The following is a 72089-nucleotide window of genomic DNA, read 5'->3' on the forward strand; positions in this document are numbered from 1 at the left end:
TGCATCTAATTAGGCTGACCTAATTGATGTTATTGTGTTTGCAGATAGTACATAAAGGATGAAATAATTTTTTAGATTGTGGTATGAGTTGTATTAGTTGTGCAAAGTGTTTGTGAAGTAGTGTAGAGGTCCACAAGTACAACAGAGCATTAATGAATGCAGTTTTGAATTTGTTTTAGCAGAGAACTATAATCAACATATGTGTGGATGTTATTGCCAATAGTTCAATAGTATTTATGTATCGCTTTTATTTGTAATGTATCATTACTTGAATATGTGATCGTCAATATCCACAAGTCTTTTTTATCTTTCTTTGAGGTTGTGCTCAAGACAATTCTCACCAATGGATATCCCTCATTGGATTTTCCACATTCAAATCTTGGTGTTCATGTGTGTGTTGGCTCTCAAATCAACAGATTGGATAGGTTCTAAGGAAATGCCAACTCCTATGATCAAACCCTCCAATTGACTTGGCCAACTTATAGAGTGAACCTATTTGGTTACTAACTCTCTCACTTTAGGCTCTATAGGACCTAGGCAGGTATACCTACTCACTAGTTGTTCCTTCAACTAATGCTTTTTATAGCAGATTTAGTGTCTTGATCTGGCTTCCTCCTATCTTAGAATGGCATAAGTTCCTAGGATGGAGATATAGCAGATGTGTTCAAGATTGTTGTTGTAGAAGTTATTTGATCTTTGTGCTTAGAATTTTATATGTATACAATATTGTTAACTTACTCTATATTTCCTACTCAACTACTCCTATTGTTGTTTGTTCAGTTGTGAATTTTGTAAACTGTAATGAGGGTTGTACTTAATGATCAGTGCCTTTTATGTTTTGGGCTACAAAGTCAATTACTTCTTTAGGGACTTACTATATGCTATATGAGACAATGATTAAACCTATCCCTTATAGGTCTGTCAATTGTTATTTCCTTATGAGTTCAGTTAATTACTTGTATTATTAAATTGCTTGTGTGTATTTAACCCAAAATTTATGAGACCACACAAGAAAGAATTATCAGGAATGATTACAATCCACAGATAAATCTTTTAATTCAATTTGAAATAACACAGATTAAGTACTTTACTGAAAGAATATAAACAATCTTATCTACTATGATAATATCACACACAAATGCCACAAAGAGGAATACTCTGCAAATTTGGAACGGGAACAAAGATCTAATCTCGTATTGATTCTTCAATCTTCGATTATAGTTGATTAGCCAAAGCCGTATTTCTATCTAGCAGTATTTCTAATTATATTTCTCTCATTTTCAATACAAAAATCCTTCGCTCTATATATGTAAACGAAGGGTCATGACAAGAGTCGTGTCTTTTTGTTTATACATCAATTAGGAAGACTACTTGTTAACTAACCTAAACACAAGAAGACTAAACATTTCCATGTGTTTGGTATACTTATCATCTTTGTAAAGCCTAATAGTGTTAACCAATTTCTTCATTTCAAACTCTTGTAGATTGTATCCTGACAAGATGTAATTCGCCAATGCTATCGAGTCTTCTTTCTTTTGCAGTTCCTGAAATGATTGCTCTTTAATATTTACCAATTCTATCTTCCACTGATCCAAGGTAATCAATATACCTTCGCTATAAAAAGAGGGCACCCTAGGGGTATTCCTTTCATCCAAAGTTTGTATTTCCTTTTCCAACATACTCCCAAATTCTTCATGGGGTCCTGTGAAAGTATCAATCTTTGCCTGCTCCTCTGGTGTGACATCAGTGATTCCTTTGACTCTGGATGCAAGCTGCTTATGCTGATCAAAGGCCTTTATAGTTCCAGTACATGTAAACCAATATTTTTCTGCAACAGACATCATTGATTTAAACCTGTGATCAATTATGTCATTGATCACCTTATACGTCTTCTACCTTATATCTTCAACCTGCTTGGTAGCCTTTTCTGCTTTCTATTTCCAGTACAAGGCATCTGAGATATCATCCAAGCTTTGACTTGTAGGATATGCAACATATTCATTTATGGGAGTTCCTGTCTCATGCTGCAGTATCCTTGTTTGTAGCCTCTAGTTTTCATCTTGTCTTTTCATATAAACCCTTATAAGTAATATTTTCCCTGACCAAAAACTCTGTCTGATCCAAATTTAGCCTAGCTACATCCAAATTCAATTTTGCTGTGACCCTAGGGTCAGTCTTCCCTACCTGATGGACCATAAGGTGTCCAAAGGTTTCTTCAGTATCCATAATAATTGGTCTTTTCCCTTTTAGATACAGTGCCCATTGCAAAAGAGCCTTTTGATCAGGATCATATCCTAAACTTGTAAACAATTTATCTACTTCTTGGGGTAGTACCTGTTGGTTTGGGTCTTGCTTCTTTAGGAATCTATCAAACATAAGTGTTGAATTCATGTCCCAACCTGAAAAGATGATGATACCAACCTCTTTTAGCATCTTCCTCCCTTTTTCAGGGGTCATATCCTTCATGAGAGAATCTATCTCATCTTGCAGCCTTTTCATCTACTCTTCTTCTGGTTTCCCAACCATACTTCTTCTCACATGAGCCCCTTTGTACTAGTATGAGAATGAAAGGAATTCTTTTGAGGAAGTGAATCCTTCTTTTGCAACAAAATCTTCCTGTTCTTTCATCCTTATATCAACCACTTCCCTAATATTGAATTCACCAGTTTCCATATCTACTTCTACCTCAAAGCCAGGGGGATAGTCTTCTCTAGGGGAGTCAGCAGGGATGCTACTAGCAGTTGATTTTGGTGACATGTGAGCCAATGGCTCATTGTCTCTTCCAGTTTTGATAAAATGGAGGAACTGTGGGGGCACTCTATGCATAATTTCTGCCTCATGCTGAAGCAATTTTTTAGCTATCTCCAAAGGATCTTGGAGGTCTCCAACTAAGTTTCCATCCACTTTCCCCCTCACTCTCTTCCACTTGAAAGCTTCCCAAGTCATCTCAAATCTTTCTCTCAAGGCCTTGGCTTCCTCCCTTTCAAGATTCCTGATTAAATCATCTGGCATTTGAGCCACATGTATTCCAACCCTTAGTTTCTAAGTTGTCCTTGCAACTTTCACATATCCCTCAAGATCAAAGTTCTCTCTAGGATTACCCAGAGTCATGCCATAATAATCTAACTTATTTTGAAGTAAATGATAACTTTGGAACTTTTAACAATAAAATCAGAAAATACTAGTAACCCTAGAACAATAGATTGTTTACCAAAATCTATGAGATGACAGCAGACAATTGTCTTACAATCTCCAGACTAGCCACCCTGTTTGGCACTGTAATTGGGAGCATGTATGGCTTCCCTTCACACCCGAATACTCTGCTTTCTGTATGATTAGGGTGGTCATACCAATCACCCTAGTTATGATCAATCTGAGACTCTGGAGAGAAATCTTTTGGCCTGAGGAATCTTTTGATCTCAGGGGACAAGGTATAGTCTCTATGTTGTCCGAGGGCTGCACTGAGTGGTTTTACAAAGCATTCCTGGAAGTGCCAATATTGGTTGTTTGCAAATCTTTGGTCCCATATAGAGACCCACAACTGGACAAGTTTCTTCAAACCACTTTTATCATAAGCTCTGATGCTAAAATTATCTGACTAGAAATTGGACTCTTGTCCACAATAAAGAATAACATGCAACAACAAAGAATACAATGAGAAATGAATATTTACAAGGTCTCCTTTTAACTTTTCCAGCCCATGATTTAGGGCTTCTGCAACATAAGTGGCATAATCAAATGGCCTAGGGTCTTTTGATTGCAAGCCAGCACATAGAACCATAACCCCAATATCCATGAGAGGATGAGCCTCTAAGCCTAAGACTTGGGCTGCAACATAGTATGTATACTTGAAGGATGGAATTGGTTGACATCAAAGGGCACCTTGTCAATTTTACTGAAAGGAATTATGGATCCTCCGACCTTTGGTTGGTGAATGGGTAATCTCCATTTCCTATAGATGTCCTATAAATTGAAAAACTCTTGTGACAATTTCTGCATGTCAATCTTCTCTTCTACATCCCAGTCTAAATCAAACACCATATCAATTGTCTATTTGTTGATTGCCACCATAGGATTTCCTCTGTAATCATATATGGTCTTGGTTTCTGGATCATAGGAATCTGCTAGGGCTTTCATTAATTCAACATCTACAAATACATTCGGAACTACCAGTTTCCCTAAGTTTCTCTTCCACAGGTTACTTATGGGCTCAGGAGCCTCCCTTCTCTTGTAACCAAATAAAAACAACTCATGTCCTCTGATCTCAGTCCATATGTCTCCTAGATGTTCAAATCTATCTTCTAACCCTTCCTCTTCATTTTTGATTTTCTTGGACCTTACACTGGAAGTTGGACATTGGTCCATCAAATCCTGAACTAAAGTTCTACCCTCTTTCTTCTGTTGTTTGGGTTTTTCCTCAAGGTTTAATTCTTTTCCTTTCCTACTCTTTTTAGAAGAAGATGAGGGTTCCATAACTTCAATCAATGCGGGATATCACACTTACTTGGAGAATCGTTAAACTCTTATGTCTGTTTGAACTATTCCTTTTGAGCCTCAGCTAACTCCCTGCAACTTTCTGGATCTTGGCAATTATCTGGTTCTCATGAAAATTCGATCAATTTAGTTGTAATTTTGTGAGCAACTTGTATCGGACACAATAGTTAATGTCTCTGTGCTTGCAACGGTCACTCAAGTGTTTGAACTTAATTGCAGATGTGGCACCTTCAATTCAAGCTTTTAATTTCTTCGTGGGAACCAATGTTTAGCTGAAGTGACTGTGAATTAGCTTTCGTCGAAACCCTTGTCTTCGGTGGAGTTCTTTAATCTTTCATCGAAAGTTATTCTTCATCGACACAACTTACTTTATGTTCTTTTGGGATTGATGAAAGCTTTGTATCGGCAAAAACCGCTTTTTCATTGATATACTATCTGCTTGTTAGAAAATTCTTCCTCTCGGTGAAAAATACATGTCATTAAGTTATTCCAGGTCCTCCTCGATATCAGATTTTCATCGATAAGACGATAACTTCGGCTGATGACTTAAGTGCTTCCTCGATGTATCATTTTCATCGACAAACACTATCGATGAGAATATATTTGGTTTCTTCGATATCATTTCATCGGTAAATGGCTCTTGTCGAAAAACCATCTTTTAGTTTCCCCGAAACCATCCTTTCTTCGATGAGATCTCTGTCGATGAGTTTGTCGTGACTCTCATTGAAATTGTATTTCAATGAGTTTTATGCTTCGATGAAACTTTATGCTAGCCCGCCGAAGTCCTTTTTTCATTGATATACTTTCCCTGTCAATGAGACTTCTGTTTCGATAAAGTATCTAATGGTCCCGCCGAAATCCTTTTCTTCTTCGATGCCTTTCCTTTATTGATGAAACTCTTCTATTTTTTATTGACATATTGCTATCGATAGGATTTGTCTTTCGATGGACATTTTTAGGTTTCACTGGTAGCTTAATTTCCTCGACATCTTTTGTTTACTTTCTGCTTTTCGATGAAACTGGAGCATCGATGAGTCATTTCTTTCATCTACCGAAAGAGATATTTCACCGAAGTCATTTTAACTTAGTGCTTTACACTTTATGTTTCATTTCGATGAAACTATCCTTTCGGTGAGACTCTTCTTGAGGTGTTCAACGTAATATGTTGGCCGATGATCTTTTAGTATTGATGAAACATTTTAAGTTTCATTGATATTTTTCATATGACCCTTCTAAGGGGAAAAATATAAATAGTCTCCTAATTTTGCACCAACTTTTTACACCTTTAGGAAGATTTTTAAATTTAAATCTATTGTTCAACAGTGTGATTGCTTTGTGTTTTCAGTTTTTTTTTTTTTTTTTTTTGTAAATGCAGTCAATGACAATTGAACAATTAAATTGGTTAAGTTTTTAGTATATGATAATTCACCCCCTCCCCCGCTCCCTAGCCCCCCTCTCAACATTTAGTAGTGTTCAACACTAATTCCATGAAGGATCTCTAAACTATAGTAGAAATCAATCAAGAAATTTTGTAGATATGTAGATGATTACGAAGTAGAAACATTTTGAAACTCCTGGAAAAATAATTATCTAGTCAAAGATAGTTATTCCTTGTGAACATATGCATTATGCTCCAAATTAGATTTTTGATTGCATGATTAGCTTCAATAGGAACTTATTGCTCAATAGATTGAGAGGCCTATGAAGATTTAGGTTTAATCGTTTTTTCATACAAGTAAATTAAGTGTTAATTAGCATATAGTGAGATAAAAACACTTTAGAAATATAGTTAATAATAGATCAAGGATAACTATGCAAGGGGATCTTAGAAATATAATTGATCTCAAATAAAAAACTCAAAATAAAATTCAAAAGAAAGCAACAATATTAAATCATTTAGTATAATATGTAAATAAAACTAAAATAATATGTAGCAAAAAAGAAAATAATCCCAATAAACTTTATAAATATGTCATTCTTGAACTATCTTGGCATTAAACCTAAAATATAGAAAAACTGCAAATATAATTAGATAATTGAACCTTTATTGAATATCATAAAAATGGAGAAACGAAAAAATGTATCAAGCAATCATTGATTTGCTCATGAAGTAAAATAACTCATATAAATTCCACTAGAAATCAAATTGGAGGACAAAATTGATAAAAAATTGTGACATTAAAAAAAATAGATAATCTTCAAATCCTAATTCTAAATTGAAAAAAACAATAGTTTGTGTATCCAATTCAATCATGGTAAGAAGTACATTATAAAATGTTCCCGGTCCTTTAATAAAACATGGTTTTTGTTATCTATATGTGAAGTTGAAAGGTTCTTAATGATCCTACTAGGGATTCAAGTCTTTCAGAGTGCAAGACTTTGACATCATAAGAGATGAGGTGGGGATCAATGCCCTAGACAAATTCATAAGGGATGAGGTCGAGATTGTGCCCTAGGCGAATTCTTAAAGGATGAGATCATGATCGTGCTGAGGCGAATTAATAAAAAATGAGGTCAGGATCGTACCCCAAACAAATTTGTAAGGAATAAGACCTGGATTGTGTCAAGACAATTTGATAAGGGATGAAACCTAGATGGTGCCAAGACAAATTCCTTAATTCTCGACTCTTACCTCAAAAGGATGAATAATCCTCCATTAAAGAAAGTGTTTAAAACATAATCATTTATAAAGCTGGCTCAATTTACATCTGGCATGCAGGTGACAGATGCTCTAATAAAAAATGTGTCTAGAAAAAACGAAATAAAGTTATAAGCCTGAATCAATTTACATCTGTCATGCAGGTGACTTGTGTGTGCCATACAAATGGTGACAATTATAGATCTCTACTTTTCCTCCTGGTCCTCTTGTCCACAATTGCCTTGGCACTTTTGCAGAACTAGCCTTGCTCATTAAGAACCACATGCTTATCTGACATGGGTCTCCTCTGATTTGATATGTCATGGGGTTGTCTTTACTTTCTTGTAAGGTCGCTATGGCTTGAATGCATGATGGAAAAGGCTTATAGAAATCTGAAGGATATAAGTGTTGTCTCATATGCCGCCTCTCTGTTAAAACATCTGGACAATTCAATCATCTTTTCCAGAGCATTAAATACAGATGGCAATGAAACTAAGTATTTTAATATCACAAACAGAAGTTTACGAAGCATGGTCTGACAGTAATGGAGGACAAAGAAAGAGTGGGTCTCATTTAATGATTATGATATTTGATTGGGTGGCAGAAAAAGTACTTTTTTTTAATATGTGGACCCTGTACAATCTAAGATATGATGCTTCCCTTGCACCGACCTTGGAGACAATATGCCACATGACAGACTAAACCATTTCATCAAACATTCAAAGCAAACTTTAGATTGTATATATTTGTAAATTTTGAGTTTTTGATATATAATAAATTTAGTTTATCGGGTTGAATATATGTTTATGTTGTTGTTGTTTTTTTTCATATTTGAGAGGATTCAATAGTTAGTTTAGTGATTTAATGTTTCTAGTTGTTGATTAAGTCTGAATAATTTGAATCAATCTTGAGATCTATATGAGATGAATCTAACGTTCTTAATGTTCTTTGCATATGTAAATTTGGATTTTGAAAGAGATTCATTCTTTTAAGAAAGATTAGAAAAGATACGACAATAATGATCAAACAAATGTCAAGAAATAACATAAAAATGAATGACATAAAAGTTGTAACCTGAAAAAACAACAAACCCTATCACAAAAATAAAAAACACACCAGACGACCCATACATTAAGACAGATGTGTTACTTCAAGAATTATCACTACAAGAACCTCTAAAAATTAGTAACAGTCTTGATGAAAGGATCGAACATCATTTAATCTGTGTCTTAATATAAAAATGTAAAAAAAAAATGTCAGCTTATTTATCTTTTATGATATTATTGTTTAGTTTTTAGATTTCAATATATGAATTTGATTGCATCAACGTTTTAGATTATTTTCCATGATCTATCATCAGAATGAAAAAAATATATGAAAAAAAATTGAAATGTCTTTTCTGATATTACCATGGGATGTGGGGTCTGACCAGACAAATGCAGAAAACACAGAGTTTCTTCATTTCTTCTTGTTCTATAGTTGCCCAGAATACATGGTAAACCTTCAATAAAACAATACTGAACAGTGAGTTTTCAAACACAAGTGTCAGAAGGGAGGATTTACATGTTAAATTTAGAGTTTTGTCCTTCGAACAGAGTTTTGTCTTTAGGACATAGAAATACAGTGCCTTATGAATTGTGGGCCTCATTAAGTATTATATGCTTTAATACAGATTCTCTGGTTTGATTCCTTTGGTTCTTTTGTGATGAACCAAACATTCTACTGATTGTTTTATAAAAAATAGGATTTGTACTGATTTTGTACTTTTGGAAAAGATCTTAATGTTGATTCATTCAAGATTTTCTTAGATCTGTAAAATCTAAACTTAAAAAGTTTATTAGGTATATTTTAATAGTAAAAGTATCTTGGATATATTTTAATGGTCTCTAATGTTCTTACACTGGAAAAGATGGGTATTGGGTCAGTTGACCTCTTTGACAAGTTGTCATAGAATTAGATGTGGAATATAATTTAGCTTTAAAAAATTATGTGTTATTATATTTATATTAATTAAATTATATTAAATAATTCTTTTACACTCATTATTTGCAAATTCTTAAAAATTGTAATGCCTTGAAAAAATATAATACTAATTATTTAATTTTAATAATTAAGTGTTATATTTAATAGTTAAATTCATTATTGGTTGTTGGTTAGAAATTTTTTTATTTGTTTAATTAATTAAGTGTTATATTTATTAGCATAGATATCTTAAAAATATATAAAGAATTTTTTGAAGTTATTTTATTTTAGAATAGAATTATTTTATTTACTATATATTTGGATACATAAATTTTATGTGTTACTTGTTTTGAAAATATTATGTTTGTTATTAAATTTTAACATTTTGACATGTCAATGCCTATCAAATTAAAGATGAAAGATAAGAGATTTGGTTAACATGTTCATGACATTACACTTGACCCCTTCTTATCATTGTAGAATATTGTAGAATGACTCTTAACATTAATGAAAAAAAACTAGTTTTTGATAAGTTATGTTTACATGCATAATGATTTTAGATTATATATAATTGTAAAATGATAACTAAACAAATAAATGTTCATTTAGAAAATTAAAAGCAATAGATAAAGTATATTAACATACAATAGATAAGGGATATTGGTAGTTAGCTTGAAAGTTTTTTATTTGTTTAATTAATTAAGTGTGATATTTACTTGCTTAGATATCTTAAATACATCTACTTAAAAATATACAGAGAGGGTTTGAAGTTGTTTAATTTTAATTTAGAAATATGTTATTTAGTATATGCTTGGAGACATAAAATTTATGTGCTACTCATTTTGAAAATATTATTTTTATTATTAAATTTCAACTTTTTGACATGTCAATGCCTATCAAATTTGAGATGAAAGATAAGAGTTTGTGTTAACTTGCTCATGTGCCATTAAACTTAACCCCTTTTTATCATTGTAGAATGACTCTTAGTGTCGTAGTAGGAAATAGGAAAAGTTCCTTGAAGAACATCAGAGAAACCACAAAAAAAAAGTTCAATGCAAAAGACCTATACAACTAATAGGGAAATGAATTCAAAACATAAAAATATAATCAAATCAAACCATCAAGATGTCAAATTCAGAAAATCCCCATTGTTCTTCTTAATCTTCTCAAGAATGACTCTTAGATTTTCATATAGAAAAAAATGATGATAACGAGAAGATATTGAAGGCATGGTTATTGGAAATGAGGATTGATTCGAAATTTATAGATGCTTGAGGGTCAAATGAAAGGTTAGGATTAAATTTGATTTTGGAAAATCAATGGTCAAGATCACATGAGATAGATAGTTAAGAGAAGAAAGAGATATAGGAAATGGGAAAGTGTAAGAGGTAAGTTGAGAGGATGTAAGAGTTAAGTGGGAAAGAAAATACAAAATGGAAGAGTTAAGTGAGAGGGAAATTAGCAAATTGTGGAGGAGATAAGTGGGGAGTGAAACTCACATATTAAAGTGCAAAATTTGGTAAGTTAAGTGATAAGTGGAGAGAAAGATTGGAAACTTAGTGTGTTAAGTGGTATTTATTTCACTTACATTTGTGTATAATTTAATAAATTGAAAATTTATTTAATTATGAGGATTTAAAATTTAAAGATTAAATAATTTAATTAATCATTTAATCTTGGAGGAATAATTAGTTTGGGTAATTAGACAATGAAAATTGTTTAATTAAAAGAGGGATCAAATAATTTAAATAATTATTTAATTGTAGAAGAATAATTAGTTGAGTGATCAATGAATGAAGGTTAATTTATTAAAAAGATATTAGGCAAACAATAATTAAATAATGAAAATTTATTTAACTATAGGGAATTCAAAGAAGAATATTATGACTAATTAAATAATACAATAATTTAATCAATATAGACAAAAAGTTATTGAAAAGTGTTATTAAAGATAACGGATAATTTTTAGTGTACATTTTTCCCTTCTTTGAGACAATGCGAATTTGAGCATTGTTTCAAACAAAAATATAAAGATAATTCCTTAGCAGACCGAGGGATGGAGTTTGGATGACCCCTCAAGAGATTGTTCAGGTATGAAAAGGCATGAATGATCTCTCGAAAGCTGAAGATTGATGTTAGATGAAAGAAGAAATACGATGAAAGAGAAGAATGATTAGTAAGAAGTGAAGAATGTTAGTTGATTTTAGATGATGGTTGATCAATATCAAATTTGGATATGATCGATTGATCAAATAGAATAGATAGCATGAAATTGATTGATAGATTGATAATACTTTTATTATGATAGAGCAATGTTATGTGGTAAATGGATATCCTTGCACCAAGGCATATAAAAACCAAACTGATGATGCCATCTCTTTGCATTATCAAACACATTGCAAACAAGGAATGTTTTTATCCATTCTAAAACTTGTGTGTTAAAGGTTGAGATATGTTAAACAATCACAAGCATAATGATTTATGACCTTTAATTTGCATAGGATTTTTTCCAAATGAATAAATCTCATCACAAACACCAAAAACATGCTTGCCTCAAAACTTCATGAGAACATCCCACAAACAAAAAATATAAATTGCATCATTAACCATCCTTGCTCCTATAACCACTTGTGCATATCCTTGAGTAGCATAGGATACTGATCAAATATAAATCAAAGAAAGATAAGACTCACTTGAAAAAATGAGTCAACATTCATACTGATATTTTTGTCAATGTTGATTGTTCTTGCTAGGATCATGATATCTGGCGCCAAAGATGATGTACCCCATATAAGACATATCTGTCTATTTTCAAGCATACCACAACCTATATAAGACATATATGATAGCTGATAGGGATTACTAATGTCAGTTGATTAGACAATCTAATTAGTTTGATTGGAAACTATGTTGATAGTTTGTCTATTGTTGCATGATCTGTTAAGCTCAGTGTTTCATGTGTTTTCAATTGTGTGTCTACTCAAGTGTCTACCTTTGCAAAGAATGATTTATTATGGATGGTTGAATGATGGATGTTTTTGGGTTTTGATAGTTTTATGATTTTTGGAGTTTAAATTGCTGGACATTTTCCAATTTTCAATATTTTTTAGGACATTTTTCAATTTTTAGGGATTTTTTCAAGGCATTACAATTTTTAGGAATTTTTTAAAGAAATTTTAAAATTTTTAGGGATTTTTTAAGGATTTTTTAGGAGTTTTTTCTCAAACAAGATGTATTTATTTACCCCCAATATCTAGCAAGGCAAGGAACATTATGAGAAAATGAAGGAATTAGTAGGATGGAAATGAATGAGGGAAACATGGAGGTAGCTTATTATGGAATCATAGATGTTTGTGTTTCCAAGGACTATCTCATGATGGGATACCATGTTTATCTAAGCTAAGGGATTGGATATGTCAATGTAATGTGATAGCATGGTGCATTGAATAGCATATGGTCCACATGAATGGACGTATAAAAAGGTTTCTGAAAACATGTTCTATATTTTGTGTCCTTAGTTTTGACCAAGATCAAGGGATGTAAAAGGTAATATATATGTAGATATGATATGGATAGGATAGGCAAGATCAAAGGTTATTAAGTATGATGGAAGGAAGGAATGGATAAGATAAGGGATATGCATTGATTGGTGTAGGTAAGGTGAAGTATTTATGATACATGATGCTTATGCGGGAAGCGAAAGAGAGATAGTGAAAGGGAGAGGGTGAGAAAGAGAAAGAGATAGGAGGAAAGGTAGAGATTGAGAGAGAGGTGGGGGGAAAGGAAGAGGTTGAGAAAGAGAAAGAGAGAGACGGGAAAGGGAGATGATGGAAAGGATGAGGAGAGAGATTGAGAGAGAGGGAGGGAAGGAGAGGAGGTGGAGAATGTTGGCATTTACATAAAGATTGCATTGATGAACTATTGTGTTGTCATTGATGTCAATTGTAACTGGTAATGAAGGTAATGGAGTTGTTATGCAACAGATAGTTGAGCTAGTGAAGAGGAAACCGATATTACTCTAGAAGTTGTAAGATCAATCGGTAACCCTACATGTTGATATGCCAAACCCTAACAATGGAGCTTGGTGAATCGGTTGTGTTGATCTATGATCAAATGGTGATCAGAGATGAATATGTCATGTATGCATGATGCATGTGATGAGTTTCAAATTTATTTTGGTGCGTAGAGATAACTGTTTTATCTTGGGAATGAGCGAGTGCATTGCATGGACAAGAAACTGTGTGATGAGTTATAGGATTCGATGAAGTGATGATCAAGGAGCAGTCGAGGTTGCCTTGTACAATGTGTAATGATTTCTATGTAATCCAATAGTCACGTTTCAACCAATTTGTTTGTAATCTCTATGAGATCTTAGGTTTGTGATGTGTTACCAACCTATTGTTTTGCTTATAATGTCGATGAGTTGTTCTGTTGTAGCGTTGGAAATTTTGGTTAAGTGTCAGTGTGATTGATTGCCGAACCAGAAGGAGTATCTGCGGGATGTCTAAAGGCAGATAGGAGCATGAAAAGGATCTGATCAAGCAGAGTAGCGCTATTTACCAGATCAGAAAAACCTTGTTGTTCTCTAACAATTACAACAGTTAAATCCCTTAACTGGGTAAGATTTAACAGGATTAGTGTTATCTAAATCCTCTAACCAAGTGATCCATTAGCTTGGATTTCAAATTCTCTATCGAGGTTACTCCTAAAAGGGTATTTATTTTAATAGGGCATTATAGTCAATCCCTTAACTGAGTGGTCCCTAACAGGATCTATTCCTAATAGGACATTTTTGTAAATCTTCTAACAAGGCTTGGCTCCTAACATGGAAAACTTCATAAGAGTTCAGAATACTTGTGGGTATTCATCCCCACCATGGTTTTTCCCATTTGGGTTTCCACCTCAAATATTGTGTCAAGTGGTGAATGGTTTTTGTGGTTATATTTTGATATGGTTAATTTGTTTAATTGGCAAAGCCACTTAGATATGTTAAGATGACCGACAATAATCTGAAATATGCTTTTACTATTCTTAGTAAAGTGTTTTTATGTATTGGTTAAATGGTTTGAGAGTTTCAGATCTGATATACTGTTATTTTGGTATGCTAGTTGACTGGTATACTTGATAGTGCAGTTGTAGTTTATAGTTCAGTGTTTGAACCAGTTAGTTCAATGACTGGTTTATGAATTGGGTTTTGAGTTTGGTGAAAGTTTAGTTTTTTTTCTATCTACTAATTCACCCTCCCCCCTCTCAGTAGTTGTCCGGATGCTTATTGATTCATCATATCATCAATTGGTATCAGAGAATTTTAGGTCCTCTAGTGTCTAAGCCTAACAACTTGAGGTAAAGATCTAAGAGAACATGATGAAGAAAGAAGGTTCGAAGTTAAATAGTGAAAAATATAGAATATGAAGTGATAGAATGAAGATCTATATCAAAATCTTAGGAAGTCAATATTGGGAACATGTTGTTACCAAATATACCTTACCTAGTGGGATTTTGTCAGATGATTAAAAGAAGGAGCAACAAGAGAATAATCAAGTATTGGAGGCCATTATCAGTTCCTTGTTTAATTCAGTGTATGTTGATGTCCATGTTATGGAGACTGCTTATGATGTGTGGAAGAAACTTGAGGATATCTATAGCAGTGATGAGCATGTGCAGATTGTCAAAGAGGAGAATCTAAGAGGTAAATTTGATGACATGTGGATGTCTAAAGGTGAGAATATTCAACAGTATGGTCAGAGGATCAAAGAGATAGTCAGTGAGATCAAAAATTTTGGTGGTAAAGTGGAGGATACCATAGTGGTTAGCAAGGTATTGAGAACCCTTCTACCGGTCTATGCTATCTGAGTTGTAGCCATTCAAGAACTAAATTCTATATATTAAACTAAGGTAACTATTGACTCCATCATTGGTAAACTTACTACATTTGAATTAAATAGTTTTGATGGAAGTGTTCAAAAATCATAGTCTTCATTTAGAGCTTGAGTTTCTAATCCACCTGTAAGGAAAAGCAGAGAAACTAGTCATAGTTATGAGTCTAGATCCAGCAGAGAAGTTGATGATGAAGGCAGTCTAATTGAGCTTGAAGCATTGTTGGCCAAGCGGTTACCAAGAGGTACCGATAAGTACAGAGGTAAATTACCTTTGAAGTATTTTGCATGTAACCAGATTGGACATATTGCAGCTAACTGTCCAAATGGAAATGATGAGAATAAATGTGAGAAGTAGAAGAAGTACAAAGGAAAAGGTAAAAGAGATTGCCTCATTGGAGTTGATGGAGGAATCATAGATGAGGAATCTGAGGGAGATGAAAATGAAGACATTGTCTTTTTTGTCATTAAAGACAATACATTTGATCAAAAGGCATTAGTTTCTTGCATGGATAGTTTTGATGATTGGATTATAGACAGTAGTTGTTCACACCACATGACCGGTGACAGGAGTAAATTTCTTACTTTGAAGGAATTCGATGGAGGTGCTGTGAGATTTGGAAATGACTCACCCTGCATGGTAAAAGGAAAGGGAACCATTTCTCTTAATTGAAAGAGCAGTGCATATGATGTCTACTAGGTTGAAGGATTGAAGCACAATCTGTTGAGTATTGCTCAACTTAATGATAGAGGTTATTCACAGGAATTCAAGAATTGAATGTGCAAAATCTATGGAAGAAAAGGTGAACTGATTGCAACCAGCAAGTAGACAAAAGGTAACTTGTTTCACCTTAATCCTAAAGTCAACAATTGTTTAATTGCTAAAGTAGAAGATAGTTGGCTTTGGCATCAGAGATTTTGTCATGTAAACTTTGATAACATTGTCAACGTCAGTAAGTCCAAGTCTGTAAGAGGTTTGCCTTAGTTGGACAAACCGGTGAATGCTCTATGTAAGGAATATTAGTTAGGGAAGATGACATCCTCAACTTTTAAGAGAAAATCTTTCTTAGTAGAACATTTGTTAGATTTGGTTCATACAAACCTCTATGGAAAAATAAGGACTAGAAGTATTCAAGATTATAGATATTTTATGATCTTCACTGATGATTACTCAAGAATAATGTGTGTCACATTCCTGAAGGATAAAATAGAAGCCTTTAGCAAGTTCAAGGCATTCAGAGCCTTAGCTGCAAAGGAAAGTGGAAAGAAGATAAAGTGCTTAAGAATGGATCAAGCTGGTGAATTTACTTAAAGGAATTTACTAGATATTGTGAAGATAATGGAATTCAAATTTCAGAGAGGAAAAATCGGTCAGTTGTTGAAGTAGCTAGAATGATGCTAATACAAGGAGGTGTAGCTAAAACTTTCTAGAGAGAAGTTGTCATCACAGTTGTCTACACTATGAACCAGATATTGGTTAAAAGAGGTATGGATAAAAATCCTTATGAATACTAGGATGGTAGATCACCTAATGTCAGTTACTTTAAAGTTTTTGGTAGTAAATGCTTTATCAAGAGAGGTGACTATGTTGGTAAGTTTGATGCTAAGAGTCACAAAGGCATATTTCTTGGTTGCTCCACCAAGAGAAAATCCTACAAGTGTTACAACAACCGAACAGGAGAAACCAGTGAGGAGAAGAAGGAAGATGAACCTTACATTATGAGTTTGGAACCAGAATCGATTAAACCAGAAGTTGGTGAAATGAATGTTGTTGCAGTACCAGTTCAACTAGAACAGGTAGATTCTGCAAAAGATGAAGATAGTGAGGAAGAAGAATCTAAAGATAAGACTCAATCATAATCCTAACTAGATTATTGGAGATAAAGATGTTGGTGTGTTAACTAGAAGAAGAATAAGAGAGAATTCTTGTATGATCTCCACTATTGAGCCTAGAACAATGAAGGAAGCCTTTGGAGATGATCACTGGATCAAGGCTATGGAAGAGGAGCTTGACCAGATTGAGAAGAACAATACATGGACCCTAGTACCTAGACCGAGGAATAAAAATGTAATTTGTACTAAATGGGTATTCAGAAATAAACTGAATAAAGATGGAGTAGTAGCCAGAAACAAAGCGAGATTGGTATGCAAAGGTTATGCACATGAAGAAGGAGAAGACTATGGCAAGACATTTGCACCAGTTGCTAGATTGGAAGGTGTGAGGACTCTACTTGCATTTGCAGCATATAGGGGATTCAAAGTATATTAGATGGATGTGAAGTAAGAATTTCTAAATGGAATACTAAAAGAGAAAGTCTACATTGAATAGCCAGATGGTTATGCTTTGACAAATGCAAAGGATATGGTGTGTAAACTACACAAGGCACTATACAGTTTGAAGCAAACACCGAGAACATGGTATGAAAGACTACATTCACACTTGGTGAAGATAGGTTTCTAGAGAACCAGTGAAGACAACATTATATATCTCAAGATTGAAGGAGAGAAGACAATGGCTAGTGAAGTGTTTGTGGATGATATCATTTTTGGAGGAAATGATGACATGAGTGATGACTTTGAAAATGGGATGAAAAGTGAATTTGAGATGTATCTGGTAGGAGAGATAAAATTCTTCATAGGTTTGCAAATTCAACAGATGAAGAGTGGTATTTTTATCACACAGTCCAAATATGTGATTGAGGTATTGAAGACATTTAGAATGGGAGATTGTAAACCAGTTGGGACACCAATGGTTACAAGTTGTAAGCTGTCTAAGGAGGATGATGTTTCCTCCATTGATGAAAAGGAGTATAGGTCTATGATAGGAAACTGCATTATGTTGTTCACAACAGATGGGATATTGCTCATGCAGTTGGATTAGTTTCCAGATTTCAGAAGAACTCGAAGGAAACACATATGGTAGCTACTAAAAGGATATTCAAATATTTGAAAGGTACTATTGATTATGGATTATGGTATCTATATCCAGGTAACTTTGATTTGAAAGTCTATACAAATGCAAATTGGGCAGGAAATGTTGATGACAGGAAGAGCACAACTAGAGGTGCATTTTATCTTGGAGGAAGGCTTGTATCTTGGAGCAACAAGAAGCAAAGTTGTATATCACAGTCGACTGCCAAAGCTGAAAATGGTGCAGTATATATGAATTGTACCTAGACAATCTGGATGAAACACATTCTAGAAGGATTCAAGTTAAAGATCACAGAACTGGTAAAGATTGTATGTGATAACACCAGTACAATAAATATTTCAAAGAACCCGATGTTGCATGCTAGAACCAAGCATATTGAGCTGAAATATCATTTCTTGAGGGAGAAAGTGCAGAGTAAAGATGTGCTACAAGAGCATGTATCTACTAAGGAACAGCTAGCAAATATCTTTACTAAACCTCTGTCTAAGACTACTTTTGAGTATCTTAGAGATTAGCTACGGGTTGTGCCCCTACATGTGTTCATTTGAGAAGATGTGGAAGACATCACTCCCAGAGCTAATTGAAGAATTTTGAAGTAGGATTGGTGTAAAGTAGAGCTACTCCATAGGGGGAGCATCAAGCTACAGATTGCTGATGCAAAACATGAGGTATGACACTGAATTTTTTACTTTCACTTTGGCATTGTTGTCAAAGGGGGAGAAGAACTGTATGATTGATAGGGAGAAGAACTGTAGCCAGTTACCAGCTGAAGACATGGAGAATCAATTGAAGGAGAGTACATGGAAAAATGTAAACCAGGATTCCTATACCTTTGTATGTGCCTTACTCTCAATCATCGCAATCAAAGGGTATTATTATTTGTATTGCCATCAATGCCAAAGGGGGAGATTGTTGGAATTGATGAACTATTGTGTTGTCATTGATGTCAATTGTAATCAGTAATAAAGGTAATGTAATTGTTATGCAACCGGTAGTTGAGATAGTGAAGAGAAAAGTAGTATTACTGTAGAAGCTATAAGATCAACCAGTAACCCTACCTGTTGATATACCAAATCCTAATCGATGGAGCTTGGTGAATCGGTTGTGTTGATCTATGATCAAATGGTGATCAGAGATGATTATTCCATGTATGCATGATGCACATGATGAGTTTTAAAGTTGTTTTGGTGCTTAAAGATAACTTTTTTATCTTGGGAATGAGCGAGTGCATTCAATGGAGAGGAAACCGTGTGATGAGTTATAGGATTTGATGAAGTGGTGATCAAGGAGCGGTCGAGGTTGCCTTGTACAATGTGAAATGATTGCTATGTAATCCAATGGTCATGTTTGAACCGATTTGTTTGTAATCTCTATGTGATCTTAGGTTTGTGATGTGTTACCAGCTTATTATTTTGCTTATAAGGTTGATGAGTTTTTTTGTTGTAGTGTTGATATTTTTGGTTAAGTGTCAGTGTGATTGATTGTCGAACCAGAAGGAGTATCTGCAGGATGTCTGAAGGCAGATATGAGCATGAAAAGGATCTAATCAAGCAAAGTAGTGCTATTTACCAGATCAACAAAACCCTATTGTTCTCTAACAATTACAACAGTTAAATCCCTTAACCGGGTAAGCTTTAATAGGCTTAGTGCTATCTAAATCCTCCAACCAAGTGATCCATTACCTTGGATTTCAAACTCTCTATAGAGGTTACTCATAACAGGGTATTCTTTTTAACAAGGCATTATAGGGAATCCCTTAACCAGGTGGTCCCTAACAGGATTTGTTCCTAACAAGACATTTTTGCAAATCTTCTAACAAGGCTTGGCTCCTAATAGGGCAAACTTCAAAAGAATTCAGAATACTTGTGGGTATTCATCCCCACCATGGTTTTTCCCATTTGGGTTTCCACATCAAAAATCATTGTGTCAAGTGGTGAATGGTTTTTGTGGTTATGTTTTGATATGGTTAATTTGTTTGACCGGTGAAGCCACTTAGATATGTTAAGATGACCGACAATAATCTGAAATGTGCGTTTACTATTCTTAATAAAGTGTTTTGATGTATTGGTTAAATGGTTTGAGAGTTTCAGATCTGTTATACTATTATTTTGGTATGCTAGTCAATGGGTATACTTGATAGTGCAGTTGCAGTTTGTAGTTCAGTGTTTGAACCAGTTAGTTCAGTGATTGGTTTATGAGTTGGGTTTTGAGTTTGGTGAAAGTTTATTTTGTTTTCTATCTACTGATTCACCCCCCCTCTTAGTAGTTGTCCAGACCCTTATTGATTCATCATATCATCAAAGAAAAGTTTGAGAGAAAGATAGAGAAAGAGAGAGGGGGAAGGGAGAGGATTGCTTTAACTCTACATACCATGTATGGGTTACTTTCCCTTAACTTGTTTGTGTTTCTAGCCCCTAAAATGCATATGTGGTCAAATGGATTTTCAAACTCTCGGGTGTTAAAAATCCACATGGATTTTTGTATGTAAAAAACCATGTACAATGTTTTGGCACTATAGACCCAAACTACATGAAAACATCTCTTTAAGGACAAAAATGCAAATGGGTTAAGAAAACATAACTTGTTCATATTTTGGGTCCTAAATTTAGTGCTAGAACTTTGGCCTCAACTTTAGAGTTATGAAATATAGAGGGGTATAAAGGGGGGAAGAGAGAGGCAGAGAAAGAGAGAGGGGGACAAGGAAGGAGAAGATATAGATAAAGAGAAGGGAAGGGATGAGAAGAGAGGAGATACAGGGGGAAGGGATGATAGAATGGAGGATAGAAAAGGAGAGAGAGGGAAGAAGGGAAGAGAAATGGGGGAAAGAAATGGAGAGAGATAAAGAGAGAGATAAAGAGGGTGAGAGAGATGGGGTAGGGAGAGGGATATGGGGGATAGGAGAAGAGATGTGGAAAGGGAGAGGGAGAAATAGAGAGACAAAGAGAGGGGTATCTGAATGGTTAGAATGCCAAGCATATTTGACCTTTGTAGAACCTTTTCTAAATAACTCTTTCAATGAAAGACCACTAGGAATAAAGGTTTCATTAGGCATACATAATTGGATATGTCCACTACTTATTTGACAAAGATAGAGAGAGGGGGGTGAAAGAAGAGGTTGAGAAAGAGAAAGAGAGTGAAAGAGGGGAAGGGAGATAAAGGCCTAAATTGAATTTTGGATGCTCTTTATCTAATGATTTTGAAGGAAACAACATTTTTACCACCTTAATCATCAAAGAAATGGGTGTGTAATATTTCATATTTTCAATTGCTTTCCTAAAAGATTGTAATCAATTTTTGCATCCTTCCACAAAATTTGGTGAGAGAGATGTGTGTGTGTGTGTGTGTGTGTGTGTGTGTGTGTGTGTGTGTGTGTGTGTGTGTGTGTGTGTGAGAGAGAGAGAGAGAGAGAGAGAGAGACCCACTTACCATTGGCTCTATGTTCTTAAGTTATGACATGGATAGAACCTATGATGAAGGTAGTCTCTAATGCTGGTGCAATAGCTATAGACTTTGAAGAGGAGAAAAGGAGTGAGAGGTGGATTAGATCATAAATATGCAAATCAAACATAAAACACATGAAACCAAAAAGGCATAAACCAAATCACATGAAAAACATGAATAGAGATGCATATACCTCACAACCTTTTTACCTTCTCCTTCGGATGGAGCTTAGATGGATTTGAAGTGTGCCCAAATGCCTCCAACATGATGTCAATTTGCTCCTAGATTGCTTGATGTGGTTGGCTCTCCAACATTGTGCTCAAATAAATTAAAATGGATTTTTGAGGGATGAGATGGATGATATGACTAAGTATGGATGAGGGATTATTTTTGCATGGTAAGGATGCAATTGTGATTTTCTAGGCTCAAATTAACAGCATAAACTTACTAAACTTGGACATGATAAGTGAGGGGATGGAGTCCTCAATTTATAGGAGGAGAGGAAAAATGAAGGGCTAGGATTGACCCAAGATGGAGGGTCAGGATTCCTTGTGAGCCCACACAAGGCCCAAGAGGAGGTGTGGAGACCAAGAGATATTCCTTAAACATTTCTTGTCTCCACACTCCTCAAGGTACATTGGGAAGACTTCCCAATGTGCCTTGAGAAGAGCAAGGGATGGGACATTTCTCGAAGAATGGAGAGGAAGAATTAAAAATTCTTCAAAAAGGGATGATCATGGGGATTGGAGGAATAAGAAGGAATTAAAAACTCCTTGGAAGATGAGATGCCTAGAGGAATCACCCAAGAAAAGGGCATTTAAGGAGAGTGGTTGGATGGAATGGACAAGGAGTTGACTTTGTGGCTAATCTTGCATTAGGAGGGGGATTAGAGGAAAGGTTAGGTGGGATTAGGATAGATAAGATTTGTAGGAGGATTTGACTAGGAGAGAGAATGAGTGGAGGGAATTAAAAATTAGAAGAATAATACTAAGTGAGCTTAGGGAATTTCTAGAAGAATTTATTAGGTTAATGATGGATTAAGAAAAGATGATTTGTAGGAATCACTTAGGTTAACTAATTAATTGCAATTAATTAGTTAAGAGGAGGATTTTGAGAAGATTTAATTTTTTGAAGAATAAAAAAGGGGGCTGATTTATTAAATAAATCAATCACAAACTATAGTGACAATATTAATTATAATTAATTAATATTGAGGAGGATTAAAATTTGCATAATTAATAAATTAATTATGTGAGGAATTAAAAATAATTAAAATAATTATTTTTAAGTGTCTACAGACTTTGATACAAAATTTACTTCATTAAGCACCCATTCTTCCCTTAAAACTTACCCTTGTGTTTTAATTTATCCTTCAGGTAGAGACATACACCAAAAACAAGACTTTAAATTAAAATGTGATAGTTTAGATGCATACAATTTCATTTGTGGGTTTTTTTTTAGAAGATAATTGCTCATGTTGAGCACTAGATGTCACTGAGAGGGGGGGTGTGTGAATCAGTGGTTTCCAAATCTTTTCCCTTTTCTATCCTTTGTGTATATATCGGTTAACTAATCTAACATAAAGAAGGCATACCGGTTAGATTGGAGGATAATACAAATGCAACCACACATGAAGGGGACATCACATAACACCAGATGTACGAGGAAAACCTCAATGAGAAATGCTACTGGAGACTAGTGCTCCAATCCAGCCTCACAATGAAACATTCAGTTACAACATTTAGGGCACCAACTCAAGGAGTACCACTCCTTCTTTAGGGAACCAACCCAAGAAGCACCAACCCCTGATTTTAGGGCACCAACCCCTAATTTTAGGGCACCAACACCTACACCGAGCTCCAACTCAGTGGTTACAAAATCATATTTTGAACAAAAGTAATATCCTTGTTACAAAAGAACTTTGCAACTCTTATGCAAATCTCTCCTCTAGTTCTCCTCTATCCAATTCTCTGTCGGTTCTCTACTCACCTTCTAGCCGCTACAACCTTATCTCTTGCTAAATCTCACTCTTTGTTGCATCCTTACCGGTTTAGCCTCTTCTTCTTCTCTGTTGGTTCTTCTCTCTATTAGTTCTCCTTCCTCTCTGTCACACTGCTGCTAGTCACCACCGATCTTCTTCACTCAGTCAAATATCTGATAACTCAATGATGAAAGAATAGTACCAAATAGGTACTGGGAGGGGGGGTGAATCAGTACAGACAAAAATAAACTCTTAAACTGGTTTATCAACAGACACTGTGCATTGACAGACAAACAGTAACATCGGTCCTAAAATAGAGTACAACTGGCAAAAATCCAGAATAGCTAAGACAAGCATAAACCGGTTGATGCCTATCTTCTCATATACTCTAACACTTCATTTCCATTTCACCCTAATACATGAACAAGTAATCTACAATCAAAGATATACATATGAGCAACTAGATCAACATGATTTACTGCTTGACATAAAACAACAAAGCATCACATGAGGAAGACATCACACATAACACACATATTTTTCATGTGGAAACCCAACTGGGAAAAACCACGGTCAGGATGAATACCCACAAGCTTGTTTTTGAACTCTTTAGAAGTCTGCTCTGTTAGGAGCCTTGTCCGGTTAAAGACTGATACAATAGGTTCTGTTAGGAACCGATCCTGTTAGGGATCACCCAGTTAAGAGATGGCAAGAATACCCAGTTAAGGGTTAAACCCTATTAAAGGTTACCTTGTTAGAGGATTTCAAGAACTCAATTGTTTTGAGTCACCCTGTTAAAGGATTTACACCAAGTCGGTTAAAGCTACCCTATTAAGGGATTTTCCAACTGTTGAGGTGGTTAGAGATCAACAGGTATTACAATGATCTGGTAACAACACTCAATGCCAATTTAGATCGCTTAAGCTCCTCTTCAGCTTCTACACTTACACTTTGCAGGTATCACTTCTCTCCTTTTGGTCTGGCAAGAATTACATATCCCTTCTCTTGGATACACACACATGACTTTTGCCAACAACTTCAAAAAGAATCACAATATTGACCTTATAGGAAAATAGATAGGTCGGTAGCATAAACCCTAAACCCTAAAACCTGTTACGTTAAGGAATTCAAATGGTTCAATCCTGACCATTGAACACACTGCATTAAATGCAACATTCTTGATCCAATCTCCATCATCCATTTTCCGTCGATTTCATAGTGGCTGATAACCCATCATACATTATCACCGTTTACAGACTTCGCACCTTCTTGAGGTAGAAAGGAACAATCTCCTTCATGCAAGATCCTTCACGCGCACAAGGCTTACATGGCAACATGATCTGTTCTTCATTACAATGCTAACTCATCACACAAAGTCACCGGTTGAGCCACACAGGCTTGAAGCACATCAACCGGAAACCTTGAAGTTGAGACTACCAACCAGTAGTCATACAACACTTCCATGTGCCAGTTCTCATAACCATATGTCAGTTCACCTTGAACAAACACACCGCTTCACTTTGGCACAAATGTCGATTCATAGTGTTATACCGGTTCTCACCTCTAAAGCATATTGACATCAATGACAACATACAATATCATTATGTCCTCATATTGGTTCACATAATGCCAACAATATCTACTATTTGATTACTGTTGGTTCTCAGCTTACCAGATGTTCACTGCAATCTTTTGTGGCTCTTCTCTATCAGTTCAGTCACCAACAGTGTACTCCTTTGTCAAACTCAATGGTAGTCTACTGGTTTCCTCACTTTGGCCTGTTGAACTCTTCAAAACTGGTTCTCTCTCAAAAACTCAATCTCCTCTCTGATTGGCATTGGGCATTTGACTAATTGGCTCTCTTCACTAGCCTCACTCTCTCATTTAGCAGCATCAGAATTGGTCTTCGATCTACATGTTTATACTATGCCTTCCCACCAAAATGTGAGTTCAAACATTTGTTTGCTAGGGTTTTTGCCATGCATTGAATCTACATCCAATTTGATCTTTGATCATTGTAACACATCATATCCGATCAGATCTCATGTCCTTGATTGATGACCAACACTCCATCAATGAGCATCACCATACTTTTTACCTTGTGATTCATGTCTTCTATCTTTAGCCATATGTAGCATGATTTTTTAGCCTTGTGTTTGGTCAATCACATGCATGATGTGGTCTCTTTCACCCACTTTGATCTACTAGATTAGCCTGTCCTAGATCTCTATTGTTTCCTTGATCTCGAGCCGCAATCCTCTGTCATCCTTCCTCAAGCTTCGTAATCATTATTAAATGTTTTACCAATCGCTAACAACCTCACCGACATAACACACTAACCTGTGCATGCATGCCACTTCAACTCGACATGGCCCCTTTGATGACATCCTTCTTGGAACACCATGTCAGTCCAGCTTGGTCACCAACCAATAGCACACAACCGGGTTCATCTATCAATTCACAAACCCTTCTAGTTATACCCTAACTGGTTTGTCTTCACCCTTGCACTTTGCTTCTCTTCTGGTGGAACCCCTAAACCAGTCAACACACTTGCCAACCTACCTCATGTTCATCTTCAATGGATGGGAGCCTTTCACTTCTGCACATTGTCAGCTTTACCAGTGGACATACTTACCGGTAATCACCTTGATGACATCATGTCATAAACCTTCAACAAACTCCATCTGTCTACATTTGTGGCAACACCTTTCTCCATCTTCAATCTAGTTGCTCTGCCTATTTGCAACTGCATCAACTTTGCCTTCTTCACAATTTGATCAGTTCTTCTATGAACTAGTTTGTCAAAGTGACAAACATATCCTTCCTTCTCTATACCAACAACTCATCATGTTTTCCCTTGCAGATCCAATGCATATCTCTGATCTCATGCACTAGAGGCAACTTAGTGTTTCACTAGTTGATCCAGTGTGAGCCTTCAATTACCTTCCTTCTACTCTTATGTTTTATCTCAGAGGACTATAATGTAATCCATGCATAATAGGAGATAAGTTCCACTTACCAGTGCGAGTGGATCCTTGTCATCTACATCTTGCAATGCACCAATATGGCTTCCTTGTTTGAGCATGCATATCTTCAATTAGGCACATATGATCCAATTGAGCACATTCACTGTCAGTCATCTCTTCATATGGTGACTGCATCTTTATCCAGTGGGAGTCTTGTTGTTCCATATCCATAGCATACTGGTGGCCTACATATACTTCACCTCTAGTGTTGATGTGATTTTTGTAACATTCTACCTCATCATCATAATCAACAACTCAACATCTTACTCTCTTGTCGGTTGGCAACAATGCACTGCCAACATGTCACTCACCGGTCTTATACCACACCGGTATCCTACTCATGTCTTCAACACAAGTCAACACTAACTTATGTACTAGTGACTCCAATGGCCATTATGCTAGATGACCTTCTCTTCCTTCTCAGTGACCTTCTATGCTAGTTGACATCAATGGCACCATTTCAAGTATGCATCAATGACAACACTGGTCATCAATCTCCCATACTAGTTGCCATCCTATACTGATTGACATCAATGAAAACACAATGCCAACAATCTCCCCCTTTGGAATTCATGTCAACACATGTAGTATCTAACATACTATAAAATTAATCTCTCCCTTTGTGTGTTCCATGGATTCTCACACATGTGGTATGCAACATACTACAAAATCTCTCTCCCCCTTTGACAACAATGGCAAAGGGCACTGGCAGGGTTTCTCTCCTCCTTGTGTCTACCTGACATTGACAATTTTTTTCTCTCCCTTTTTTTTTATTGGATGCTTATCCTCCTTTTACCATCATACATTTCATCCTCTCAATTCACAACACTTGAGATGGAGGGCTCAACCACCAACTGACACCAATTTCTCAGCAACCAAGTGTATATGCGAACTGGAAATACATGCATATACAAGTCTGAAACCAATTGAAGGCACATGTGTCAGTGAATACAACATACCTGTTGGTCAGACTGCATCATCTTCCCTTGATGTGAAAAATCCATTCTGACCCCAAAATGCTGATACCAAGCATTGAAGCTAACACTCATACCAATTGTATCTCCTTCGATACCAAATGCATGCTCTCTTATGTAGGTAACTTTCCCTCTTTGAAATCAACATTCCTGGTGGTCTAGTTGTGATTTCAGTTGGATAGGCATTGAAATATCTCACAACCCTAGACACTTCCAAAGACACAATCATTACCGGTATAGCCATAGACACTTCCACACCCTCTCTATCCAGCAAGTCTGATACAAATTAGAAAACATGGCTATCAACTTCCCTTGAGTCATACATCTTAGGTTCTCATCTCCTGTCAGGTTAAAAAATGGAGCTCCAATCTGCACCTTATACCAATTGAGATGTGCATGTGTGATCAACTGATGATCTATCAACTCCACAATTTCCACCACAACATATGACATGATCCTAGGTGTACACAATGTCATACAATATCACTGTCATGCCACCTATCAAACCGGTTAGCCCAAAAAGATGCATGTATACATGATCAACAACTGGGCCAACATATGTCATTCAAGATATTTCCAGTACCACCTCAATGCATGCTACCGATGTTAATGCAATGATGTTGTATCTCATTGTCTTACATAACCTTCTCTATCAGGTAGTATTCATACTGGCAACCTACTGTACATATCGGTTTCCCATACCGGTCCATCAACACTATCAGAGCATCTTCCTCTAACTCCTATCCTCTCGTGTCAATTTGATTTTGATCCCAATTGAAAAATTTCCATCCATTAACACATGCAGTAGTGATCCATCTTTCATTTGTAGGTGTGTAGCTAGGGCAACCACTACACACACTTGTCATCTCATTTTCTTCTTTCTTACCGACAGCAACTTGCCTTCTCTTTTGTCCTTATCAAGCATGGGGGTGAATGATCTGATCAATATGTTACTCTCTCTAAGGTCTTGCATCTCCTTTAAGCCTTAGGAGATATCACTTGTGCATTGAGTGCATAGTTCCATTCCATGGTTGTATATTCTTTCTTCTTCCTCCAAACCTCCTTGGTCTCATTCTTCTTCCCATTTTTAGTCTTGGGAATAGATGCTACCTTGTTTTGTTGATTGGTCCTTAATCTACCAGATTCTACATCATGACTAGAAGCATTGTTGTAGAAGCAAATTGTGTTCATGCCAATCACATGATTGGAGGACCTACTGTCAAATCGGTTAGACCAACTTTTTCTGGTCATGTTGTTGTAATCGGTTACTAAAAGTGGTGGACCACTTGATCTTGTAAGAGAATTTCTCCTTTTGTTCCATGCAGCCCTTTCTCTCTCATATGCTCTATACTTATTTTCATATTGAGCATATCTTCTATATTAGTTGTCATGTGATTGGAATTTCTTGTTCCTACATTCATGACTTCTATACCCAAATCCATTGCAAATATAACATACATAGTTTACATTTCTTATGGTAGCAAATTGACTCATCTTATTATGCATAGGAGGAGATCTATGCATGTTTTTACATATTGACATACTATGACCATATGCATTACTTCTTGGACATACAACACTTATTTCTAGACCTCTTTATGCATTCATCTGCACTATGACCATAATCTTTGCAAGAGAAGAAGTAGCTGGTAAAGGATGGCATATGACTTGCAAATTCATTCTGCCATGCATGAGGAGATCTTACCAGTTTAGTATCTCCATGACTGCTTCTCTGGGGATATATTTTGGATTATCCATGCTCTGCAGCTCTTCCATCTGATCTCTTATTTTCCCACACTTGCTTTGTCTTGTGGGCAGTAGAATTTCCTTGTCTTCTTCTATTCTTGCTTCTAGTGAAGATGCCTTCTCCCATCTTTCCTTTTCCTTTGGGATCTACATTGTTGTTCCTTCTTGCAGTACTGGTCTTCATCCTTTGCTTCATGTCTTCACCGGTTCTGGTTAGATCAACCTTATTTCAAGGAGAATTCTGGACAATGAAGGTTTGTCCCTTGTTATCTCCATTTGAGAAGATAAACATAATGTCATTGTGGGGGGCATTCTTTTTGGTGGAGCATTCACCAACACCACTTCCTAATCCTTCAGTGTCCTTGGAGTGCTTTTGATTTTTCAACATCTTGTCCAAGGCATCACTAATACCATCAAACTGGATTCTCACCTTGAGCTCATCCTGACATTTCTCAAGGTCAGTTTGGAGATTCTCCATTTCTCCTACTAGTTGTTGATACTCTTTATCTTTTACCTCTAGCTCAGATGCTAGATATTTACACCTACATTCCTTGGTGTCTTCTTGTTGAGTCTTCAACTCTAAGATACATTTCTCATATTCTTCAAGGCATTTGATCAACCAGTTTTGTTCCACAACTATAGCATTCTTGAATAACTTGTATTCATTCCTCACTCTACTAAGTTCTTCGAGTGCACTTACAAGTTCTCCTTCAAGATCAACTTCATCTTCATCTTCTTCTTCACCTTCACTATCACTGCCAAACACATCTTGTCGGTAGGAATGATCTACATAATCATTCTCAGATGTGTGCCTCTCATCTTCTGATTCTTAAGCCATGAAGAGGTGGGTTCCTTCTTCATCATTGTTGTGGCTGCTAATAGATCTGCCTTCATCATTTGCTGACACATGAGTTGTATTTCTCATTTTGTCTTCACAAATTGGTTCTGTAGTGTTAGGCTCATTTCCATAGAGCTTCTTTAATCTGTCCCATAAGCTCTTTGTCGATTTGCATCTGTCCACCTGTGAGGAAACATCATCTGAGAGCCAACAAAATATAGCCTTCATTGCTACATCATTACATTGGTTTCTTCTTTTTGCTTCTGAATCGATGGGAGGACTGACTTGACTGGGGCATCCATTAACAATTGACATCCACACATCAAACCCTAAGGAGGCTAGGTAGATTTCCATCCTACAACTCCAAATAGAATAATTTGAACCATCTAGAACTAGAGTGGGGATTGACACTAAACAAACCATTGTGTTCAAATACCAGAATCTACCCAAGCTAGAGAAAGCTTATCAACCAGGAACCTAGGCTCTGATACAAATTGTTGAACACTAGATGTCACTGAGAAGGGGGGGTGAATCAGTGGTTTCCAAATATTTTCCCTTTTCTATCCTATGTGTATATACCGGTTAACTAATCTAACATAAAGAAGACATACTAGTTAGATGGGAGGATAACACAAATGGAACCACAGATGAAGGGTACATCACATAACACCAGATGTACAAGGAAAACCCAAGATGGGAAAAACCTCAGTGAGAAATATTGCTGGAGACTACTGCTCCAATCCAGCCTCACAATGAAACTTTCAGTTACAACATTTAGGGCACCAACCCAAGGAGTACATCGCTTGCTTTAGGGAACCAACCCAAGGAGTACCAACCCATGATTTTAGGGCACCAACCCAAGGAGCACCAACCCCTACACCGAGCTCCAACTTGGTCATTACAAAATCATATTTTGAACAGAAATAATATCCCTGTTATGAAATAACTTGCAACTCTTTTGTAAATCACTCCACTAGTTCTCCTCTATCCAATTATGTACCAATTCTCTACTCACCTTCTCACTGTTGCAACCTTATCTCTTGCTGCAACTCACTCTCTGTTGCACCCTTACCAGTTCGGCCTCTTCTTCTTCACTACCGGTTCTTCTCTCTGTCGATTCTCCTTCCTCTTTCACACTGCCTCTAGTCACCACTGGTCTCCTTCACTTAGTCGGATATCTACTATTTGATTACTACCGGTTCTTAGCTTACCAGATCTTCACTTCAATCTTTTGTGGTTCTTCTCTACTGGTTCAGTCACTACTAGTGTACTCCTCTGTCATACTCAATGGAAGTCTACCGGTTTTCTCAATTTGGCCAGTTGAACTCTTCAAAACTAGTTCTCTCTCTCACAAACTCAGTCTCCTCTCTAATTGACATTGGGCATTTGACTGATTGGCTCTCTTCACTAGCCTCACTCTCTCATTCAACAACATCAGATCTAGTATTTGATCTACATGTTTATTGAAGCAGTCACCAGTGAGGAGGGACCTCAAGGAGATTAATCCAAACTAGCCAGCAAGATTAAACACAACAGAATCACACAAACATGATGGACACAATGCGGAATAGATAGTTTTATTTCATGAAATTTGATTACATCCAACCGGTAACAACCGGGTTACAACATACCGACACACATGCCTAGTAGAATAGGTCACACCGAGACCTTGAATCAAAGGATCTACCTTCTAGGCACAATATATGTATCTGATACTTCCTCATTCCCAATTTTCATTCATTCTAAAGCATGATTACAAATATATATATCGATCCAAAGGAATAAAGCTCCAACAATTCATGAGATGGTGCATGGCATCAAAGAATTTGGAGGTTTGTCTAGTGTTGGAAGGAGATATTCTCTTAGTAATGATGAAGACAAGAGGAAACTTGAGGAAGCTTTGACTTGGAACTTGCACACCTTTTGTAAAACTCCCAGTGAATTGTATGGTATTATTCAATCAGATTTGCTGGATAAAAATGAAGGAAGATGGAAGACTGCTCCAACTATTGAAAAAGAGCTCAGAATAAAAGCACTCATAAGTGCAACATGAATTAGATTTTGATCAAGCTTCACTAGTGGATGAAGAATGTATTCAACATTTCAAGATAAGGAACAAAACTGGAAGAGTGGCAGTAGGTGAGATTAGATAAGTGCACGCTGAAGGTGTTGCCTTGTGGAAGGAAATTATGGACCAGCAAAAGAAGTTTGAAGAAGAAAGAACAAGAAACTAAACAGGACAAAGGAGCTATTATCATTGTTTAAGAAATGGGTTTTCTTTTCCCATGATTGGCCAAGTTTTTGAAATTTTGGGTTAGGTATGCTATTAGTTGCTTCAAAATCTGTTCTAGGTTTTTAAGGGTTGAGGGTTTTGTTTTTTAATTGCTCAAGTGTCTGATAAAAAACCCTCTGGCTTCTATTTCTGCATTACTTTATTCACTTAAGTAATGGGTCTCTGAGTCATGTAAAGTGTCCCCCCTTGTTACTTGCCTAGGCGGTCTCTGATTAATTAAAAAAATTATGCCTATCGCTTATGCCTTTTCCTAAATGTTGTCGGGTCATGTAAGTGTCACGTAACTTTTAGATTAATCTATGCCTTTCATTGTTTCGCTAGGTGAAGTTGCAAGTGCGTTAAGCTATGCGAAATAGAAAAAAGCAAAAGCAAGCTTGACTGTGTGTATTGGTGGCTAGCTTAATGAGACCCTATCTCAAGATTGATCCAACAGCTCACGTTGATTCGTAGCTGAAATAAGCAAGTAAGTTACCTTTCGCGAAATGGCAAAAAGGTTTGGCATGACCCAGCGATGAAGACTTTTCCACAGCTAAAAGGTGATCAAGTTTAAAAGAAATCAATGGCTCTTGTTATTTTGCAGCCAAGAGATGTTCACAGTTTATGCTTCACGAAATAGCGAAAGGTTTTTGGGCCTGGGCGAAGGAGGTTCCTAAAAGGCATAACAGATGCATAGGTCCTCGAGATCTAATGGTTGGTGTAGTTTTGCGAGGTGAAGGTGCTTGTAAGATAGTTTTCATGAAATAGCGAAATGACATAGCACTCCAAGCAAGCAGTCCAGCTAGTTGGGATGGCAAGTAAGAAAGTGACATGTGGCCGAAAAATTAAAGTGTTCAGTGAGTATACATTTGAGGATTAAGAGTTGGGCCCAAGGAGATGAGTCATACTATGAGATGAGAAATGACTTGATAGATGCCAGGTGGATAAAGCTGAGTCAGAAGCCCACATTTGCCAGTTTTTAAGCACATTGTTAAAGCATCATGCAAGTTCTTGGGATCTGATGACTTGCGTGAATTCGCGAAGGTAAGATGCTAGTATTTTAAAGCCTGCGAAATGGCAAAAGAGCCAGTGGGCCCAAAGGACAGCAAGGCATAAGGGTAAAGGCTGATCAACTTTGTTTTGATCTATTGGTTCCTGTGACTTCGTGGCTACAAACCAATCAGACATTAATGTTCACAAAGTTGTGAAAGGCAGGTGGAAGTCACATGAAGGCGTGACGTGGCATTACAACTGCTATTTTTTGAAAAGCCCGATGGTGATGTGTCGATTGACACATGGTTTTAAAAGGTAATTGAGGGCCTACTAAGGTATAACTAGCAGTCATGTGGGAACAACGAAGTAAGACATTTGGCTGACTCAGAACTGAACCCAAAGGGGCTTCCAGGGCTAATGGCCAGATGCCACGTGGCATTTGTTAACCAGTGAACAAGTGGGTATGTAGTACTCGGATGAAGGTCCCATTTAAAAGGTGTTCATCTCAAGATCGATCCAACGCTCCTCATTTTTTCGTGGCCCAAAGATGGAAGTGGATTAACCCTTATGAAATAGCGAAAACTGTTAGCTGTCATGATGAGGTGCAGTTAGTAAAAAGGGTTGATGGTCCCGGTTGGAGTTAAAGGTTGGGTGGTTAGGGTTCCATCTAACACTTGGCATAGCTTCGCGAAAGAAAAATGCTCGAGGGTTAAAGCTTGCAAAGTGGCGAAAAGGAAATAGGGCCTGACACTAAGGTAAAGAGGTTAAACAAAGATAAATACCGATCAAGTTCCATCCGATCGGACGGCTGGCGCAACTTCACTGGGTTAAAGTGCATGCTGGCTGCTCTCTGCGAAGTAGCGAAAGGATTTTTAGCTCATTGTTGGATGAGGAAAATAAAAGGGTTAAAGCAGCACAATTTTGATGTGATCTAATGGCTAGCGCAGTTTTGCTAGATGAACGTGCAAGGATGTTATGCTCTGCAAAATGGCGAAAGAGCGAAAAGGAAAATACATAGGTGTGTTATGACCCGTTGGAGTGAAATTTTTGAATTCTTCTATTAATTCAATTCTGAAGGGACGACCAAAGCATGTGGTATCAATGTCATAGTTAAGAGCCCGACTACCGTATACGATCTCATATCAATTGAATGAAAGCATCATTTTGAAGAGATGTTGCAAAAGAGTGGGTGCAGAGCATATTTTTTCAGGTGCAGAACAGGTTCTCTTGTACTCTTGCTTAGCAATTACTTAACAGTTTGTTTCAATTGGTGTTTTAATCTTTTATAGGACTATGTGTTTAGTAATTAAGTGCTTTCCTAGTAGTTTTAAAATGGCACCTAAAAAGGAGTTCTCAAGAAAGGTTAATTACCAAGAGAGGGCAATCTGTGATGATTTCCTTGAACAGCTGACCATGTCAACTAATGTGGCAGCTAGGGTGAAAGAGTTAGTGCCAAGAGCTCCTCGCCTGAAAATAGGAGAAGGATTGTACGACAAAGGTAATTGGCTGAGAGACCCACAGATTGGGTTGTTTGGGTTGGGGATATTCAAGGTGGGATTTAGTATGAGACACTCCCTGGCCCCAATGAACAGTATTTGGGAGTTGGATGTAGGCAAATTGGTTGTCTCCGGAGTATTCATGGATGTGGATCTCCTAACTTAGATTGCACACAACTATGACCCAATTACAAGGAGTGTTAGGGATATAAATGGAAAAACCCTCATTGGAATAAATAATGAAGAGTTCAGAAATGCTTTTGGGCTTAGTGAATTTTCCAATTTTTTAGAACCCATCAATTTTAAATCACTAGCTCAGGTTTACAATGTACAGAGGAATCACCTTATGGATGGGCCTCTTAAAGAATTCTTTGTGAAGATAGGTGGATTAATAGTTGTAGGACCCAACACTATGGAGCCTTTCTCCTTAAATCTATTCACCCTTAGAGCCAAGGAATTATACTGGTCACTCTGCCAAATTTTAGGAGAGGATGCTAAAGCAAGCATGCCAACTCATTACATGTTAATGATTGCTCAAATTTTGAATCCTTCTCTGGTAGTGAACTTTGATTATGCCTCCTATGTAACTGATGCCATCCATGAAGGTTTGATAGGGATAAAGAATGGCAAAGTGGATAGGCCTTTTGGATGGTACTCCCTCCTCATGCACTTATTTTTATTCAAGGGTGGTGACTATTTTGCAAGTGGAATGGATCTTGTGAAAGAAAAGAATGGAGAGAAGATGTCAGTTTAGTTATGGAGTACAATGCTTTCATGGGACAGCGAAGATGATAGCTACTTGAGATTTGATAAGTTCTTTTCATCCAAGATTAGGACTCTTATATGTTCAGAGAATCCAAGAGTTCCTAAGGTTCTTTTGGAATTCATTAGGCCAAAAGAGTTTGCTGAAAATGTTAAAATTGTCCACAATTGGGGTGATATGTACTTATACCCTGTCTCCATAGTTTTCAGAGTGTATGGTTTCAGAGGCACTCCATTTTTGTTTCCATATTAGGTCCCTCTCAAAGTAGGAATTGTGGAAGTTCTAAGGTAGATTGGTGGCATGCAAGAGGCAGAGCTATCAGGTAGAGGTAAAGGGACCATTTTCCCTACAATAACTATAGCACATCAATTTGTGATAACTAAAGGGGGTTGGAAGTGCTTTGAAGATTTCCTTAAACCATACCATTTATCAACTATAGTATCAAGGTGTGCCGACCTTGAAGATTTCTTCAATGACATGTTCAGAAAGAGGGCAGTATGTAGAGGTAGACCTCACCAATTCCAGTTCCCCGAAGACCTCATCAGGAATGAGTTTGATTTGGATGAGCAAGAGCTCAGGAAAGAAAAATGGGTGGCCTACAAAAAGGCCCTAGATTTTTTGCACCAATTTGACACCAGCTATGACCCTTTGTCCAGCTTTCACCCCTTTGAAGAAAAGGTAAAATTCTTAATTCTTTGTTTTGAAGATGTGATGCAGACATTAAAAGAGAAGAGGGAGGTTGTGATTAAAAACAGCCCTAAGAAAGCAAGACTAGTTTTAACTAGGTCCACATCTACCAAATAAATCCCTCTAGGTGATTACATGTTACATAAGAAGTCCAATTATAGTGTGTTGATGCCAACAATAGGGGAGCCTTCTACCTCAAAAGGGAAGAGGAAGATACGTGATGTCATTGACATTCAGGAAAGCCCAAAGAGGCAAAGAGTGGGAAAGAAAGTACAATCTGATGAACCCTTGTATTCCCCATCTCAATCCCCTATTCATATAGGAGATGAATAGGCAGCAGCTGAGAAACTATTAAAATTAGGCAGTCTTGGAGAGATAGCTTACACCTATGATGAAGTAGAAGAGGTAATGCCAGAAGAGCCCCTTAATGCTGAAATGAATATAACTATTGATGAGTTCAAAGGCCAGGAGTTGGATCCTGAGATCAAGCAAGCCAGTGAGGATTTCTTGGCTGATAATAACTTTGTCACATTAGGAGCTTTCATGCAATTCATGTGGTTGTAGAATATTGATCAATTTAATTCTAGATGTGAAAAGAAGAAAGGTGAGTAGCCCCACAAGGATCCAGCTGTGGTGGAGGAAGAAATAAAGCAAGAAATGGTCACTGAGTTCAAGACCATCACTCCGGAGCAAGGAAGAGACATGGTAGCAAAGGCTGGTGTACTCATTCTCCCTAAATGGGACATAGCAGATGCCTTGGTTTTAGAGGCAGTAAGGAAGGAGACTAAACCTATGGAGGGAGTCACTTTCAGCAATGATAATGCTGCCCTGGTCATGTGGTCTCTGAAAAGAGATGAAAATAGAAAGAATAAGGACACCCTAGCGTCAAGCTACCTTGGAGGTATGGTGGTGAAAAGAGTACAAAGCACTGGGGTGATAGAAGCTACAAGCACAGTCCTAGAGACTGCAAAATTTAGTGTTGGAGTAGCAGAAAGAGAGGCAAAGGAAAGGGCAGATCTCCAAGCTAAGTTGGATATAGTTCTAAAAGCTTATAATAGTGCCAAGGAAAAGGTAAGGGGTAAAGATAGCATCATTGCCAGGTTACAAAGCCAGTTGGTAGGACAATACCATCAAGGTGAGTCCTCAACATTGATGATCTCCTCTTCTCCTGCAAGGTCTCCACCTACCAACCCCATTATTGAATTCCCACCATCTCCAACACCTTCTAGTTCCCAATTGATTGAAATCACTCCCCATGAACTGGAGAAGCTAAAACAGGCTCAGGCCCTGTATGCAAAGAAATATGAAGATAGAGTAAAGGCTACAATTTTGAGTTTTGCTAACTCCATAGGGTCCTCACTAATGTACAATAACATGAGTAAGATTTTGGAAATGTGGAATGAGCTAAATAGAGACAAGGCTATTCTAATGCCTATTTTTGACAAATGGAAGCCCTGAGAGCAGGATATAGAGCTTATTTGTGTATCCTATGATGAGGCAGGGGCTGACCCCATTATTAAATCTACCAATGATATGACAAAGGATTTAGTAAAGTTGGCAGAAGGAATTGATAATGCAGATAGAAAGATCAATTTGTACAAGAAAGAGTATATTGATTAAGTTTTTGAATTACTCGCAAGGGGTTTTTCTAGTCCAACACAATTAGAGGACAAACAAATATGGCTTAAGGAATTAGAAGCCAAAATGTCATTAAGAATAAAAGGAATTATTAATTCAAAGGATGCCTCCATATTTATCAAAATAATTGAGGAGATTGAGAAAATCAAATCTCATTATGGTTTTCTGAACTCAGAGGTCAACAAAATGAGGAACTCTTGGAAAAGATTAGCCAAGACAAAAGGAAAAGTGGTTAACTTCTCATGGCCTACTGATGATGTATACCATGAATGGACAAGAATGCGGTATTGGATGTGGAGTAGTTAGAAGATGTTGCAAAAGAACAACAAGTAGAAGAAGCTATTGTTACTACTTATCAAGTTGCCATTAGTTTTTATATTCAAAGTCGTACTTTATATTCTAGTCAGTTAGCACTATCGAATCATGCAGTCAGTATAAATAGAGATTTCAGTATGCACAGTCTAGTCGATTACAAAAGAAAGTAGTCACAGAACGCAGTATTCATTGAGTTGTCTACTGAGTATCTTTTTATGGCTACTGAGCAGTGAAGTTAACACACCGAGTTTATATTCATCGAGTGAAATGTGTTACTAGATACATTGAACCTATACATGCATATGAAAACGTGTTACAAGATCAAGGCACATCTAACTGTTATTACATTGGAAATTGCACTAGAAGATTGTGTATGATTGCGAAGTCAATCCAACCAATGAAATATTTTGTTTAGTTATTCATTCGAGGAATCTTGTTTGTAAGATCGAAGCAATGAATTAGATCACCGTTTTAAGAGATCTATTTATACAACATGAATTAAGAACAAGGTGTGTGCATATATGTATGAAGGAAGACTATTACAGAGACACAGAGGTCACCGAGAAGATTTTCAGAGAACAGTCGAAGAACAGAGTAAACAGAAGGGTTTACCAAGTTACTATATGAGTTACCGAGGTATGCTATAAGCAAGGTAATCTTATCTTGAGCACATAGAATCTGCTATAACATTTCAGATGTAAAGTTGCAGATGTTTGTAATGATTTTATTGTAATATTGTGAAGCTGAAAGAGAAACCTTTAACAGGGTAAATAACTCTAACCAAGTCTATAAATTATAAAGCCTCTAACCAGGTGCAACATTTAGAATAAATGTTGTAAAATCCTTTAGCAAGGTAGATCTAACAGATCTTGTTACTCCTAATAGGGTAAGCTATCATAAATAGCTAAATGTAGCTCTAACCGAGCATTCTTTATTATTGTAGTAGTGAAGTTGTGGTTGCCACCCCCACCGCAGCTTTTCTCTCTAACCAAGATTTTCTGCATGACCAAAATATATGTGTTATGGAGTGAATCATGTATGATTTTTATTTGTTTGTTTTAACTTTATTTTATGTTACTGCACTATTCTGTTTATGCATAACAGTAAGGTTATTATTGAAGAAAGCTTTTGGAGTACTGATTCACCCCTCCCCTCTCAGTACATTAGCTTTCCATATTGGGCCTAACAGCTGCGGATGTTGAAAAGGACTTGTAACCGCATTTGGAAAAGGTTTTGTAACTACTTCTTAAGAGAAGTAATGATTGTAACAAACTCTCCTAGGAAAGTCTGAAGCTTTGTATGCATCCATGTTATTATAATGGATACTAGGACTAGTAAAAGAGGGATCGCAAGGAATTGTAAGAAAATGCTACAGAAATTTGTCTGAGCTTTTTTCTAAGTCTTAATGGAGAATATTCAAATGTTTTCGTAATACTTTCTAAAATAATATCAATACACAGACCATGGGTTTTGAGCTTAAACTTTGTGTTGTCTTCAAGTATGTTTGCAAGTATTTACTTTTTCATTCTGAGTAATCTAGGGTTATTCCTTTTGAATATGGGATGTAAGGCGACTTCAAGTAGATGTGCTTTTTAGCTTTTCTCTTCAGGAGGGGAATTAAATACGTGAGAATCACTTCTACCAGTAAATTCTTTGAGGGATACTTTGAATTTGATAAATGCAGTTTAGTTTTGGTATGAATAAATTCTTATGTATGTCAGGCATATGTGGGGATCTGCAGAAGCCAAGCTGAATAGGATGTGTGGGGATATTTGATTGTGGGAGTATTGTTTAAACTTAGATGACTCTATGGCCTAGATAAGGCACTGGTATTAATTGTGGTTATCTTTTACATCATCTTGTAGGTCAATACTGAACATGAGTACAAGTTTTATTTCTTTATTTGAGTTGGTTTTAAGGTGATAAGATCCACTAGTTTTCGGACTGGTTTACTGTGGATTTGTCTTTTAAAACTATGAATTTAGTTCACAAAAGGTATACCCACCTGAACTTTGGACAAGTTCGAAGTGTAGAAGGTTAATTAAACCTTGTCATATGTTGTTTTGGAATTTCTTTCTCCTTGTTTTCTCTCTCACACATAGAGTTATTATTTTATTACCAAGGCACTAAAAGGGAATCAGATTTCGAGAACAACAGGAGCAACTATCCGTGATAAGGGAAAAGCTAAAGACTGCACTGAAGGATTTGATATATTCTCTATTGAGGACATCATAGAAGATATTGTGTCAAACATCCCCAATCTAACAATAGGTATTGAACAACCAGTTCATACTTCACCAGTAGAGGAAGCCGATAAAACTAAATTGTCGAGTCAAGATGAAGTGTTAGTTGAAGACATTCCTTATGAGGATACACCTCACAGAAACTTATCAACACCAAATCCTAATCTCTCTCAAGAAGGAAAAGAGGAAGAAAAGAAGACAAAGGAAGAGAAGAGAATAAAGGAACGAAATGAGGAAGAGAAGAGAAAAGAGGAAGGAAATGAGGAAGAAAAGAAAACAAAGGAAGGAAAAGAGGAAGGAAAAGAGGAAGAGAAGAAATAATAGGAAGGAAAAGAGGAAGAGAAGATAAAAGATAACATAGTAGTGTTAGATACCCCTCTGGTAAAAAGAAAATTAGACTTAGACAGGGAAAATTTAAAGCAAAAGGTAAGAATCATCACAACAACTAGCTCAGAAGCCAAGCCCTTAAAATTTGAAGAAGAAACAAAGGAAGAAGAAGAAGGTGATTCGTTTATAGATATAAAGAAAATGACCCCTAAATAGTTGATGAAAGTCTCAGAAAAACTGAGAATCTAAGCTGAAAAGGTAAAACTGAGAGAAAAGAAAAAGAAGGCAAGAATCCTCACCTATGCCAAAACATTGAAGTTGATGATACTACACCCATTATTGATCAATTGAATACTCTGGTCAATGCAATAAGTTCAAAGGCAACCGATCTAGAGAAGGTTTCAATAAGACAATATGAAACAAAATGAGGAGATAACCTAATGGAACATATATCAGCTGGAAAAGTTGCTCTATCAACCAGAACAAAAGAAGTTAAGACCACACTACAACAAGTTGGTCAACTCCTGATGAAATCTTCAAACTTTCCTATCCTAATCAAATATTTGAATGATAACAGAAATCAGATTCAAAAGGAGATTCAGGATCTGGTAAACTTATTTGATCCTCTTAGTAGTTCAACATCAACTTTCACTGGAAAAATTAAAATGCTCAATCATCAACTCAAAAAGTTGAAAGATGAAGAAGGCAAAATAAGTTTTATCATGTTAGAGATCCAGTGATATTTAGCGCCAATTATAGACTTCATGCAACTGAACATTAATGAGGCAAACCACTTAATTCATGCACCTGACTGCAAGATAGTTGATGATATGGAGGTCTTCATTGCAGTATTACATGGCCACTTTACTACCATGAAACAAATTCAATCTTCATAGGAATCCTCTTTAAAAGTGGCTCAAGAAACCTTTAAAGAGATTTTTTCTTTATTTTGACAAAGCATCTTGGATAGTCTTTGCCATTGATGGAAAAAGGGGGAATTTTGGCTTTTATGGAGTCTTGTCAGGAACAGGGGCCATGGGACCGACATAGTAGTTTGTATAATTTGCCACCAATACCAAAGGGGGAGTTTGTTGGCATTCAGATGCAATTTTGTATGACCGGTAAATGATATGGTTGTCATTGTTGGCAACATCATCTCCTTAGTCTTCTCAATCCTTAAGGAGTAAGAAAACTGAGCAGTGAGTAAATCGGAAGATAGTAAGTATAATAGAAAGGAGTAGACAGGCAAGTAATAGACCGGCAAGCAGTAAGGCGATTGGGTAGTGGTGAGTAGATCGGTACACCGGCTAAGCACAGACTAAACCAATACAAAGTCAAAAATCGGCTAGACAAAGTTTTGATCGGTTCATCGGAAAAGTCGGTAACCGATAGACTGGTAATGTTCAGTTTCAACCAGCTAAATTGAAAGTCTTCTCTCAATAAACCAACGGACATATCAACATGTTTGACAATATTGATAGAGATTCCTGCATGATTTGAGAAGTGAAATTTAAGGATTGACAACAAAATTTTGAAAGGTATGTTTTGGAGGGAAAAGTTGGTAAAAGGGTCTATAAATACACATATCTCATTGTTGAGATGCTTGTTGTTAAGGAAAATGAAGTTAATGTGAAAAAGGGCACAGGGGGAGTTTTGGAGCTTGCAAAGCCGAGTGACAGAAGACCGGTAGAGTGGGGATTTCACAAGATAGTGACTTAGGTGATAGAGGACCGACAGTGTAGGATTCAAGTACCAACAAACTGATAGAAGGAAGAGTTGTGAAGGACAAGCACAACCGATGTAGACCAAGACTGATATTTAATTGTGATCTGATCAAGATAATGTGTATCTTTTTGTATCTAATTATTCATCTGTTATTTTGAAATAACTACAACTTAAATCCCTTAACTCGGTGGACTTTAACAATCCCATTGTATAAATCCCTTAACTGGGTAGCATCTTAATTGATGTTCTATGTCCTTTAACCAGGCTACCTTTAACAGGGTAAAGGCACTAACCGCCCTTGATCAAAATCCCTTAACCGAGTGGCAACTAACTAATGTCTTTAATCTCCTAATAGGGATGGCTCTTCACCGAGCGTACTCCAGAAGATTAAAAATTTTAAGTTTCTACTCACACCGTGGTTTTCTCCCTATTGGGTTTCCACGAGATAAATCTGCGTCTTTGCGTATCTTTTCATGTATGCTTAATCTTCTATAGTAAATGTGTACATTGGTGAATGGTTAATTAGTTCATACTTAAAGAAAAAGTATCAATTAGTAAAAACCGGTAATGTACTGATTCATCCCTCCCCTCTCAGTACTGGTTGGGACTAACAATTGGTATCAGAGCCTAGTTTCTCAGAAGTGAAGCTTGATATCTTGAGGATAAAGATCATGGAAGAGTATTGGTATCAAAAGAAGATTGATGAAGCCAATGAGATTATTGCTCAGTTGAAAGAGAGACTAAGAAAATATCTTGCTAAAAAGAAGGAATTGGCTCAACAGCTAAATGAGAGTCAAGATATCATAGATCAACGCTCTGAACAGAGTGGGTATAAAGAAGCAGTTTCAAAACTCATGGAAAAGAACAAGAAGCTGACCGAATAAATCACATATCTCAAAAGAGAACATGAAGGTCAGGCCCTAAGAATGACTGAGATACTGGAAGCTAGCAGAAGTGTTGATGAAAGAAAGAGAGAGGCAGAAGAAGATCTGTCAAAAGTTGAAAGAGCTAGGAGACATGTTGAAGATGCCTTGAGAGAAAATGATGCAATCATGATTGAGAAAGATGAAGAGATTCAAGTTCTCACTCAAGAAAATGAATACATACATAAAGTACTTGGTGCATTATTCAATCCAAAGGCATCACCAATCATTCATATAGTCCTTCATTTGTCTTACATGTTGTCTTCCACTCATCACCTTCTCTGATCCTTATCTGATGATATCCACTCTTCAAATATATCTTTGTAAAGTATTTTTCTCCACTCAAAAAGTCCATTATATCATCCATCTTAGGCAAAGGAAACCAATATTTGATTGTAATCTTGTTTATTACTCTTGAATCAGTACATATCATCCATTCTCCATTCTTCTTAGGTGCTAATATTGTTGGTACTGCACAACAGCTTAGACTCTCCCTGATCACACCTTTCCTCAATATCTCTTGCACTTGTTTATTCAGTTCTTCATTTTCTGCTAGTCTCAACCGGTGTGCAACTTTGTTAAGAAAACTAGCTTCGGGAACCAAGTCCATGCAATGACTAATACTTCTAACAGGTGGCAATCTATCAGGTACATTATCTGAAATGATGTCCTCATATTCTGTCGGCAAATCTCTTATCTCTGTTGGGCATTCTCCTTCCGGTTCCAATCTCTCAGTCTTCTTAGGAATTAAGGAAAAACACACATTCTCGTGTCTCAGTCCATCCATGAATTTTCTTCCATCTACTAAATAGTTTCTAGCATTTGTACAGACTTCACTCTTCAAAGGTTCCTTCAAAGTTAACAAGGTTTGCTTCATCCCATTGGCCACAATAGTGTATGCATTCTTCCTCCCATCATGTATTGCCTGTCTATCAAACTACCATGGCCTTCCCAACAAAAGATGACAAATATCCATAGGCATAATATCACACAAAACTTCATCATGATAATTTTCAATTTTCAATTTTACTAAGAACTATTCACTTACTAACAACTTATGTTCATCCTGAATCCATGCTATCGGATAAGGCTTAGGGTGTTTAAATCTCTCCAATTTCAAATTATTCACCATCTCTTCTAAAACAAGATTATCTAAACTACCACTATCAATAACAACTTTACAACACTTACCAGATACCTTACATTTGGTCTTGAACAAGTTCTTCCTCTGCAAGGGTTCTTCATCTCCTCCGGTATGACACAAATCTCTCCTCATCATCAATAGTTCTCCATCTTCTGGTTTATTGTCTGATCCGGTGGGGTTTTCTTCCACCACTACTTCTCTTCCGGTAGCCACTATCTTCTAACATTCAAATGAACTGTGTCCTTCTCCTCCACACTTAAAGCAAGTTCCTCTAAATGTCCTCTTGTCTTGTCTTCCAAAGTTCTCATTTCAATAACCATCTGGTTCTCTCCTCTGATATAAATTTCTATCATCCTTCCAATATGAATTACCTTATTTTATTACTTCCTCATCCTTGTTCTGATCTGTACTGGCTCATCTACCTTTGGATATCCTCTTCCTCCTTGAAATATTCCTCTAGTAAACCTTCCACATCTACCTCTCTGTATTTGCTCATGTCTTTTATTCAATTTCTCTTTAGCCTTTATTGCATACTAGTAAGCCTCTTCAACACTCTCCAATTTGATCATACTGAGTTCATCTTATATAGACATTCACAATCCATTCAAATATCTTGCAACTTGTTCAACTTCATCATCAACATGTCTGAATCTGATGTTCAACTTGTAAAATGCTTCAGTGTATTCCTTCACACTAGATTCTATCTATCTCAGATTCTACAACTTCTGGAACAAATCCACTTGATAATTCATCAGGACAAACTTTGATTTCAACTTAGCAATCATCCTATCCCATGTATTAATATTTTCTATACCTCTTCTTTATCTATCAACTTGCAAATGCTCCCACCAAAGAGATGCATGACCTTTCAATCGAGTACAGACATATTTCACCTTCCTCTCTTCTGCAGTGTTTTCAAAATCAAAATACTTCTCCATCTTTGAGATCCAATCCATCAATTCATCTGAATCTAACTTCCCATTATATTTTGGTGGGGTAAAATGAGGTTTAGTGTTCACCCTACTCAAAAACCCTTAAAAAGCTTTCTTCCTCTGGATCAACTGACGATAGGTTCACTTGTTCTATCGAGGCCTCTTCTCCTTCATCTTCACTCACATCCTTAATGTGTCAACCTCTTCTCTGGGATGTCTCCATATCTTCTAACCGGGTTGCTATTCCTTGCAACATCTCCATCACAATAGGGTCTGCATTCCCACATGCTCTACCATTGCTACTTCCTCTTCATGCCATTGATTCACACTAGTCCACTGCAATTGCAGGTCTGATCTGCAATCCACCACCCTACAACAAAGTTTAGGATATGCAACCTCTGAAACAAAAATTTGCTCTGATACCACTTGAAGCAAGCATCAGTGAGGAGGGACCTCAACGAGATTAGTTCAAACTGGTCAGCAGGAGTAAACACAATGGAAACACATAGACATGATGGAGGCAATGGAAAATAGATAGATTTATTGCATGAAATTTGATTACATCAAACCGGTAACAACCGAGTTACAACATACCAACACATAGGCCTAGTAGAATATGTCACACCAAGACCTTGAATCAAAATATCTACCTTTTAGGCATAGTCTATCTATATCAATCCAAAGGATCAAGTCAGCCCAAAAAGGGATCAAAATCCAAAGAACAAGACCTAATGTGTAAAATGAACAAGGTCGGCCTCCGCCAAGAGATTCCTCTGGAAAATCCAAAGGATGAAATGTAGAAGGTTGGCCACATGCCAAGAAACATCAAGATCAACGTCCAAGGCTCTCCAAGCTTCGAAATGGGTTCTGGTAGATCACCAAAATAGGTCTCAGGCAACCAGTAACAAAGGAACAACCAGTAACAAGAAACTGTCAGGGAAACTGGTAGCGATATATTGCCAGAAAGTGATCCAAATGAGATGCGGTTTGAAAGCAAGAAAGATGATCAAGTCTTCAAGTAGAATCCAACTCCACAGGATCTAGTGAGTCAAAATCAAGACATAGAAAGAAAATTGAAATTGCAAACAAAAAACAAAATAGAAAAGAAAATGTTTTTAGTTGATGCAAGATTGCTATGAACTGGGGATGCTCCTACATCATTTATAATATGCCTTCCCACCAAAACGTGAGTTCAAAAATTTGTGTGATATGATTTTTACCATGCATTGAATCTGCATCCAATCTAATCTCTGATCATCATGGCACATCACATCAGATCAGATCTCATGTCCTTGATCAATGACAAGCACTCCATCAATGAGAATCACCATACTGTTTACCTTGCAATTCATGTCTTCTATCTTTAGCCATTTGTAGCATGATTTTCACCCTTGTGTCTGGTCAATCATGTGCATGATGTGTTCTCCTTCACCCACTTTGATCTACTAGATCAGTCTATCCTGGATCTCTTTTGTTTCCGTGATCTTGAGCCGCAATCCTCTGCCATCCTTCCTCGATCTTCATAGTCATTATTAAATGTTGGACCATTTACCAACAACCTCACCGACACAACAAACTGACATGTGCATGCATGCCACTTCAACTCCACATGGTCCCTTTATCAGCATCCACCTTGGCACACCATGTCGGTCCAACTTGGTCACCGACCAATAGAACACAACCAGGTTCATCTACCAGTTCACAAACCCTGTCAGTTATACCCTAACTGGTATGTCTTCACCCTTGCACTTTGCTTCTCTTCTGGTGGAACACCTAAACGGCCAGCACACTTGCCAACCTACCCCATGTTCATCTTCAATAGATGGGATCCTTTCATTTCTGCACCTTGTCAGCTTTTCCGGTGGACATACTTATCAGTAACCAGCCTTCAACAAACTCCATCTGTCTGCATCTATGACAACACCTTTCTTTATCTTCAATCTGGTTGCTCTTCCTATCTACAACTACATCAACTTTTCCTTCTTCATCATTTGACTAGTTCTGCTATCAACTAGTTTGTTAAAGTGACAAACATATCCTTCTCTGTACTGACAACTCATCATGTCTTCCCTTATAGATCTGGTGCATATCTCTGATCTCATGCACTCAAGGCAACTTAGTGTTTCATTACTTGATCTAGTGTGAGCCTTCAATTACCTGCAATGGAAATAAAAATTATAACATGCACATCCATAAGAGAAACCTCAATTAATTTATATGTGGCAAACCAACGTGAGAAAAACCACAAAGAGGGTTAACTCTCAAGATAATATAACTAGTTATATGGGACTACAAAAGAGGTTCATTATCAAAGGGCTCATTGCCTAGATTACAATGGCTCACTTCCAAAAAGGCTCATTGCTAAAAAGAAGAGAATGAACTTAGAATTTTGCATCTACATATGCATGGAATTAGTTCCAATGAGGCTTAGACAACACATCAACAGTTTGTAAAAGATACAGTTAAGAAACTCTGCTAAACACCCCACAATCTACCTGCTCCAAAGCATTGACGTACAAGATGAAGAATTCACTGGCTAGGAGGGACCTCAAAGAGATCATCCTAGAGCAATAAGCAAGAGTAAACACAATGGAAACATAGTGACATGATGGAGACATTGCATAACAGATTGAATTATATCATGAAAACTAAATACAACCAACCAATAACAACCGGGTTACAGAAGCCGGCTCATAGGCCTCCTAAAACATGCTCAAAATATAGAACATGTGACAACTGGGACCTCAAACCTTAAGATCTATCTTCTATGCTCAATCTAACTTCTTGATTACATTCTAATGCTCTATTATAATGACTTATACAATCCAAGGGGATTCGGTCAGCCAAAAAGGGATGAAAACCCAAAGAACAAGACCTAATGTGTAAAACCAACAAGGTCGGCCTCCGCCAAAGAAATTCCTCTAGAAAATACAAAGGATGAAGTGAAAATCATGGGGAAAGGTTAGCCACATGCTAAGGAACATTGGAATCACTGCTCAAGGCTTCATAAGCTATAATGCCCGCCAAAATACCCTAAAGAAACTAAACAATAATATACAAATGGAGATAATTTTTTTTTCTTAATTAACATCTAATAACAACTAATGCAACTTACAACATCTCCATCTATTTATATTCGTTAACCAATTAATCAATATGAACATACACCATTGCCCATTTAACCAAATAATGCAAGTAGAAATAACACAACATCAGTAACCTTTCTCTATGGTATTTTAACACCATTACTTAATTCATTTCTACAATAACATACTACACACATGATAGGTATATTTCACCTTCATCAATGCATCATATTCTAATTTTTTAACCATGAGATATGCAACCTACAACATTACTTATTCCTCACGATATGCATAATTTCCTTTCTACCAATGCATCTATGTGAATCATTTCTATTTACTAGATCCAATTAACCTCTTCTAACATATTCACTTATTAATCCATGAATATTCCACTTTCAAGATTATTTAACATTCTAACTAGCATCTAAACATTCCATGAAATAATACAACTAATCCATAATGTAATTCCATTCTATTCCAACTATAATCCACTTTATTTCCATGATTCATAGAATCACATCTTTACAATAGTATAAATATAATATCTGTAAATTCCAATTTCCAACTACAATTCATCTTACAAATATAAGTACATTAAATACATCATGAGCATAGCTCTTTCTACTACAAGAATCCATCTACTATATAAAGAATGTTACATCTCATACATTCCATCTTATTCATTACAGAAATCTGCTACAAGGTACATCCATAATACATCATGAAGAAGAATCCATATCCACGCAAGAAGAATCCAAGAGAAAATCCCAATGGGTAAAAAGCACCAACCTCCCAAACATGTGGAACCAAAGGAACCACCCCCCATGCTAGGAGATGACACAAGGTCCCAACACATACTCTAAACCTAAGCTGGCATCTATAACCAAGGAGACTAACCACACAAGGACTCTCAAGCAAGAACTCAAACATACAACAAGAATGAACTCCTAGAGGCATAAAACTCATCAAGACATAAATGCATCCAACAAGCATAATCATAAATCATAAAGGGGAAACACATGTAGGAGTGGAGTGTCATCACATGCCATCCTCATAACATAATAACATAATAACACAAGGCACTAGCCTGATGGACATGTGGAGCCATCTCAACCTATGAAAGACTAAGGGAGACTAGCTTACCATCTTCACGGCCTTCTCATTCTTATCCTAAAACATCCTCCCTAGGACTAAGTCATGAGGCACAAATCAATTTGTCATCTTATTAATTAATCTAACTACCCAACCCATCAATTATTAGGTTATCACTTATTCATAAATCATAGAAAACTCCAAAGTGCCCTGGTGGTCTAGACTTCATGCATCCTTACAAGGAACTACATGCAAGCCTATCTCTCATGACCTCGTTCATCACAAGTAAGACCACTCCTCCTAACATGGCCCAACAATAAATCACAAGAGGCTACCAACATAATTACATAAAAATAATTACATAAAAATAATACTCAAAGCAGCCAACAATTTTCACATATACCCTTACAATATGAATAGGGCTACAACAACATGTACAACATCAATATAGAAAAATGAGGCTCTTGGCTAGCAATAACAAAGGCATATCAGCCATCAAATGCTGCCATCAAATAAAGAATAACATCACAAGAAGGACTACTCACTTGCTGGTCCAAAACAACATAGAAAATATCTCCATCATCCATGGCCTATCCACATTGAAGAGAATCTAAAATACTCACAATTCATAGAAGAACAAATATACTCAAAACTATCAAAATGCATCAAAACTGGTCAAATTCAAAACTGGGAAATAATAACAAATCTCGAATAAAGACTCTAGTACAAAAATCATTTAAGGAAAATACTTCAAAACTGATCAAAACTAGGAAAATACAAAACACGGTCAGGTTAGCACTTTTGCCCCGTAGGACAACGCTTATGCCACATAGAATAACACAAATGCAACACAGGACAGTGCTTTTGTATTCCAGAATCGCACATATGCATTTTGAAATAGTGCTTATCTTTCCAGATTCATGCTTATGCATCCTAAGACAACACTTATGCTGCACAGAGTAGTGCAAATGCATCACAGAACAACACTTTTGCAGAAACAACGCTTTTGCATAAAACTTACGAAAAACTTAGATAACTTTCGGGTAAAATAATAAATCACAGACTTAATGAAAATGCTCAAAAAACACATGGAAAGAGACACCCAGAAACAAAGAATACCTGGGTATAAACACATTAAGATATCTCAAACTATAGACCAAGATTTAACCAAATATCTTCATGACAGAAAAATGGGCAGAACTTCTACAAAACTCACAGAGAATCAAATGAAGATAGTCTCGACATTCACAACTGAAGGACCCACCAAGGAAGGCCAATATCATCTCATACAGGAGAGGATTAATCAACCAAACATTTCCATAGCAAATTCACAGAGCTGTGAAATGCAAACACGGGAAAACCAAAAACATATTTTCCAACCACTATACAAAACCCAAATAGTATAAAGTTCCTTCCCAAATATTAAACTTCAACAACATTAAAACTATAGAATGAAAGATCATTTCAACCCAAACCCAAAACAATGCAGACACAAGTATACATGGAAAAGCCATTGAAAAAAAATGCAAAGGAAAAGAACTCCAACTTGCAACTTGAAGTAATGGAAAATGAAGTTGAAGAAGAGCTCCCACAAGCCAGCCAAATCCAGGAGAGAAGAAATTCCAAGTCAAGAAGAAAACTTGCTGTAGAAAATTTCCAAAGAAGAGCCAAAAACCAACCCGACAAAGCTCCCAGAAATGAAAAATAAAAAGCAACAATAATCCAAAAACCCTAGCCTCAATCTCGGTCAATCAAAATATTCCATTTTGGAGTATATTTTACCAACCCACCATATAATATAATTTATTCACCCATTTTGAATTTAACCAATGAGAGTGAAGGGTAGGTAAAGTAAATAAAATATACTTATTTAGCTAAGTGGTATTGTTTTATTTCTTTATTTAATTTAATGTGTTCGTACACCCCACCTAGGAATAACAGTCAAACTATTAAATAAATATAAGCTGAAATTAAATAACCCAAAAGGAGATTAAAATCAAATAAACCAAAAGCTAATGAAATAAATCAAAGAACAAAATAAATATAAGATATCAAATAAATATTAAACCTTAGAAAGTGAAATAAATAAATAAATAATCAAATACCATTAAAGGTTAAATCACAAATATTAAATACATATTAGACAACAATAAGGCTCATCAAATAAATAATCATAAAATCAATAAACATTAATCATCAAATAAATATAAATACCAAATAATTAAATATTCAAAACTTATAAATTAAATACACTAAAATGAACATTACCAAATATAGAACTACACATCAAGAGCCACATAATTACTCTAACAAAATCAAGTAAATCAACCGGCATAAACTGAACTCACGACCAAAAGACCAAGCTTACTAACTGACATGGTGAATTATGCCAAGACGCTGACTACTCACGGTGAACAACTTAGACCTAGAGTATGTGAGGGGAACTCATGCCATCTCCGAACCACATAAGCCATTGGAACTAAGACATGCTCAGACATGTGAAGCTAGGTGGAGTCGATGTCTGGTACCTACAAAATCTTGCAACCACAAAACGACAATACCACATATACATATACATATATAAAACAAGCAAGTGATAGAGAATCACGACGACACATCCCACTTGCAATGTGTGATGTGAAATCATCTCTATCACGAAGAAATTCAAACAATAGTCAAACACATCTCATAAACATCTCATCATATGTAATCATGAAGTAGGGTTAGCATAATCATCATCAAAACCATGATAATCTAATCCATCAATAATCCATAACATAGTGACCATATAAAATTCATAAAGTACATGTATCATCAAATCACATGATCAATCATGATAATACCAACATCCATATAGATAATCAAAATAGCATATGTCCAATAGTGTCTAACATAAATCATAAGTCACTGAAGCACATGAGTAATAATTATCCAAATCATCAAAATATAATTTAGATAAATCTATCAAGCATAATATGAAAGTCAACTCTAGTCAAAATAAGTCAAATCAAGATTGGATACTACATAAGCTACGAAAGGGGATGTAGTAGATCATCAATGTAAATGGGTCCAGGCAACCGATAACAAAAAATTGTCTCAGAAACTGGTAGCGATAACTTGCCAGAAAATGATCCAAGTGCTCCACAATTTGGGAATAAGGAATATGATCAAGTCTTTAAGTAAAATCCAACTCCACAGGTTCCGATGAGCCAAATGCATGACATGTAGAAAGAAATGTTGAAACTACAAACAAAAATCAAATATTTTTGGTTGATGCAAGATTGCTATGAACCGGGGATGCTCTTGCATCAGACATCCAGGGTTGTTTAAAAAAAATAAGTCTCTCACTTTGTTGGGGTTAGAGGAAAACCAAGGCAATCTACCTCTACCTAAGAAATCCAAGATGAATCTTCAACTAGTCTGTCCTTCCACTTCACAAGATACTCCTTATAGTGACTGCTCTAGGTACTATTCCCAATCTTACTATCCAAAATTTCTTCAATCTGATGTGGTTCTTTCTAGGGAAACTATTTCTCCAAGTCTGCAATACTATCCTCACTGAATTTTGGTTCATGATACTAATGAAAATTTGCAATGTTAAACATAGGTGAAATACTTAGACTATCCAGTAAATCCACTTCATATGCATTCCCAGAACTAAACTTTCTCAAGATCCCGCAAGGTCCAAACTTTCTCATCTGCAATTTTTTTATAAGTTCCAATTGGGAATATTTCTTTTCTCAGATACACCATCACTTCATCACCAACTTCAAATTACTTATGTCTCCTCTTCTCATCTCCTTCTCCTTATACTTGCTATTCATGTCCTCGAAATGTTTCTTAACTTGAATATTTAAGTCCTTCATGTGATCTACAAATTCTTCTATTTCTGAACTTCTCTAGTCTTCACTTCTAATATCTCTTAATTTTGATATACCTCTAGGGTGTGCTTCGATAACAATCTCAAAAGGTGTTCTTTTGGCACTCCTGTTTACTGAATTAGTGTAGGCAAACTCTGCTTGTCCAAGAATCAAATCCCAACTTCGAGTTTTATCTCCAACTAAACATCTCAACAAATTTCCCAAGCTCTAGTTAACTACTTATGTCTATCCATCAGTCTATGGATGAAAAGTAGAACTGAACTTCAAATCTGTCTTCTTCTTCTTCTTCCAAAGTGTTCTAAAAAAATAGCCAACAAACTTAGTGTCTCTATTTGAAACTATGCTCTTAGGTAATCCATGCAATCTCACTACTTCCTTGAAAAATAGATTTGCTACATGTAATGCATCTGATGTCTTCTTACAAGGTATGAAATGATCCATCTTCGACAATCTATCCACTACCATAAATATAGAATCATCCCCTCTCTCTATTTTAGGCAATCAATGTATTAAATCCATGCTTATATGCTCCCAAGGTCTTATGGGTACCGTCAAAGGTTTATACAATCCCACATTCTGACTACTACCCTTTGCCACTTGACAAATTCTACAACTTTGCACATATTTCCTAACATCCTTATGAATCTGTGGCCAAAAGTAATGCTCACTCACCAATGCTACTATTTTATCAATACCAAAATGTCTGGCTAATCCTCCACTATGTTTCTCCTTTATCAAATTCTCCCTCATAGAACTCTTAGGTATGCACAACCAAACTCCTCAAAATAACATCCCATCCTTAATGAAGTAATCCAACCACTTGCTTCTATCTACCGTAACCGGTTCTCTACATGCTCTCCAAGGTTTTGCAAAATCTGGGTCATCATCATATAAGGTATTCAATTCCTAAAATCCTAATATTGTCACTCTCATCTCTGTCAGCAAATTCCTTCTCCTACTCAGTGCATCGACAACTTTGTTAGATTTCCCACTTCTATGCTTCAACACAAATGTGTAACTCTACAAAAATTATACCCATCTCATATGTATTTGATTCAACTTACTCTGACTGTTCAAATACTGCAAAGCTTGATTATCCATATACAACACAAACTCCTTAGGCAACATGTAATGTCTCCACTTCTTCAAGGCTTGAACTATGGTATAAAACTACTAATCATACACTGAATATCTCCTCTAGGAATCATTCAATTTCTCACTGAAATAAGCTACTACTCTCCCTTCCTAACTCAATATTGCTCCTATTGTTGTTCCACTTGCATCACAATCCACTTGGAATACTTTATTGAAATTTGGTAAAGCTAACACAGGTTGCTCAATCACTTTCCATTTCAATAGTTCAAAACTTTTATTTGCTCTAGTGGTCCACTTGGATTCCTTCTGATCTCCCCTCATGGTCTCAGTCATAGGGTTACAAATTGAACTGAAATTACTGATGAACTTCTGGTAGAAACTAGCCAATCCATGAAATGATCTTACCTCTCCAATGCTTTTTGGTGTAGGCCACTCAACAATTTCTTTTACTTTCTCAAGGTCCATCTTCAAACCATCCTTCGATATCATAAATCATAAATAGACTAATTCATCTTTCATGAAAGTACACTTCTTAAGGTTTATCAACAACTTTTCTTCTCTCAACCTCTATAAAACTTGTCTCAAATGCAACAAATGCTCCTCTTTTGTCTTACTGAAAATCAGAATGTCATCCAAATATGCAATAATAAAATTACCCAATAATTTCTTCAATACCTCATTCATCAGCCTCATGCAAGTACTCAGTGCATTAGTTAACCCAAAATGCATCACCAACCATTCATATAGTCCTTCATTTATCTTGAATGTTGTCTTCCACTCATCTCCTTCTCTGATCCTGATCTAATGATATCCACTCTTCAAATCTATCTTTGTAAAGTATTTGTCTCCACTCAAATAGTCCATTATGTCATCCATCCTAGGCAAAGGAAACCGGTATTTCACATTGAGCGTATGTATTTCTCTGGAATCGGTACACATTCTCCATTCTTCTTAGGTGCTAATACTATTGGTACTCCATAAGGGCTCAGACTTTCTCTGATCAAACCTTTCTTCAACATCTCCTGTACTTGTCTATTCAGTTCTTCATTCTCTATTAGTGTCATCTGGTGTGTAGCTTTGTTAGGAAAACTATCTCTGGGAACCAAGTCCATGCAATGACTGATACTTCTCATAGGTGGCAATCCATCAGGCACATTATCTGAAATGATGTCTTCATATTTTTTCAGCAAATATTTTATCTCTTTCAGTTGTTCCTCTTCATGCTCTGGATTCTCAGTCTTCTTAGGAACTAAGGAAAAACACACATTCTCATGTCTCAATCCATCAAGGAATTTCCTTCCATCCACCAAACAGATTCTATCATTCATACAGACTTCACTCTTCAAAGGTTCCTGCAAGGGAAACAAGGTTTGTTTCATCCCATTGGCCACAATAGTGTATGTATTGTTCTTCCCATCATGTATTATCTATTTATCAAACTGCCAATGTCTACCCAACAAAAGATGACAAATATGCATAGGAATAATATCACACAAGACTTCATCATGATAATTCCCAATTTTCAATTTCACCAAACATTGCTCACTTACTAAAAACTTATATTAATCCTAAATCCATGCTATCTGATAAGGCTTAGGGTGTTTCAAACTTTCCAAATTCAAATTATTCACCATCTCTGCTGAAATAAGACTATCTGAACTACCACTATCAATAACAACTTTACAACACTTATCGGATACCTCACATTTGGTCTTGAAAAAAATTTCCTCTGCAAGGGCTCTTGATCTCTCCTGGTGTGACACAAAGCTCTCCTCATCATCAATAGTTCTCCATCTTTCAGTTTATTATCTGATCCAGTGGGGTTTTCTTCCACCACTATTGATCTTCTAGTATTTTATGTCTTCTTACACTCGAAAGCACGATTTCCTTCTCCTCCACACTTATAGAAAGTTCCTCTAAATATCCTCTTGTCTTGTCTTCTATCATCTCTTCCAAAATTCTCATTTCGATAGCCATCTAGTTCTTTCCTTTGGTAGAAATTTCTATCATCATTCCAGTATGAATTGCCTTCTTTGCTCACTTTTTGTCTTTATCCTAATTTGTATAGGTTCCTCTACCTCTAGTATATCCTCTTCCTCCTTGAAATCTTCCTTTAGAAAACCTTCCACCTCTGCCTCTCTGTGTCTACTCATGTCTTTTTTTTAGCTTCTCTTCTACCTTCAGGGCATACTGGTAAGCCTCTTCAACACTCTGTAATTTGATAAAACTGAGTTCATCTTGTATAGACACCCGCAATCCCTTCAAGTATCTTGCAACTTGTTCAACTTTATCATCAACATGTCTAGATCAGATATTAAACATGTAAAATGCTTCAGTGTATTCCTTCACACTAGATTCCTTCTATCTCAAATTCTGCAACTTCCGAAACAAATTCACTTTATAATCAGCTGGCATAAATTTTGATTTCAACTTAGCAACCATCCCATCCCATTTATTGATCTTCTCTTTACCTCTTCTTTATCTATCAACCTGCAAATGCTCCCACCAAAGAGATGAATGACCTATCAACTGGGTATAGGCATATTTCACCTTCCTTTCTTCTATAGTGTTTTCAAAATCAAAATATTTCTCCATCTCCGAGATACAATCCATCAATTCATTTGAACCCAACATTTCATCATATTTTGGTGGGGTAAAATGAGGTTTAGTATTTTCCCTACTCAAGACCCTCAAAAACCTTTCTTCATCTGGATCAACCATGGGTGGGTTTACTTGTTCCATCAAGGCTTCTTCTCCTTCATCTTCACTTACATCTTCAATGTGTTAGCCTCTTCTCTAGGCCATTTCCACAACTTCCAACTGGGTTGCTATTCCTCACAACATTTCCATGACAATAGGGTCTACATTCCTGCATGCTCAACTGTTCCTAGTTCCTCTTCACGCAATCTTTATGCCAGTCCTCTATAACTACAAGTCAAATCCATAGTCTGCCACCCTACAACAAAATTCTCAAGACAACGCAATCTTTAGAATGAAATCTCACTCTGATACCACTTGAAGCAGTCGTCGGCTAGGAGGGACTTCAAAGAGATCAACCCAGACTGGTTAGCGAGAGTAAACACAATAGAAACACAGAGACATGATGTAGGCAATGCAGAATAGATTGAGTTATATCATGAAAACTGATTACAACCAACCGGTAACAACCAAGTTACAAAAATTGACTCACATGTTTGCTAAAACATGCTCAAAATACAAATCAGGTCACAACTGGGACCTCAAATCTTAAGATCTATCTTCTATGCTCAGTTAACTTCTTGATTACATTCTAATTCTCTATTACAATGATTTATACTATCCAAGGGGATTTTGTCGGCCTCGAAAGGTACCAAAACCTGAAGAACAAGACCTAACATGTAAAACCAACAAGGTCAGCATCTGCCAAAGAAATTCCTCTGAAAAATCCAAAAGATGAAGTGAAGATCATGGAGAAAGGTAGGGCACATGCTAGGGAACATCGGAATCAACACTCAGGGCTCTGCAAGCTACAGAAGGGGATCTAGTAGATCACCAATGTAAATAGGTCCAGGAAACCGGTAACAGAAAACACTCTCAGAAACCGGTAGCGATAACTTGCTGGAAAATGATTCAAATGCTCTACGGTTTGGGAATAAGGAAGATGATCAAGTATTCAAGTAAATCCAACTCCACAGGTTCTGGTGAGCCAAATCTAGGACATAGAGAGAAATGCTAAAACTGCAAACAAAAGTAAAACATAAAGGAAATATTTTTGGTTGATGCAAGATTGCTATGAACTGGGGATTCTCCTACATCACAAGATCTTCTCTTTTCTGTCACTTACCACCTTTCTCTTCACTTACTTCATCAAAATACCTTCATCCCAAATTGTCTCATAGAACTCCTTGCATACCTCTCATACCACTCACACTTCTACCTCAAGCATAATGTGATCATGCATATATATGAGTATAACAATAAAAAAATTCATCAAGCAGACCTTAATAACATTTTTCCAAATGATATTTTCAATGGTCAAATCACATGCTACAATCACTAGAGAAAAACATTAACATAATCTCTCAAGCTAGGCTTGACCCTAAATAAGCATATCCTTGAAATTTCATAATAACATGCTACTGGAGCACCATGATCATGATCCAGCACAAAATTATGAGGTTAAAGATATGAACAATGATTCATCAACAACTTATCATCAAAAAAAAAGAAATTGGAGGAAACCAGAACATAAAGATCTACTCAGTACTGTATAACCGAATATATGTTGTCATTGAAGTTGTTATTGATGTCAACCTGTGTGCATGACTAAGTTGTTGAGGTTGTAGAGAGACATACTAGACACCCACTGGATGAAGATACGACTGACATGAAAAGTTGATTGATGTCATCAATTAAGAAACTATAATGTTTACAGTGATACAGGATGATGAGGTCACTAAGGAAGATCATATTGGATCATATAGTGTTGCACTAGGTTAGTAGAGCTATGCAGGTTAAATGCACATGCATGGAGGTTGCATGGAGTTAATGGCCTCAAATTAGATAGAGAGGAAAATGGAGTCCGTTATTGCACTTGTAGGTGATTTAAGAACCAAAGCCATAGAGATGTGACTGCATTGAGAAAATAGGTTTGACCAAGAGCATAAGTGTTGTTGAAATATCATATAACATGCCATATCATATAACACATCATGTTATATGCATAAGGAGATACATGAGGAAAGAATGGAATATTCTATTGGGACAAACATTTGGATAAATAAGACAAAGGTCAATAATGTGGTGGAGGCATTGAGTAAGCTTGCTTGAATCAACAAAAGTAAAGTTGTGGATGTGTATAACACACAGGCTATCGATGTATGGGTTGCATGTGGTTACAAAATGTATCAGTTGTAGACATCAATAAACTGCAAGTTATCATTATCTACAAAGTTGCAAAAGACGGTTGTGTTGTCAATAACACGATAGGTTAGTTGTGTTGGTCTATTAGGGATTTGAATAACACAATGGTTATGCATCCCCCGCTATTCCGCATCATGAATAGTTGAAGATAAGTGATTGTGAGAGGTAACACTGCACTGTGGCGAGTGAAGTTAATAACACGATGCGTTAGTCAACCACCATCCCACAACAAGAAACATTTAAGGCAAAAAACTCTGTGGGCTAGTCGTTAGACTATGACGAGAACTCAATAACGCAACTAGTTATGTTTCCCACTATACTGCGACCAAGGATCTTAGTAGAAGACTACCCTGTGAGATAACATGAAGGTAGAAGCATGAGGTTGTCTTGCCATCTCGTGATGTGTTATTCATAAGCAATATAACCCTATAGGGCAACTCTTAACAAAGGAAAACAAAGCACCCCGCTATCCTGCATCATGTAAACTTGGAGAGAAATGGTCGTGCAAGGTAAAAGTACCAAAGGGAATAGATGGATCCCGCCATCCTGCATGGGTAAGAAAGTCTAAGAGTAAATGATGTGGGATAAGGAAAATGGTAAAAGGCACATTATCTCGCCAGCCTGCAAGAAGGAAGAGTTACTGATTCATGATGTGTAGAACTTTTTGTGTGTAGATGATTATGTAGATAGGTCCCACCATTCATTGAGTGGCAGAGTAACATGTGGATGCTTTGTGGGAAAAATATCTGTTTGATTTTTGAATTCAAGAGAACATGTATCGAAAGAAAATCTTTCATTCAAAACAAAAACAAGATATGAAAATAATGTTGAATATAATTACAACTAAAAATATATTCTTTTAAATGGGGTTGTGTGCTCGAGAAAGAAAGTTGTCAAAAGAATGCAGAGATTGTTGAAAGAAGACATTTAATTTAGACAACTGCCAAACATAATGAATAAACAAGGTGAATCATTTAGCAGCTCGAGAAGCTCAGAAAAAAAGATCACCGCCATGAAAAGGATTTGAAATACCTCTAGTTGACAAGACATCACACCTATAGTTAGGTAAAGATTACTAAAGATAGTAATCTAAACTCAGAGATTATTCTAAAGATTGAAGATGGTCCAATGAATGATGGCGAAAAATCTACTAGCAAGACAAATTTGTTAGGATCTTGATTTTTTTATTTTTTTTGAATATCTATTTTGGAGGGAAAATATTGTTGTACGTAGATTGTCACTAAGTGAAGTGGACAGTTGAGGACAAAAGGTGTAGAGAGGCTGTTGGAGAAGTGAATATTGAGAAGTTCTGAAAGAGAAAAGAGATTGTGTATGGGGTGAGTGAAAAAAAAAGGGTGAAGCTCTGCAAAAATATAATTAGCAAAAAAGTGTTTTTTGCAGGTGTCAATAGCATGAAGTCAAGGCTATCAATAACACTACAGAAAATTTGTGTGCAGAAAAATCTTAAAGTGAAGAGGAGATCACTTGCAGCAAGAAGTAGAAGCAAAGAGCGAGAAAAGAGGAGAATAGAGATCACAAGATGAGGTTAGTGATTTAAGAGAAGAGTGCAGAGGATAGAGAGCAGAGATAGACAAAGAGAAAAAGTGTGGGAGAGTTGTTGAAGAGAAGATGCAGAAAGAGATGCTACTGCAGAAAAGAGAAAAGGTAGAGGAAAGTTGCAAAGAAAAGAGAGAGGTGGAGAGAGTATAGCAGCCAAGGTGAGAAGTATGCAACTGAATAATAGTTCAAGGTAAGTTCTAGAGAAAAGAGAGTGAGATAAAGAGTAACATAGACCAGCGATATGATTTTGCAGAGCCAAGGCAGAGAGGCAGAGAAGGAAGATTGAGCATATCATAGACCAACAACTAGTGGGTGGAAAGTTGAGGTAGATAACACAATGAGTTATATGCACAAGGAGAAGTAGAGAAGGGGGATTGAGTCAAGTAGAGGTCAAAGAGCTGAGTGTAGAGATAAGAAAGAAAAAGACAAAGAGTAGAGAGAAGATAATAAAAGCGGAATAGCAAGGTGTTACAAAACCTCATTTGTAACAAGGTGATTAAATTGTATTTGTAATTTATCTTCATTATATATTTGTGAGTGGGTGCTCAGAGTAGTTGTAGGTGATCCTTTGAGTAGCTTCTCATTAAGCTAGCCCAGTTGGTCCTCCTTTGGGTTGGTGCCCATAAACTACAGGGGTTGGTGCTTCTTGGGTTGGTGCCCTAAACTTTATAACCAGTGATTTACTTGTGAGGCTAGATTGCAATAGTAGACTCCAGCAGTATTTCTCACTGAGCTTTTTCCCCATCGTGGGTTTTCCTCATATATTATTGTGCTATGGGTTTACCTCTTATGTGTGTGTGTTGATCACTTTAATATCTGCTCATAGCTTATTGATTTATCTTATTAAAGTTTAAATCATTTCAATTAGTTAAAGTTTTTTATTACTACTGATTCACCGCCTATTAGTGGTCCATTGTGTTCCTTCAATTGGTATCAGAGCCCTAGGTTCCAGGTTAGATAACATTTCTCCAACTTGGGAAGATTCCTATTTGTGAGCACAATGGTTAAACTTGAGTCAATCCCTTCAGCTATGTTTGATGGTTCAAACTATGTCATTTGGTGTGTAAAAAAGGAAGTTTGTTTGTCTGCCTTAGGTTATGATGTTTGGATGTCAGTTGTAAATGGTTACTCTATTCTTGCTAGTCCTCCTATTGATCCTAAAGAAAAAAGAATATATGAGTGCATTGCAGAAGCCATGAAGGCTATACTCAATGGGCTGCTTGATATAGTGTCTTCAAAGGTCGATAGATACAAATATGCAAAGAGATTTTGGGATAGACTAAAGAAACTATATGATGAAGAGCCTACCATTGCTGAATCAGATTGTGAGAGGAAGAATATTTATGATGCAGATAGATTTGAAGTTGATAGGTGTAGACCTATCAATTACTACAATAAAGATGAAAATGAATCACATCTACTCATGGCACAAGGGACACATGATGAGGAGAGAACATCTTGTTGTGACACTACATCTCAATCTAGCAAGCAAGACCCTTTTGGCAGTGATGAAGAAGGTGAAGAAATTGAGGCTCAAGTTAATCTTGAAGGTGAGTTGGTAAGTGCCCTTGAAGAATTGAAAAATGTTAGAAAGGAATATAACGATTATAAGAATACAATCCAAGAGAACTGTGATCATCTGAGAAAACATCTTGAAGAGTCCAACAAGAATGCCACTACATTGACAAAAAAACTAGAAGAAGCCAAAGGGATGTGTGAAGTAATAAAATGTGATTTTGATGCCAAGAAGAGAAGGTGTGAGGAGTTAGAACTAAGTGAAGACAAAAGGAAAAGAAATCCAAAAGCTAAAAGATGAAATTGAAAAGCTCGTCAAAGAAATTGAGAGTTGCCAAGAGGAACTTAAGCTAAGGAAGTATGACAGTGGCACTAAATTATTAGATGAAATGTTGAGTAAAAAAAATAATTTGGAAAGGATACTACTAGATTAGGATATGAGGTTGGCCATGTTCTATCAGTAGAGATTCATCAAAAGGTGACATAAATTTTGTGTCTTCAATCTTGAATGGTAATAGACATACCTACATAGTCAGGAATACCCCAAGGAAAAAGATAGATCTGACTACAATTGGTGAAAATATGAAGATGAAGGTTGTTGTTGTAAGAAGGAATGGTACTAATTCAAAACGAAAATGCAAACTGAATGAAGATGGCTTCATCAGAAATGAGAACACTAGAAGAAGGTTTAGGAGACCTCCTACTAGAAGAAGGCCAAAACATGTTACTTCTCGTAAGACTAATCAAGTTTGGAGATAGAAGGGATTAGTTGGAAGAATTGATACAAACTCTCATCCCAAAACCAACAACAAAAGGAGAAGAGATGGAGAAAACAAGCCTACAAGATCTCCACACCTATGGAAAAATAAATTTGTAAGTCACAATTCTTCTTTATTTGGTTATTGTTATTCATACAAATCTTATGGACATGGGGCAACTGAATCTAGAAATAGGTCTAGAGTAAGTTAAGTCATTGCCAATGGAAATATAAATGCAGTTTGTCATAGATGTAATGCATATGGACATAGTATGTCACATTGTAGACATATACACAAATCAACTCAAAAGTATTGGAGCAAGAATATTATTGTTGTCCTAAGTAATAGGAGTGTTGTATGTCATAATTGTAATAATCTTGGCCATAAGAGTCATGAATATAGAAGGAATTTGTCTCACTCATATGGTAGCCCCTATATCTCCCCTTTCAACAAAAATGCAATGTATAACAACTATGGTCAACATGAAATAATGGATAGAACCTATGTTGGACAGGGACACACATGGAACAAAAATGGAAGGATGTTTGGTTCGTCAATAAATTATATTGTTCTATGTCTTGGTCACAAAATTATGGATTGGAGAAGGAGAACAAATTAGTTGTAGATAATTCCCTCTACTTCTTTGTTGAGCAAGAACACAATATGATACTACTATCACTACTCTGGTCACACTGCAAGGTACTGTAGAGAAATGGTTGTCCAACACAAGAAGAAGATTGATGTTGCTCCAAAAGTTGCAAATATGTTTCAGAGAGAGATCACAAAAATTTGGAGGAGAAAGTGCAGCCAAGGAGGTGTGAAAGGCAAGAATGTATTCATGAGCAGGCACTGTGCATTTCATGCACAAGTGACATCTCCTCAGGCTTGAGGAGACGTAGGACATCAGGGGGAGAAACATATTGATCGCATCATCCACCCCCAAAATTTTGAAAAGGATTATTGTAAGGACAAGATGTTGCAGATATGAGGAAAATTAGCTCTAAGAAGAAGACATGAAGGAAGAAGATGAGATGACACATTTTATAGTTGATGTTGAGTTAGTCAAGATGTTGTATATTTGTTGTAGTTAGTTTAAGTTACAGATGTGCTATGGTGGCTTATCATGCTCTAAAATTGTTGGCATTTATATTTTTCTTGTATGGCATCTATTTGTGATTGTACACTCACATATATGAGGTTGAGCATGGTTGCAAGAGTAGAAGCTAGATAGAAGGCCTATGCTAAATGGTTATAGACAACCATTGCAAGAAAAATGTTGCATCAGAACTTGCATATGAAGGGAATACTATGAGTCCAACTTTGAGAGGGTTTTTCAGATAGGTTGTCTCACAAAATTTGATGACAATACTCTACTTGAGTATAGTGGGATGAAAATCATTAGACCAGATGGTTGATCATAATGGTGCAGCTAAAAATGCAAGAACAAAGACTACAAGAGGATTCAATATTGCATCGGGCATGAAGGACAAAGAAGTAGTGTGAGAGTGCATGCATAACAAGGTATGCAATGTGTATTCCAAAGGAGTGATCAGCAAGAAGACGGATGAAAGAAAACAAAGGACAAGACATAAAGTGTTCTAATTTGTTCAAGACATTGGTAGTAGAAGTGCAACAGTTCTGGAATCAAGAAAATAATAAATCTGATCAGAATTTTTATAGCAGTTGCTTGAGTTGAAGGTAGTAGGTATGTTGTAGTTGAAAGGACAATTCTTGGGGGGAGATCAAATTTTTTTATGTAGTATCGGCACTACCTTCTAAATTGTAATAATGGCTCATCTAGCTTACAGACAATATGGGTAGAAAAAGGTGCAATCTTAGTGGTGAATTAGTCACAAGGGGAGACTAATGAATTGGTTTTACTTAGGAACAAAAAATGATTTAAAGGGGAAGAAGAACATGTCTGAGTGTGTTGGCAATCATCCCATTTTCCATTATTGTCAAAGATGGAGAGTGATGATTGGTGTTGACATCAATGCCAAAGGGGGAGATTATTAGCATTGAAGTTGTCATTGATATCAACATGTGTGCATAGATAAGTTGATCAAGTTATAGAGAGACATACTAGACACCCACTGGATGAAGATGTTGTTGGCATCCAAAGTTGATTTATGTCATCAGTTAAGAAATTGTAATGGTTACAATGATACAGGATGATGAGGTCTCTGAGGAAGATCAGATTGGACCATATAGTGTTGCACTAGGTTAGTAGAGATATGCAGGTTGAATGTACATGCATGGAGGTTGCATGGAGCTAATGGCCTCAAATTAGATAGAGAGGACAATGGATTTTGATATTGCACTTGCAGGTGATTTAAAAACCAAAGCCATAGAGCTATGACTGAATGGAAAAAATAGATTTTACCAAGAGCATAAGTATTGCTACAACATCATATAACACGCCATATCATATAATACATCATGTTATATGCACAAGAAGATATATGAGGAAAGCATGGAATATTATATTGGGACAAAAATTTGGATAAAGAAGACAAAGGCCAATGATGTGGTGGATTCATTGACCAAGCTTGCTTGAATCAGCAAAAGTAAAGTTACAGTTGTGTATAACATGTAGCCTATAATTGTATGGGTTGCATACGGTTATAGAAAGTATTAATCGCATATGTCAATAACCCACAGGTTATTGCTATCTACAAAGCTATAGAATATGACTGAGTTGTCAATAACATAATAGGTTAGTCATGTTGGTCTACTAGGGATGTCAATAACATGACAGTTATGCGGCCCCCATTATCTCGTAACATGAATAGTCAATAAGAGAGTATAGAAGCCAAGGTGATAAGTATGCAGCTGAATAATAGTTCAAGGTAAGTTGTAGAGAAAAGAGAGCGAGATAAAGAGAAACAGAGAAGGAAGATTGAGTAGAGAAAAGACCAGCAACCAGAGAGTGCAGAGCTAAGGAAGATAACATAGTGCATTATATGCACTGTGAGAAGTAGACAAGGGGGGTTGAATCAAGCAGAGGTCAAAGAGATAAATGCAAGGATAAGTAGACATAGAGAAGAGAGAAGATAATAAGAGTAGAATAGTAAGGTGTTACAAAACCTCATTTGTAACAAGGTGATTAAATTGTATTTGTATTTTATCTTCATTGTATATCTCTGAGTGGGTGCTCATAGAAGGGGTAGGTGCTCCTTTGAGTGGGCTCTCATAAAGCTAGGCTTTGGTGCTTCTTTGGGTTGGTGCTCCTTTGGGTTGGTGCTCCTTGTGTTGGTGCCCTAAACTTTGTAACCAGCGATTTACTTGTGAGGTTGGATTGGAGCAATATGTTGGCATTCTACACTTAGATGAGAATAGTTGATGTTGTCATTGATGGAAACCAACTGGTAATATGGTTCACAACATATACCAGCAACAAACATCATCTATCGGCATCAACAGACACAACAAGATTATTCTCACTGGCACCCAGTCTACACCGACAAAAGATCTTACCGACACCCCAGCTGACATGGAAATTATATTATTTTGTATTGTAATTATATTATATAGCCAACATTATTTATTGTAAGGACTCATATATGTATGAGATCTTATAGGTCATTTTAAAAGAGACATAGGTATGTAAAAAGTGTTAGGTATGCGAAATATGTATAGGTGATTAATGCAAGTGGATTATGAGAGAAAATATCTGTATATGCATTTTTATGAGCGAATAAGAGAAGAGAAGAGTGAAGAAAGGTTTATGGAAGAGGTATTTGACAGAGATTAAATCAGTATTGAATCAAGCATTATAGATGCTATTTTGAGCAGTACATTGTCATTGGATTTAATCATCCAATTTTGTAGTTAGTGTGACTCCTTTTTGTCATTGAACAGTGAGCTCTAGGCTGTTGGCCTTCCTACATGTGTAGGCCCCTATTATATCAATAATAGTTGTTCATATTATCCAGTGAGTAAATATTGTGGGTCACAAATCCCACCGAATTTTTCCCATACCGGGTTTCCTCGCTAACATATCTTATGTTATGGTGTGAATTGATGTTGTCTCTCTTGTTTCTCTTTATTAATTTATTGCTTGTTTACCGATACATTAATTTGGGTTGTAAAGTTGCAAACAAGTTTAAATATTTCATATACCGGTTAGACATTGATTCACCCCCCCCTCTTAGTGTCTTTGGGACTGATCAAGTATCTAACAATTGGTATCAAAGCCTAGTCCTCTATATGAAAAAGCCTACAAATTGAGGAAGATTCTAAAACTGGTATCAATAGAAAGCTTGAGACAATAGTTGTAAGGAGCTCTTGAAGATTTTGATGCAGAAAAATTGAAGAATATAAAACTGGAAGATGAAATCAAAACTGCTTGGGAATTTATCAAAGCACTTCAAGATAACCTAGTTATAGCAAACAACAAGAGAAAAGAATTACATGTGCAATTGCAAAATCAAGATGATGAAGAAAAATAAACTCTTAGAGATATTGCAGACAAATTGAGACAAGAGAACAGTAACATGAAGAATGAGATGCAAGATTTAACCATGATACTATGCAAAGATATTGAAGATAGAAAGAGGAATGAGGAAGATTTGGCCAAAAGACTAAATGAAAGATCAGATGAATCTCAAAGGCTTAGCTATAAAAATGATATGCTCAAAACTGATTTGATCCACATGCAACATGACAATGATGAACTTTTGAGACAGGTTAGCACTTTGGAAAGTGAGTTGGTCACTGCAAATGAATACAAAGACAAATTCAAGAAAAGTTCAGATAATCTTGATGATATGCTGAAAAGTCAGAAACCTGATGGAGATACAATTGGACTTGGATTTGAACATGGAGAAATCTCAGGGACTGCAAACAATCATGATCACAACAAACCGGTAAGGCAACCTAATGCTTATAAATTTAATAGGAAATGTTTTAATTGCAACAAATTTGGTCATAGAGCAAATCAGTACAAATTTAGGAATAATCAGAATACAAACTTACCCATCAGTCAATATTTCAAATGCAATAAAAATGGTCATAACTCAGACAGTTATAGAATGAATGTGAACTGCTATGTTTGTGGTAGATTTGGACATTTATCTAATTAATCCATAACTCAAACCGGTCAAGGTTATGGAAAGGCTATTCAGAGAAATAATGTAACTTGTTATGCATGTAACAAAATTGGGCATATTGCAAAATTTTGTAGAAGCAAGAATTCATCGACGAACAATAAAGGATCTAATAACAAAGGCAAAGAGAAGGTGACTGAAATCAAGCATGAATTTTCAAAATAATGGATTAGGAAGAGAGATCAGAAAGGTCATGAATCTATCACTGCACCGACAGACAGGGTAATCCTACACCAGCAAGAGATTCTTCATCCAACTAAGGAATAATCCTTAGGGGTAAGGCAACAAATTGAAAACCATGAATTTAGCTTCGGTTGATGGTAAGAAGTTATATTTCTTCTTTACCAACAGATATGTGGAGTTTTTCACTTCACCGACGAGCATTTTTTGCGGTTGTAAGTCAAAATTTTGGTTATAAAGGCATTGTAACCTTTCATTTTAACTCACCAAGCATCCAAGCATTCAAAGAAAGCGAAATTGAGCAAAGGCATTCTAAAGGTGAAGAAACAAAGATATTTTTCTGGGCATCCAAGGATTTCACAGTTAAGAGGTATTTATCTTTCGCAATGGAATCTTCGTCTTTTGTTCCCAAATTCGTAGCAAACCCTACCATTGTGGAAAACATTAAGCAACCTAGACCATTTTTCAAGATCATTCCCAAGATAGAAAAATAGGATGATTCTATTGGTGCATTTTCCAAAATCCCAAAGGGAGTCCCATTCACTGAAGACCCTAGGACATACATACATTGCAACATAGAAAGTTTAGGATCTGAAGATTTGATGAACATGTACATGAATGAAATTACTGACAAGGATGGGATAGTGAAACCATAACATAAGTTAGTTAAGGATTTAGGTTGCATAGAAATTCTCCATATGCTAGAATTCTCATATGAAGTCATCCGCTATGTCCTTAGCAGAGTTCATGAAGAATTTATGTGGTTGGACTCAGTATTCAAGATTACCAAGGAAGCTATCAAAGTTGTTATTGGTTTACCCTCCACTGGTTCTAGACCTGACAAGAAGAAGAAAATCCCTAAAAAGGAAGTTATGAGCTTAACTGAAGCTACATATGACAACTGGTCACTTAGGGTTAATGACATAAAGGATAAAAATGTTAAATTTGCTAGCATGGTAATTGGATATAAAGTTGGCCACACAAATAGATTGAATTTTGTGTCAAGCTCATGCATTCACAGTGCACATGAGATGATTGTAAACAATGCAAAGATTGATATTTGTGAATGGTTGAAGGATGAATTGCTAGACAATTTGGATAAGATAAAAGGTGAGAAGAAAGGAACATTCAAATTTGGAAATCTGTTGGTATGTTTAATGATTTACTTTTTTAAGGAGATCACCATCATAGGTCATAAGAATTTTTCCTATGATATTTTGTTGAAAAACAAATAAAGGAGGCAATCACCGGTATGGGAGCTATGTTGGCATTATGTGAACTAGTATGAGGACATAATGATATTTTATGTTGTCATTGAAGCCAATATGTGATATGAAGTGAACTGGCATATGTGAGAAGAGAGAACCGACATATGTGTGAATCAGTATATATGCCAAAGTGAAGCGGTATGTTTGTTCAAGATGAACTGGCATGTCAAGGTGAAATGACATGTTGTTATGGGAACTGGTACATGGAACCCTTGTGTGACTACCAGTCGGTAGTCTCAGGGTTTCCGGTTGGTAGTCTCAGGGTTTCCGATTAGAATACCTCAATCCTGTGTGACTCAATCGGTGATCTTTGTATGATGAGTGAGTATTATAATGAAGAGAAGATCACGTCAGTCTTGTGTGCATGAAGGATCTTGCATGAAGGAGACTATCCCTATCTACCTCGGGAATGTACGAAGTTTGTAAATGGTGATAACATGTGATGGGTTATCAGCCGCCATGAAATCGGTGGAAAATGAACGGTGGAGAATGTCTTGAGATCAGATCAAGAATTGTTGCATTTAATGTAGTATGCTCAACGGTTAGGATTGAACCATTTGAATTGCTTAACCTAAAAGGTTTAGGGTTTAGGGTTTATGCTTCCAACCTGTTTGTTTCCTATAAGGTTGATGTTGTGTTTCTTTCTAAAAGTTGTTGGCAAAAGTTGTGTGTGTGTATCCAAGAGAAGGGATATTTGATTCTTGCCAGACCAAAAGGAGAGAAGTGATACCTGCAGAGTGTAAGTGCATAAGGTGAAGAGGATCTTGAGTGGATCTGCATTGGCATTGAGTGCTATTACCAGATCATTGTAATACATATTGATCTCTAACCACCTCAATAGCTGGAAAATCCCTTAACAGGGTAGCCTTAACCGGCTTGCTATAAATCCTTTAACAGGATAACTCGAAGCTATTGAGTTATTGAAATCCTTTAGCTATTGAGTTCTTGAAATCCTCTAACAAGGTAACCTTTAACAAGGTTTAACCCTTAACCGGGCATTTTAGTCATCCCTTAACCGGGTGATCCCTAACAAGATCGGTTCCTAACAGAACCTATTGTATCAGTCTTTAATCGGACAAGGCTCCTAACAGAGCGAACTTCTAAAGAGTTCAAAAACAAGCTTGTGGGTATTCATCCCCACCATGGTTTTTCACAGTTGGGTTTCCATGTGAAAAATATGTGTGTCATGTGTGATGTCTTCTTCATGTGATGCTATGTTGTTTCTGTAAAGCAGTGAATCATGTTGATCTAGTTGCTTATATGTATATCTTTAATAGTAGATTACTTGTTCATGCATTAGGGTGAAATAGAATGAAGTATTAGATTATATGAGAAAACAAGTGTCAACCGATTTATGCTTATCTCAGTTATTCTGGGTTTTGCTGGTTGTACTTTGTTTTAGGACCGATGTTACTGTTTGCTTGTAAATGCACAGTATCTGCTAACAAATTGGTTTTAGGGTGTGTTTTTGCCTGTACTGATTCACTCCCCCCTCTCAATACTAGTTTGGTACTATCCATTCATCATTGAGTTAGCAATTGGTATCAGAGTGTCCTCTAGGTCCTCTGTGTTATAAGCTTAACCGCTTGTGGTAAAGATCCCAGTCTAATGATGAAGAGGGAAGGTCCAAAGTTTAACAAAGAAAATTTCAGTATATGGAAAGATAGAATGAAGATATACATCAGAAGCATGGGTGCTCAACACTGGAGCTATGTTGAGAATCCCTATGTTGCCCCTACTGGTACTCTCACCGATGACCAAAAGAGAGAAATGCAGGAGAATGGGCAAGTCATGGAAGCCCTAATTAGTATTTTATCTGACATTGAGTTTATTGATGTCCAAGATAAGGTAAATCCCAAAGAGGTATGGGATACTCTTGAAAATATCTATGGAGGTGATGAGCATGTAAAACAAGCTAAGGAAGAAAGCCTTAGAGGGAAGTTTGAAGACATGTGAATGGTTGAAGGTGAAACCATTCAACGGTATGGTATTAGAATCAAAACTATTGTCAGAGATATCAAGAGTACAGGTGGTAAAATGGAAGATTCCATTGTGGTAAGCAAAGTCCTGAGATCCCTATTGTTGGTCTATGCAATAAGGGTTGCTGCTATTCAGGAGATGAGATCAATAGACAAGACTAAGGTCTCCCTGGACTCTATCATTGCAAAGTTGACAACCTATGAGCTAAATAGTTTTGATGGCAGTGTTCAAAAGAATGAATCAACTTTTAGAGCTTCTGTTGTACCATCCAGGAAAGGAAAAGAAGCTAGCACTAGTGTTG

The sequence above is a fragment of the Cryptomeria japonica genome, chromosome 7, assembly GCF_030272615.1.
Source record: "Cryptomeria japonica chromosome 7, Sugi_1.0, whole genome shotgun sequence".
Lineage (NCBI taxonomy): Eukaryota > Viridiplantae > Streptophyta > Pinopsida > Cupressales > Cupressaceae > Cryptomeria > Cryptomeria japonica.